Source organism: Haliotis cracherodii, unplaced genomic scaffold (genome assembly GCF_022045235.1).
Source record: "Haliotis cracherodii isolate W230 unplaced genomic scaffold, xgHalCrac1.p SCAF_3, whole genome shotgun sequence".
Classification (NCBI taxonomy): Eukaryota; Metazoa; Mollusca; class Gastropoda; order Lepetellida; family Haliotidae; genus Haliotis; species Haliotis cracherodii.
Genome location: NW_027266286.1, coordinates 17,757,034 through 17,829,122, shown reverse-complemented (window position 1 = coordinate 17,829,122; position 72,089 = coordinate 17,757,034). Strand labels below are relative to the sequence as shown.

The window sequence follows — 72,089 nt, the reverse complement described above, 5'->3', positions numbered from 1 at the left end:
CCCAATGCAGGTGAGTCCCGTGCAAATTGAAATGCATTTGCGTTCCCCCATGTCTTGTCCTATATAAATCCACCCAGATCGGATAACATTCATTCGTTATTGAATTGCTACCACATGCCAAGATTGACAAGAAATCAGCGACACCAAGCCGCTGGACGATTTCAAGCTGGACAAACAGACCACCATAACTACAGACGACCGACCACGTAGTGGAAGACCAAGAGTCACCACCCGACGTCAGGATCGTCAGAGTGTGCGACAGCATCTTCAAGGTCGCTTTGTTACTACTGTGGAAACTGCTTGACAGACCATGGGGACACACCAGCGACACATTAGTGCGGACACCGTGCGTCGACGATTGACGATAAGACACCTCCACTGTCACAGGCCACAGTACATTGATCAAGTCTTGAGACCACACGCCATACCTCATTTCGCACATCGCCGCAACCACGAGTTTCAGCATGATAACGCCCGTGCCCACACTGCGAGAGCAACAAGAGACTTCTCTAGCAGAATGGCATCAGAACCATGTAGTGGCCTGCCCTCAGTCCCGATTTAAATCCCATTGAGCACCTGTGGGACGAAATTCAAAGACGGCTGGATGACGTCCGACAAAGGCCGACAACTGCAGCTGAACTGCGTCGGGGGTTCCTCAGAACCTATGGTGCCTATCGATTTCATCAACCGCCTCATCCATTCCATGTGTCGAGGTTGCACGGCAGTCATCAATGCACATGGCGGACACACGAGATACTTACTTGTGATGCCATTTTCTCAGAGACTATTGTTTTGTTTCACTTTAAGAACATTTGACACTTTAATTTCAACCTTGATTGTCAGTTTGGCCAAGTTTCATCTTTTAATATGCCTCAAAGTATGTTTACAGTGTTTGGACAAATAAGGTTTCTCATATATCTCTCCATGGTGACGTTTCTTTTGCGGTTCAGTGTATGTTAGATGAGGCCAACTATTACTTTCCTTTTTATGAAGTTCGATTTCATCATTTCTTATGATTCGTGTCATACCTAAACGCATACAGTTTCAATATTGATATGTGTGTTGCAATAGTTTGGGTCCTGGTGAAGAAAACATCACGAGAATATATTGTCCTTATCCACAACAAATTATCACCAATGTAACCTGTGTCTAACTTCAATTAACCTAACCTAAAATCAATTTTCGTCATTTAGGGTAAGCTATATTTTGTATGAAATGTTTAAGGGTATACATAAGCATGCAAATCCATTTGATATATATCTGTGTCGTTCAGGACTTTTGTTCGCTCACAGTTTCCGTAAAGATGTTTAATTTAAAAAATCGTCGCACAGTTCTTTTATCGCTGTACAATAAAAAGTGCTGGTTTTTAATGCAAAACGATACATAGTTTCGTTTTCAAACTGGTTTTTAATATTTGCAGTCATGACATTGGAAATTCAATATTCAACATCTCTGTAATATTATAGTCGGTGGTAGATCCAGAGACGCGCGGGCGCAATTATCGCACGACCGTCCACTTTTCAGATTAAATGTGCGTCAGAAGTATTACGCCTTCTTCATTAATGAGGTTCAAGGCAAAAGGCTTTATGCTTGTACGTGTTTTCAAAAACCGGAAGTGACGTCAACAGCCAGAAAATTAAAGGCTTTATCTTTATACGTGTTCACCATCGGATCCATTTGGCCGTCTTTTACAACCAGCATAGGTTGATGGGAACTATTCTAACACGGAATCCCCGCGGGCAAGAAGTAATGAAAGCTTATTATCTTACGAAGTCTTCTCCTTAGTGTGACTTATATTTCATTTGACATTTTGTAGCTTAGTTTAATATTCTAAGTGAACAGCTTTTATTTTATTTTGAGGAAGTTGATTGAGGCTTCATCGTTTGTTGCAGAACAAACAAATCAGAGCTGTTTCCTATGCGCCACACATTTCCATATCCAGTTTCAGGTGTTTGGGGTGAGGTACACACTGTGACGTCGCCATTTTTATTATTCTAAAATGGAAAATCTTACTGGTTAAATTTTGAGCAATCCACATAATCCCAAATATATTATTTAATTGTAATGACACATGAAATCTGATTTCTTTGGCGAGGTACATATACTTAGATTAACTTTTGGAGAATGCAAGATCGCGAGAACGCAAGATTGGGCATTCGACTTTTGACAAAAAGTGCTATGTAACAAAAACACGAGAACGAGAGATTTCGACCTAATTTTGCGTTCTCGCGATCTCGCATTCTAGCGGGTTTTTTTGGCACTGATTCTCTCGTTTCCAAAAGTCGAGAATGCGAGATCGCGAGAATGTCCCTTACTGTATTCCATACATAATCGAACTCGACGGTAAATATTTGTTCAAGTGTAGCAAGCTATTTGTTCACATGGTCATAAAAATGACATTTCGTTATTAGAAATAGAGTAATACACTCTATTACATGATCGCTAAAGGAAAGCTGCAAAGGAAGAGATCCTGATACAAGTGGAGATTGAGAATAGCCAACCATCCTGCCAAACATCTTCTGTTCGGGGCGTAATTGGAAGGTCCACAGTTGTAGCGAAAAGGTGGACTTTCGAGAATGATCTGAGACGAACTAATCACCACAACGTGACTCTGACTTGTACACATATCCGAGGAAGAATCTATTTAGAACATAACTTGCCTGATACAAGTAAGTACAGATTTTCTGTCCAGGGTGAATATCTTCAGTCTTCACAAGGGATATCCGTATTTCCGACCAAAATTATTTTTTTCACAAACATCAGAATATTGCTGGAACGACGTCACAATACAACAATACATTGATATGACACCACATTGCTATATATTGATTACAAGAAACAGACCCAATAGCCGTCTCTTCATACTTAAGCGTGACCCTGAGGTCAAACTCCAAAACGAGGCTATCCCCGCAAGCTGTCAAAATGGCATCGGCATTGCTGTGTCCTCGAATGCGTTTCCGATTTCGAACTGCGATAAATCTAAAATGCAGGTAAAACCTCGTTTTGGAGTTTGACCTTGGGGTCATGCATAAATATTAAGAGGGGTCTATTGGACACAATAGGCAAAACAGCTGTTAAAGGTGTATGAATGGATCACTGAAAAATCACCAGGACCCAATTACACAAAGCGATCTTAGCGATAAGACCATTTTAAGCCTATGTTAAAGTATGGGAGTTATGATCATCTTAGCGCTAAGATCGCTTTGTGTAAGTGGGTCCAGGTGTTCGCGAAGAGGGTAAGCAAGTCCTGAGCCATCCGGAACACCAGTTACCCATACAACCTGCGTAAACACTACGTGCTTGTTGGCTGAAGCCACAGGCTATAAACGTAGATTACAAATGCTAAATTGTGGTTCATAGAGTATCCTAAATAAATATGGCTATACCAAACACGACACACTTACAGAACATATTCCGACCCATATTAAAACAATAAACTTCAACGGTCATCACAAATAATGAGAATTAATCGTAGATTACGTCATTGCTGTTTTTGTCACTAATTGGTGAATAACTATCAAAACATAGCGACACAACTAAATGGTGAACTGTATTCGCTGTACAGAGTGAAAACACGATAGATGACTTTGTCACGAAGCACAATCATATCCATAATCATTAGGCTGATGAATCACGAATCGCTGTTGATAAGTTCCTGGCAGACCACGAAAAAAGAAATCGTCTCGAGAGGTGACATTCAAAACTGAAAAGACTTGGACGTAGGTATTTAATTAAATTCATTGCAGTTTGAGTAAGACAATACTTAGACCACAATCGTCCAGCTTCGATCAGTGAGTTTGATGTCGCCCATGAAGAAGTATCGGAACCTATACCATGCCCTTGAGAAGGAGAAGAGACAACTTCTTGCCAACCTGAAACTAGTAAACGATTATCACAGTGCTGTTTTACATCTCGTTGGGCTCTGAGTATATAATTGGAAATGTTGAATGTGAAATTGGACAAATAAGAAAATACTTTGTGCAGGGCTCAATCTTTCTATCAAATGTTTACTTCATATGTTTAATGTAAGCAAGTGCTGGATTGCGGATGCATATCGCTCAAACATACATGATGAGGATAATGGGGATCCCTTGACCAGTTCCTGGACAATTTGAGAGTCACCGTTAATGGTAAAACCATAAAAACAGGATGTTAACCATAGAAAACTAGTCCGATACATCACTGCATTACATGCCCACCACGTGACATCGTCAGATACATCAATGTATTACATGTCAACCACGTGACATCGTCAGATACATCAGTGTATTACATGCCCACCACGTGACATCGTCCGATACATCAATGCATTACATGCCTACCACGTGACATCGTCAGTTACATCAATGAATTACATGCCCACCACGTTGCATCGTCAGATACATCAATGCTTTACATGCCCACCACGTGACATCGTCAGTTACATCAATGAATTGCATGCCCACCACGTGACATCGTCAGATACATCAATGCATTACATGTCCACCACGTGACATCGTCAGAAACATTAATGTATTATATGTCAACAACGTGACACCGTCAGATACATCAATGTATTACTTGTCAAACTCGTGACATCGTCAGATACATCAATGTATTACATGTCAACCACGTGACATCGTCAGATACATCAATGTATTACATGCCCACCACGTGACATCGTCCGATACATCAATGCATTACATGTCTACCACGTGACATCGTCAATTACATCAATGCATTACATGCCCACCACGTGACATCGTCAGATACATCAATGCATTACATGCCCACCACGTGACATCGTCAGAAACATTAATGTATTATATGTCAACAACGTGACATCGTCAGATACATCAATGTTTTACTTGTCAAACTCGTGACATCGTCAGATACATCAATGTATTATATGTCAACAACGTGACATCGTCAGATACATCAATCTACTACATGCCAACCAAGTGACATCGTCAGATACATCAATGTATTACATGTACATCATGTGACATCGTCAGATACGTTAATGTATTACATGTCAACAACGTGACATCGTCAGATACATCAATGTATTACATGCCCATCACGTGTCATCGTCAGATACATCAATGTATTACATGCCCATCAAGAGTCAGATTTAGACAAATGCCACTGAAAACGCTTACGCAGTATTTATCACATGAAGGGACCAGAAGTAGCAAAAAAGTAGTTATTCATAAAAAAAAGTGTACATTGCGTAAATGTATAAATAATTTTGATGAGAATAATTCTATTCTAAACTGTACAAAATACAGCAACTGTGTTAAAAAAGCATGTTCAAATCAATTGATTTGTATATAGATACTTAGTTCAAACATATTTTTTCCTACTTAACTTGAAAGGGGTTGGAAAAGAGGCCTAAATGGAGGCTTATGTAAATACCGTTCCCTCTTACATAATTACATTTATGTTATCAAGACTTTAAGGTCAAGAAACAATACAAATTGCATAGCAAGAAGATCACACATGTTACCAATCCTACAGTCATTAGCGTAAAAAGTAACATATATTTATACTCAATGTTCAAACCTACAACTGATTTCTATAAAATCATGGACAGACATGAGTATGTTGTGATTGACATCTCTTGTTAAATTCCTGTTAACACATAATGCTGTTTTTATTGTTGTAGTACATGGTGCTTCTTACGTTACGATAAGTAGGACAAGTAAAGAGGAAGTAAAGTGAAGACTCCAAATAAAAAACGCACTGACATGCAGCAATATTTGAAATAAGGCTATCAACTCTATGGCTATTGAGAAAACGAGCATGGCCAATTTGACAATATCGAGTACCGTAATTTAAGTCAAAGTATATGCAAATTTCAGAAGTAACCAATGCCATTATAAAGGATGCTAACATTATCTGATAACAGATTCAAAAGGTGGATAGTAGCTGGAAGAAATGACCTGAAAAAAAATTTCTTTTTTTTTCTTTTTTTTTTAATATGTAATGGTTGGCTATATCTATCTGACGCGGAACGAGATTACACAGATATTCTGGAGCAATACTGTTTATCATTTTGTAATATAAACATGGTTCGTTGCCTTCTCTTACTTTCTTGAGGGGTTGTAGACCAGCTTCTTTATATAACGTACTGTGGCTCATACCACGTGTTGAACCACCGTTTGTTCTCAAGCCATCAGGATGAAGCGTCTCTCAAAGTTATTCCTGTTGAGATGTACAATTATCCTATATATTGGAGTTGTAGTCGAGTACAGGCAAAATAAATTACAGCGTTTCTTGCGTTTTCCGGATCAAGCAGGATAAATAACTCCTCAAGCAATGAATCATAGGACTTCAAAGGAAATCAACCAGGACATAGGTAACTTCGTGGTTGTTATGGCGAGTCTCTTATGTAGCGTGTGTTTCTAATTCGGATTTTCTGATGTTATGAAATGCACATAGCAACCCGTTTTGTAATAAAGTTGCAAAGTGTAATAAACTTGGTGAATGATGCTGAAAGTGTTCAATTGGCACCCATAACTTGCTTATAAGTTCAATTAGGAACATAAACGGTCTTTACGTTCAGATTGGTCGTCATCATATGTACTTTGGATGCAAAGTTGACCTAACATTGGAATCGTTTCAAAGTGTAATAATTATTATAAAACGGGTTGAGAGTTTTATTACAAAGTGAAATGCACATAACAACCCGTTTTGTAATAAAGTTGCAATAAGACTCTCAACCCGTTTTGTAATAATTATTACACTTTGGAACGATTCCAATGTCAGGTCAACTTTGCATCCAAAGTACATATGATGACGACCAATCTTAACGTAAGTACCGTTTGTGTTCCTAATTGAACTTATAAGCAAGTTATGGGTGCCAATTGAACACTTTCAGCATCATTCACCAAGTTTATTACACTTTGCAACACTTTGCAACTTTATTACAAAACGGGTTGTTATGTGCATTTCATTTTGTAATAAGACTCTCAACCCGTTTTGTAATAATTATTACACTTTGAAACGATTCCAATGTTAGGTCAACTTTGCATCCAAAGTACATATGATGACGACCAATCTTAACGTAAGTACCGTTTGTGTTCCTAATTGAACTTATAAGCAAGTTATGGGTGCCAATTGAACACTTTCAGCATCATTCACCAAGTTTATTACACTTTGCAACTTTATTACAAAACGGGTTGCTATGTGCATTTCGATTTGTAATAAGACTCTCAACCCGTTTTGTAACAATTATTACACTTTGCAACTTTATTACAAAACGGGTTGTAACACAGCAGCCTTTGCAAGTCGAGAGGTGTGAGGAGAGGCATTGTCTCGAAGGAGTAGAACTTCAGCAGTCAGCATTCTTCGCCGCTTTTCTTTGATAAAATCGCTCAGGCGATGTATATTTCTTCACAGATCTTGAAGACTTGAATTTGTTTGTTGCCGGAGAAGTGGAATGGTGCCATTCCATGGATTAACGTTTTGACTCGGGATTTTAGTGGAAGACCCAATTTTCATCACCCGTTACCAATCTCTTTTTGAATTTGACGAAATCCTGGGTCTAAATTTTCTCTGGCAATGGCCGTTCTCTTTTCCTTAAGATCAGAATTTATGATGTATCTGACGATGTCACGTGATCGGCATGTATTACATTGATGTATCTTACGTTGTCACGTGATGGGCATGTAATACATTGATGTATCTGACGATGTCACGTGATAGGCATGTAATACATTGATGTATCTGACGATGTCACGTAAAGGGCATGTAATACATTGATGTATCTGACGATGACACTTCATGGACATGTAATGCATTGATGTATCTGACGATGTCACGTGATGAGCATGTAATACATTGATAAATCTCACGATGACACATGATGTGCATGTAATAGATTTATGTATCCCGCGATGCCACATGGTGGACATGTAATACATTGATGTATCTGACGATGACACATGATGGGCATGTAATACATTGATGTATCTGACGATGACACATGATGGGCATGTAATACATTGATGTATCCCGAGATGCAATTTGGTGGACATGTAATACATTGATGCATCCCGCGATGCCATATGGTGGACATGTAATACATTGATGCATCCCGCGATGCCACATGGTGGACATGTAATACATTGATGTATCTGACGATGACACATGATGGGCATGTAATACATTGATGTATCCCGAGATGCCATATGGTGGACATGTAATACATTGATGTATGTGACGATGACACATGATGGGCATGTAATACATTGATGTATCCCGAGATGCCATATGGTGGACATGTAATACATTGATGCATCCCGAGATGCCACATGGTGGACATGTAATACATTGATGTATCTGACGATGACACATGATGGGCATGTAATACATTGATGTATCCCGAGATGCCATATGGTGGACATGTAATACATTGATGCATCCCGCGATGCCACATTGTGGACATGTAATACATTGATGTATGTGACGATGACACATGATGGGCATGTAATACATTGATGTATCCCGAGATGCCATATGGTGGACATGTAATACATTGATGCATCCCGAGATGCCACATGGTGGACATGTAATACATTGATGTATCTGACGATGACACATGATGGGCATGTAATACATTGATGTATCCTGCGATGCCATATGGTGGACATGTAATACATTGATGCATCCCGCGATGCCACATGGTGGACATGTAATACATTGATGTATGTGACGATGACACATGATGGGCATGTAATACATTGATGTATCCCGAGATGCCATATGGTGGACATGTAATACATTGATGCATCCCGAGATGCCACATGGTGGACATGTAATACATTGATGTATCTGACGATGACACATGATGGGCATGTAATACATTGATGTATCCCGAGATGCCATATGGTGGACATGTAATACATTGATGTATCCCGCGATGCCATATGGTGGACATGTAATACATTGATGTATCCCGAGATGCCATATGGTGGACATGTGATACATTGATGTATCCCGCGATGCCATATGGTGGACATGTAATACATTGATGTATCCCGCGATGCCATATGGTGGACATGTAATACATTGATGTATCCCGAGATGCCATATGGTGGACATGTAATACATTGATGTATCCCGAGATGCCACATGGTGGACATGTAATACATTGATGTATCCCGAGATGCCACATGGTGGACATGTAATACATTGATGTATCCCGCGATGCCATAAGGTGGACATGTAATACATTGATGTATCCCGAGATGCCATATGGTTTGACATGTAATACATTGATGTATCCCGAGATGCCATATGGTGGACATGTAATACATTGATGTATCCCGAGATGCCATATGGTGGACATGTAATACATTCATGTATCCCGAGATGCCATATGGTGGACATATAATACATTGATGTATCCCGAGATGCCATATGGTGGACATGTAATACATTGATGCATCCCGCGATGCCATATGGTGGACATCTAATACATTGCTGTATCCCGAGATGCCATATGGTGGACATGTAATACATTGATGTATCTGACGATGTCACGGGTTTCAAGTAATACATAGCTGGTTGTGGTTTAAAATCGAGGTTCGTCAATAAACTGTCCTTGGTTCATCTACATCCGTGCGTGATCATGTCGTCAATACATGATCCTAGCGTCATCTGACTCTGTGATCATGTCGTCAATACATGATCCTAGCGTCATCTGACTTCGTGATCATGTCGTCAATACATGATCCTAGCATCATCTGACTCCGTAATCATGTCGTCAATACATGATCCTAGCATCATCTGCCTCCGTGATCATGACGTCAATACATGATCCTAGCATCATCTGACTCCGTGATCATGTCGTCAATACATGATCCTAGCATCATCTGACTCCGTGATCATGTCGTCAATACATGATTCTAGCATCATCTGCCTCCGTGATCATGTCGTCAATACATGATCCTAGCATCATCTGACTCCGTGATCATGTCGTCAATACATGATCCTAGCATCATCTGACTCCGTGATCATGTCGTCAATACATGATCCTAGCATCATCTGACTCCGTGATCATGTCGTCAATACATGATCCTAGCGTAATATGACTCCGTGATCATGTCGTCAATACATGATCCTAGCATCATCTGACTCCGTGATCATGTCGTCAATACATGATCCTAGCATCATCTGACTCCGTGATCATGTCGTCAATACATGATCCTAGCATCATCTGCCTCCGTGATCATGTCGTCAATACATGATCCTAGCATCATCTGCCTCCGTGATCATGTCGTCAATACATGATCCTAGCATCATCTGCCTCCGTGATCATGTCGTCAATACATGATCCTAGCGTCATCTGACTCCGTGATCGTGGCGGTAAACGTCTGCGACAAGCGTCAGCTTTCGTCCCACATTACATTTACTAATGAAGGAACGTTCAACCCAAAACCCTTAACTGCCTCTATGTAATGGGGAAAACGCTGACTCACGCATAAGGCCCGGGTTCGATTCCCCATATGGGTAAAGTGTGCAAAGTCCATGTCTGGTGTCACCCGCCGTGGTATGACTGAAATATTGTTAAAAGCGGCGTAAAACCATACTCACTTTTCCTTATTTTGAAACTACAAGCAAGGCGAGTCGACGCCAACCCTGACTAGTGCTGGGCAATTAAGTTATTATTACCCAAAGCCAGCACAGCCGACCTGCCGTGAGTTAAAGTCTTGGTGGCTGCGAATAATTAGATAGAATAACGACTAGGAAGACGTAGTAATATCCTAAAACTGGACAAGCGTTTCCCGAATTCCGACCACGCTGGCCATGTTTACCAACTATTATTAGTCACAGTAGAAATTAGTATGAGACCTTGGGTCTGTTGAAATCTCGGTCGCTCTTTTGTATGTCGTAGAAATCGGTTTCTATCTGGATCTAACCTCTGTGTTTACGGAACTAGTAATACAACTGGTAACATGGCGACGTTGTGGGTGGGTTCTCGTTTTAGCGGACACCGTCGAGAGCCGGAAATACAGAGCAGTGTGCCCTTCATGCGCTCTTCAGAGAGACAGAGGGTCCTTGCACGAGCATGACGTGAGTCGTAGCCATACACATGACAAACCTAAATAGATTTACGGCAAAAAAGGGGGAAACGTCTTAAACAAAAAGGAAATGACAGCCCTTTTAATATATATGAATGCTAAACCTGCAAAGGCCATCCTGGGTGAAAAACAACACAAGCCAAACGCGCCGTCCTCCTCTTATGCACATACTTGACATGCGCAGTGTGTGCGTGGGCGTATGGAGTACCCGCACATCCTAGATTTTATCCTCTTAACTAGTTCTTAATCTACAGGGACTTTATGATGGACATCGAGTTTGACGTCGATTTTCAAAGGGTTATTGTTTAAATGTTGTCATCTAAACAAAGTACATGCACTCTGTTTAGGCGCCTACAATGTTTCTTATTCGTATTTAAAGATCAAGTCTTGAATTTGCTACTGTTCGTCCAACTTTGTGTTTTAGAATAATGACTATACGAAAATATGATACGTCAACACAAGAGAACTCACAACTCCAGGGGCGCTGATAGGCTAATTTTAAGTGTAAGCAAAACCAATGTTACGGGGGCACGAAACGGGCGGATTTGGGAAGGGGGTGGGGTGTGTGTGAGTGTGTGTGGGGGGGGTGGGGGGGTGTGTGTGTGTGTGGGGGGGGGGGGGGGGGGGGGGAATTGCCCCTGATAAATGAAAAAAATAGATGCTCTTAAACGCTATTTCCAGCATTTTGAAACTTGATCTTTATAACGAATTGGTAACATTACTTTCATGTGTTTTTACATGTTCATTTGTAGTATGTGATGGTTATTTATCAATGCTGACAAATGCAATTTGAACATTCCGATTTTCAAGTGAGATAATTAAAATCATTTTCAACCTTGTAGAGTTTGAATTAATAATATACTGCATAGATGGTTAATTGAGGGTTTTTGCTTTTTTAAGGTGTTAAAATGTGTGCTTTATTCTTAGGTGTAAGCAATTGCAATCGCCCCTGGTCTCGGCTGTCTGCCGAGATAGATTCCATAGGGGCATAAAAGGAAAAATAGTGGTGAAAATTTTATGAAGAGATACATGAAAATCATTGATGACTCAGAGTGTTCGCGAAAAGGGTAAGCATGACTGTCCTGCTCTGTCGGTAGAACCCTCCACTCACACAATTTGCATAAAACGTAAGTGTTTGTTTATTGCCTGACGTCATACTGCAGTACTTTTGCCATACGACGGTGGCACGTAAACGATCGAGATTTGATCGTATAAGTATTGTGTGGGGGGTGATTTAACATACATTTTTAAACAGGGTTTCAGTGTGTGTTTTTCAAAGTGAACAAACTTAACACCTGTCCCGAGGTGATGACCTCACACCGTCCCGTGCATTCTCACAGATGCAAATGTCACCGAGTTGGGGGTGGTCTCAAAATATTGCTGTTTTTTTACTTAACTGACATGTGCGTTGGTAGGGTAGCAATTTAGGATATGTACTGCATTATATTTGCTTTGGAACACGATGGACTAGTTAAGAGCTATGAAACGGGATGAGTATTGGAAGGTTGCGGCTTTGGAATCCAGAAGTATTTGTTGTTCTACAGATGATTTCTTGAGGTAGCATTTATCTCCGCTGATGATGTATATGAATCTGTACTTTTGAATGTTGTGTTATGTCTTGCCACGAACCCTTTAAACCACGATAGGCACAACAGGGTTGAGCTCACAATGTCTGACTGCCGTACGTAAGACAACGTGACCGTGTTGTGCCGCCAGAACAGGGTTTCAGTGTGTGTTTTTCAAAGTGAACAAATTTCATAAATCAAACGTGTCCAATAAAACCGTTTTGGGTGACAGGGGTCAGTGTGTTTTGTTGGTATTGATATGCTATATATATATGATTTTTCATGGTGTCGTCTTTGCAAATTGTTGCTTTAACAGATCAAAAAAGTGTTGTACCAATACAGAATTATATCTTGAACAATGCCTTTGAGATGATGGGCCCATTTACACAGCACAGTTTCAATGGCGGATTCATATAACATACGAGAACGTCGTTGTAAAATAAGTATTAAAACCAATATTTCAATGGTGTGGTAACTCATAAATATTATCTGAAATATGACAGCGGCATTTCATTATCAATATTCCTGCAGCTCCAGCCTTTGGCGTTTACATTTTAAACCTGATCACACTATCGAGCATGCTCTTTCTACCAAGATTTCAAAGAGCGCTATTAGACACTTGCTCAGAAGTTGTTTGATCGAGATTAAAACATTCAAGACCTCATAAAGCTTTCATAAAGTTCTATGGTAGACATGTGGAGGACATTTCCAAATTTTGACGCATCAGTGACAAAAATGATGTCCGATTCAGTTCATTATCTTGACTTGCAATGTTTCCATGTTCTTTTTCATGTGAACAATTCCTTGCCTTTGCATGTGTTTGTGCCACCGATGGGGCAGGATACGCTGATCTTTCCGCGAACACCTGGTATCATAACTATTTGATAACACATGGTCATGATCTAGTCGAAATCTTAAATCGTCTCAGATTTGGGCATATTTTGTCACTTTTATGTATTTGTCAAAGAGATCTTAAGCGCGGACGGAAAGTATATAAATGTCATTCTGAGTTTTCGATTTGTGAACCAAGCAAAAAATGTACATGTAGGACCTAACAAGATTTATAGTGCTAGCTCACTGAGATACCATGTCGCAGTTTAACATGAATACCCCTACTCAGACACAGTATACTGACTCCGAGCCGACCGGTCCTTGTTTTAGCCCCTTAATGCCGAGAGCCAGACAGGGTAACAACAAGTACCATCTTTTAACGTCTTTTAGTATGACGCGGCCGGGGATCAAACCCTAGACCTTCCGCTCTCCGGGCGGACGCCCTACCCCTAGACCAAGGTTTCTGTAAGTGTTCTGATGGTGTTGTTTTCCAGGTTGGAGTGAATGTGTATTGTTTTACGCCGCTTTTAGCAATATTCCTGCAATATTACGACTTTAGGTTGGAGTGAGTATGGTTTTAAGCAATATTCCAGCAATATTACGACTTTAGGTTGGAGTGAGTATGGTTTTAAGCAATATTCCAGCAATATTACGACTTTAGGTTGGAGTGAGTATGGTTTTAAGCAATATTCCAGCAATATTACGACTTTAGGTTGGAGTGAGTATGGTTTTAAGCAATATTCCAGCAATATTACGACTTTAGGTTGGAGTGAGTATGGTTTTAAGCAATATTCCAGCAATATTACGACTTTAGGTTGGAGTGAGTATGGTTTTAGGCAATATTCCAGCAATACCATGACGGGATTCACCACACTGATTCAGGTTGGAGACGATTTCTCCTCATGAATCACAACAGGGATACAGAGAAGCTATACGTGGATGGCATGCTTCTCATGGCGGATAGGCACACCTTTGAAACACAGTTTACAGGTGTAACTAGAATGGGTTTGAAATAACATGACATTTAAAAAGTGGTAGGATATTTACGGTAGTTAGTGGGTAGCAAATTGGAACATTCCCATAAAAATGTAGCTTAGATTGTAATACCATTAGCTCCAAAGATATATCCAACTGTGTTAAAAACTGATAAATCACGACTGATATAACTGTTTCAGCCGTGACGAGAAGGAAAACGTTCGAGGTTATCGAATGTAACTTAAACCCGTATTTTGCAATACAGCGTCGATTTCATTGAATTATAGTCTTGATTTACACTGGATAAATGTAACATCAGTGTGCCAGCAATACCTGAGAGAGTTTTATCAGATGCCAGTGTAATGTACTCCAGTATGTAGTCCTCTGGTTCCGCTGGGGGCTGGGGACGTGCTGGGTGTAGCCTCAAATAAAGTCTTTTGGTTGGTTAATCTTTGGTGTTCAGTGATGCGGATGTTGAGGGGTCTTGATGTATACCGTATTTCCTCTATTAGACGCAGGGTTTCTAATAGACGCCGAGACTCTAATAGACGCAGGGTCGATCAATTGATATAATTAATGATCCCTTTTGGGGACCTGAATTACATAATGCGGACTTCCTTTCTTTGACGATTAGGGACATTCGTGGTCATAGTGAAATGGGGTTATTAATAGACGCCGGGCCTCTAATTGACGCCGGGTGAAACGCTTGTCCGAAATAAATAGAAGCCCGGGCGTCTAATAGAGGAAATACGGTATTACTACACAGCTGCATTTTATCTTATGACCCTCCCGTGATGTCATCACATTGTTCTGCTAAAGTACAGGCGGAAATGCAAGAAAACTTCTTTTTTTGCTACCTTTAATAAATACGAATAATAGGACTATAAAAAGAGCATATATCAAAATAACGCAAATTGCCCTAATCTAGCCTGTCCTAATTGACACTGTGATTAAACTTAAAATGTACTTTAACAGGTAAAATGATGATAAACGTAGAAAATATTGGTGTGTTGTCATTCATGTAAGAAATGGCCTATAACCTGAGGTGATAACCTCACACCGCCCCGTGCATTCTCACAGGTGCAAATGTCACCGAGTTGGGGGTTGGTCTCAAAATATTGCTGTTTTTGTACTTAACTGACATGTGCGTTGATGGGGTAGCAATTTAGGATATGTACTGCATTATATTTGCTCTGGAACACGATGGACTAGTTAAGAGCTATGAAACGGGATGAGTATTGGAAGGTTGCGGCTTTGGAATCCAGAAGTATTTGTTGTTCTACAGATGATTTCTTGAGGTAGCATTTATCTCCGTTGATGACGTATATGAATCTGTACTTTTGAATGTTGTGTTATGTCTTGCCACGAACCCTTTAAACTCAGCCACGATAAGCACAACAGGGTTGAGCTCACAATGTCTGACTGCCGTACGTAAGACAACGTGACCGTGTTGTGCCGCCAGCACATGTGTCCTGTTCTCCATGAGTTGAACTTTCGTTTCATATGGTCTGAAGTCGACAATGTCATATATTCCTGAATGGTCGCCTTCACAGTACTCATGGTTTGGGCGACAGCATCTGATTCCCGGACGTTATATTAACTGGCGTTATCTATGACAATGACACTGACTTTGTTTAAAATGGGCAATAGCTGAAGTTCCAACCGGTCTATGAACAGATAACCTCCAATAATTTCCTTATGAAAATCACCAGTTTTCTTTTTCGCCTCACAAGCTAGCACACATCCATCAGTAAGCCCCATATCATGGGTTGCAAAACAATGACACGATTACCTTTACCTGGTGGTCTACGGTGCTTTTTGTCTATCTGCCGATAGCCACATGTAGTCAGTGGAATGATTCATCAAGGTAAATTATCTGGACTCCCTGACTGATATTTATGAATGGTTCGGAGATAATGTGACCTCATAGACTGAATGGAATATTTTCCCTTGAAAAGCGCTCGGTCATCACCACGCGCAGTGTATCGAAATCCCATCTCTTGGAAGGCAATAGTTAGTGCAGTTAACATTAATTGTATCTTTATTTCCTCCCAAATTCTACTACAAGTCAGGGTTACCTTCTGCTCATAAAGCTCGTACATTATACGCCTAATCACCCTAAGCTAATATCCTTCTGCGTCCCAGTTTTGTTTTGAGACCACCCCCTACACGGTCTTGTTTTATTTATCATACCGTAGACTTGGTGGTATGAACTGAAAACCCCATTTATCATATAATGGGTAGGTTTCTCGGCAGGATAAAGCCAACGGATAAAAACGATATCCGTTGGGGTCATATGCGGATAGAGATGCAAATATCAAAGGTCAAGTAGGGACTACTTTCAGTGTTTATAAACAAACATGGCGTCGCACTTGTCATTCGGCGATCGAGTCAGAATTAACCATCGTGAATCTGGATAAACTACAGGGATAATTGATACAATTATTTAAAAAAACAGTCTTATATACTGAAAGTCAGTGTCGAACTGCGACGTAACTAAGGCATTTTATAAGTTTGGGCAACTTTGGAGATATAAATTTCGAAACAATTTTGCGAGGGCACTAGGCCTAGCCAAGCGGGATCAGAAGCCACATCTGTGCTTGTAGACCTCCGCGGCTTGAAACCTTTTCCACAAATAAAAATAGTTGGGTTTAGGCGAAATATGTATGAATTGTTACCTTGTTTCGTTTTGGCGCTGTGTATACATCTGACTACACTTCTTAACGTTATGACAGAACAGGCCGACTGTTAACAATCACTGGCCTTGATGTCTCATAGGCTAGGGTTAGAGTAGCTTCCCTTTGACAAAGGGCGGTTACTCTAGCGGACAGACCGATGGATTGTCGCGAAAGGCAAGTAAAAACAATTGTTGTTTTGCGTATATGTTGCTTCGCCACTGTATAAGAAACAGATTTCAGTTTGAACTATATTGGCTACAGTCACTGTCCGACTGACTCATCACCTAACCTGTGACGTAATAAATATTAATGCGCGCATTCCAGGAAAACTCGCCAAGGCTCGCTAAATACAATGTTTATTCCTAATGCAGGATATTTACCATCCCCAAACACACTCGCGTGATAACCTCTATAGCTTGGGCAGTTCGGTAATTCGCCCTATCTGAATGAATAAATGGTATCCCTTTGTCTCTGTAAAGTGTTAAGAACTTGAATACATTTCCAAGTATAGACTCCATGTCGTGTACCAAATATATGGCTATGCAAGTGTAATGTAACATCATGGGAGCAATGTTTTAAAAAAATAAAAAACGCAGCGTCATTTTGTCATTTTAGAAGGTGCACGTGTAGAATTTTCTCGAAATGATTTTTTGTGTGTGGATAAGATGTTTTATCTAGACTGCGTTATTATCATTAGAACGAGGTCACGTGCGCATAATTCTAAAGTTCGTTTCAGACTGCCATCATTGGACTTAAAATGAATGTAAACTTCCTGTTTCAGTTTGAATTTGTCTCCTGTAAACTTGTCGATAGGACTCCTTGTGACTGAAATACTTCAAACCACAGGTAGATCGATCGGCAGTTACTCGATATTTCAATGACAACAGTCTGTGAAAAATTATATCCTTTTTATAACAGGCAAAAAGCAGTTTTCTAGCATTTCCCACAATACTTTAGGAGTTACCTCCAATCAAGTTGAGTGAGTGAGTGAGTTGGGTTTAACGCCGATTTTAACAGTATTCCAATTATATCACAGCGTGTCAGCTTAATGTGGGAGGAAAGCCCCAAGTGATGCATGTCTCAGACATTTACCACTTCAGTGAAACCCGCCAGCAGGGTTACGGTGCTGACAAACCTAGAAACATAATCAGAGCGAACCAGGATTCGAACCAACAATCATGGGTTTCTGGCGTGCCCAAGGGACGCAACTCTGCACAGGGCCACCCGTCACCCCTTCAGTTAGGTGAAAAGGGGTTCAATGTTTTGCACTTGTATTGTGACCTGCATGCACTGTGTGCGTGCGTGTTTGTCCACTGCGATACCAAACACACTTAAACATGGCTACCCTACTCAGACATAGTATTCCATCTGCAAGCCGACCAGTTTTATCTTCTGAAGGTATAAGAGGGTAACAACAAGTACCACCTTTTAACGTTTTTTTTAGGGATGATGAGTATGATGAGGGATTCCGCTCTGTGGCAGACACCCTATTCACTAAACCACAATACGGTCACTAAGTCAATTAAATTAGCTCATACAAACATGTTGTGAGAATATGGACAGACTGACCCTCAATGGGACAGAAGATGGTTTAACCTTCATGGCTTAGGGATTGGACAGACAGCCAGAGACCATTACTGGTGCTTAAAATAAAATTCAATGCCAGCCAGTCCTATGTTAGAAATGGCCCAGGAATTCCTTAACCTTCCAGTGAGCTTATGGCCGAGGAAAGAAAATGTGACTGCAGTAGACAAATTAAGCAGCCAGGGTTTACACAGGGGTTGCTTGATAAACACAGACATTTGAGACAAGTTGTCGGATACAAATGAAATGATTTACACATCTACTTCCAACAATGGTGATGGCAATCTTATACCAGGAGTCTCTTGACTTGGTCATCTTAAGTAAAACAAAAGACAGTTAGAATTTACATCATTTAATCACCTAAAGAGTTGAAATAAAACATCTGCCTCATAAAAATACTTTCAAGAACGAGAGTGAACTTGGCAACTCTCTCCTGAGCCAAAAGCTTGCATTATTAGTGGATGAAGTTAATATATTATTTCATAAATCAACATGATCTTTTTTCCTGTATTGTGACAAAATTCTGAACCAAGCAAACTGTAAACCTCCCCTTGATCTGAAATGTTGTAGCTGGGATATATAAGTGTTTTAAAGCTACCAACTACATATCATGTGCCACTCATATTGCCTACATGACAATCATAAAAAGATGCTAAAAGTAACACCCAACCATTATATACAAACAGGTATAGACATCAGGGAATAACCTGTACAGTCTTCTCCAGTCAATACAGGAATTAATAGCTATATCATACACACATACACCCCCATGAAGACAATGGAACATCCCGGACACACATACTCCATACCAGGGATATACCATCATTATCATCATGGGGTCATACAATTTTATTAATACAATCTGGTGGTACTGAATATCATCTGATTCTCATAAGCACTTTTGCTGTAATAAATAAGACGTCAGGTTTTTAACATTTTTTTTCATTATATTTTTTTTTCTTCTTTATTTTTATCAATTACTGTTTTGGTACCCATTATTTTGTTTCCTATTAACATGACAAGAATCACTTTTAAATATTATATGAGCATGTTTAAACTTACAAAACTTTTGTGAAAAAAAACAGACTGTAAAGTGAAACTGAGAGAAGTGCCTCAGGTGTTATCTTCTATACTTAGATTTAATCACGATTTTACAAACAAATCGCACACATAAACTTCAAAAGAAAGAAAACAAATATTCCAAACTAAATCAAAAGGTACACAAGACTTACAAATATTAATATGAAAGAATTTCAAAATAAAAATGAATTCAGAAAATACAGACACACAAACAATTTTTTTTTCAAAAGATTAAGATGTTCTATATTGACATTAAAAATAGTATATTCATAATCCTAAACCATCCGGTAATCCAGACAGACTATGATTCAAATCTGTCAGGGATGGATTGACGTTGTAAAGTCCCTCTTCAAAGATATCAGAAGGCTTCATGAAGATTGTTTGAATCTGAGTTGTACAGTTGCCATGACAATAACAAGAGAACAAATCTGTGATGTCCTTGTGGCAGCGACAGCCATCATTACAGGTTTCAGGCTGCTATTGTCATGTTACTTCAGTATTCCAAACACATCACCGATTCTTCTCAACACTCAACTTTTGACAGCTGCAGTGAGGTTTTCCTAAATCTGAAAAAGAAAATTAAATATAATTAAAAAATCGGCAGTCCATAAACAACAAATCAAACCCATAATCACAGTGTTCCCACTGACATTCGATACTGGCAGTCCCAGTGTAGAGGCAACTCTAAAAACTACCAGTCCCCTTCAATTTTTGTCAGTCCCAAATTTGAAGATATGAAAAAAAAAACTTTTGAAATTTACTTGGTTTCAATTCTTTGAACATTATTTTCAAGATTTCATTTTGGTTTGAAAATAAGATATTAAACCTCATAGAAACATGAGCAAAGCGAAAAGTTATTTTCTTGCACTAAAAATTGACAATGGGAAAACCCTGATGATCAAAGACAAGCTGACCACGTTCGAAATATATATTTTATTGATTATGGCAGATTTTTTTGTGCAACAGCAAAGATTTATAAGGTACTTTATTCGCAGTCCAAAGGGACTGACACTGACTGACGAATTACCAGTCCAGGCCTAATTTTACCAGTTAAAAACAGGTAATTACCGGAATATGGGAACACTGTAATTAACCACTGACCAAGCTGATGACAGACTGAGTGAGTATGGTTTTACGCCGCTTTTAGCAATATTCCAGCAATATCACAGCGGGGGACACCAGAAATGGGCTTCACACATTGTACCCATCTTGGGAATCGAACCCGGGTTTTCGGCGTGACGAGGGGACACTTTAACAACTTGGCTTCCTGACCACCCCTCAAGCTGATGAACTTTAATTATCAGCAACAATGTGCAACAGTTCTGTCTATCTGAACAACTTCCCTACAAGATTACATTGTGCAAGCATGGACTTCTTCCATGCACTACATAATCCACTAGTGTGGAAGAAGGATGACAAAGACAATTTGTAAAACAAATCTTGTAATATGATATGTATAACACAGGGTTCCACTGCTTTTCAATGCTACATCAGCAACAGGAAGTTCTGTCACTAAATCATCAAGAGAGCATTGTTAGCTCACAGAGCAGGAAAGTGTATCACAACAATTTCATCAATATTTAAATCAAATGGCTTAACCACCACAAACAAAGTAAAAATCCCACCATTCCAGATCGTATCAGAAACACCCAATGACACTTGACTACATATGACACTGTTTATCTGATTTATTGCCAGCATGGAGGAAATCTGCCGCCATCAAGGTTCGTTTACTTAAAAGCAATGCCCCAGTTCTGGAGAACTCCTCCACTGATCAATGCACTGCAGGGAGCTTACAAGGATGACCAAGCTACTGTCAGTGCTGGGAATACAAATGCTGTATTTTCACTATTAAGCCTGGGCATCTATTACTTTCGCTCAAAGCCATTGACTCTCCATCTATTAGAGTCCAGAAGTGAAAGCAAATAATCCTTACATACCTCATGTTAATGTGATAGGGATAATGAATTTCATCAAATGATGGATGAGGCCCATCTTCCTGAGGCAAGAGAGTTAACTGACTATAAAAGTCCAGTTTCCACCCTTGCCGAACTAGGCTAGAATTCTGGAGTAATATTTTGGCTGGACTAACGTGTTTGTGCATAGTACAATCAAAATCACATAACGAAATCGACATCCGGTTTATAAACTGCCCTGTAGATTGCAGGATTTGCAAAGCATGTGTACCGCCAACTAGGCATCAACTGAAATTTTCCAAATATTTTCATGTTTTTAATCAAGGCGCCCACGTCATTTGATGCACTTTGCAATCACAATATAGCCTTTGATTATCGATCAAATCATTGTGACTGGGCGCCGCCATTTTGCAGAATCTGATTGGGCAATAGGAGGGATGTAGAAGGGACATAACTCGCCACAGGTGGTGCTACGATCAAGCCCAGAAATTCCGGCCTAGGTTGGCAAGGGTGGAAACTGGACGTAAATGGTTATGGAAATTGAGTGAGTGAGTTGGTTTTACATCCGTTTTTCACAGTATTCCAGCAATATCACAACAGGGAACACCAGAAATGGACTTCCCACATTTTACCCACATAGTAATTGACAAAGCAGACCCTTGGCTGATGGCAGGATGTAAGTAACTGAGACAGGCAGTCCATTGGCTGATGGCAGGATATAAGCATTTGTCTATCTGTTTTGTTGTTTAACACCGCACTCAGCAAGATTCCAGCTAAATTGACGTCAGTCTGTAAATAATCGAGTCTGGACCAGACAATCCAGTGATTGACACCATGAGCATCAATTCACGCAATTGGTTTACGATGGCATGCATCAACCAAGTCAGCGAACCCGACCACCCGATCCCATTAGTCACAGGATGTAAGAAACACAGGCAGACCATTTGCTCACAGCAGGAGCAACAATATAAGCTAATCAGGACATGATGGACAACAAATCTGGCGACACTGTACATAATGTAGCCACAGCACCCTAAAAGTCACAACCAGAAATCTATTCTGACCGGGATACCTTACGTTTGTTTTTTTTGGTTAGGTAACCATAAATGTAGGGGTGTGGATAAAAATATGTGTACAAGGTTGAATATGTAGAGCACTGCTGAAGGCTTTTTGTTTAAATATGAAAATAACATTTGTTTCTGGCTGTTTCCAATGTTGTGCCATGTAGACAAACACTGGGACATGCTGCTCTTGAATGTGTCCATTTTGAGAACAGTTGGTGTTACATTGTTTTTGCGGTGTCTAAACCACATGTTCACAGGAGATCCATCTTGATCCTCATTTTGAACTAATCAACCAAATGCTTGTTTGTTGGTTGGTTGATCAACGTCGCACTCAGCAATATTCCAGCCATATGACGGCGGTCTGTAAATGATAGAGTCTGGACCAGACAATCAAATAATTGACATCTTGAGCATCGATCCACGTAATTAGGATACGATCACATGCATCAACCAAGTTGGCAAGTCTGACCACCTGATCCTGATAGCCGCCTCTTAAATGGGTTGCCAAAGACATATTCTCCCCCCCATCTTCACGGGTACCTATCAAATGTAATCCTTGTATTTATGATGCATGTATCCATATAGAAATACACTACATAACACAATTTGCTGAAAATTAATGTTTTGTGTGGTGAAACTAAATATCAGAAGTTGGTCTTTCCGAAGACCCACTCATTGGCCTCTCTTTGAAGTCACATGACCAAAATGTAATCCCAGCGTAATACATATTGTTCCACTTATGATGAAAAGCATGTAATTTTAGAATTGAAGTAGAAATTTGGTTTCATATTACAAACTCTCAATTACATGTACAGGAGACAGTGTCCAAGTGTTGATAAACATTAAAATATCTGATGTCACTCCAGGATTGTTTCCTAGAATCCCCTCAAGAGAAATCATACAGTGTCCTATGACCAACTTTGTATCCCATATCAGCATAACCAGGCTGTTTTGTTGACGAGCAAAAGTAAATAGTGCATGAACCAGATTGTTGGAAGGTGACTATGGTGATGCTAGGTGTGTTCGGGTGGACTGTTTTTTCAGAAGCTGGAAACCTTTGTTTTGACACGCTTCCGTTTATAAGAATGAGAAATGCATAGTGTGAGATAGGATAAGTTTAAACATTTTAATTATTTCTTTCATTATACTTCTTAATTAAAGCTAACATTAAATATTCTAGTTAATCTACCCCTCATTTCATTACGAAAATCCCAGTAAGTAAATTAGATTCTTGTTTTCACTTCAACATGTTCAATATACAGCTTCAGCCAATGGGGTTCAAAGTAGCTCAACAGGATCAGCAGCCCTCCAGTCCCATCCCAAACAAATCTGGTCAACTTGTCTACATTGATGGTTATACCATCATTTTCTGTTATTTTCGTGTTATTATTAGACTATTACCAGCTGAATTCACAACAGAATTTTTGTAGACAGACATGGGGCTTTGGACTAGTGGTTCATGTTGCAGACTTCCATAACACCGAGTGAGGAACAAATTGATCGGTACTGCTAAGGTTTTGCACATGGCTCATGTTTTTCAACACATTTTTGTTGTATGATGCTTTAATGAGCTGAACATACCAGACCAAACAGAATGCTACTAGACTCTACCTTCAGTCTCGTGGACATAGTCCCAAGATGCACAATCATTTATCATCCCAAACTGGCTTTCACAGGAGATATAATTTGGATGAGATCATGCATTATCTACAAGGAGATATCGCAATCATGAAATTGTATCACAATTCTTTGTTGACCATCAGTTACTGTGATTTCACAATCAAATGACATCACAGCGGTAGAAACTAACATTTTGGGTTCACTAGTCCTTATAATGATAATATATAGCTAAACCCTTAAAAATGGTACATTTCTACTAGCCCTTATGATACCTTAACTATTGGGCAGTTTGGCAAGGACTACAGGACTATAGGACTAGTGCCAATTTCTATCGCTGCTGATATGGATGATAACTCCTGCACACTGCAGCCTTTCTGTGTTGAGTGTCACATCTTTATCACTGGTTCTAACTTACATGCGGTCCTCAACAACTCCTTTGATATTACCATATTGATATTTGATTACAATATCATGCTAAATTAACCCACTTGTGTCCTCCACTATTGACCACCTAACCCTGCATCACACCTCACATCTCTGTCACTGAAGGCGGTAACCCTTGTTATTACTATTTACAAAATGGGAATGATGATTTTGGATGATGACTAGAATCTCACCCGTGTGTCTTTTGATGTCAAACATATTAACACTTGTTGATAAAAGATTAAAAAACTCTTCAGGAAATGCAGAGTTTAAACGTTTATCAACTCCTGTATATATATTTGTCATTAAACGCCACCTGGGTGAGTACTCTATTTATCACATTGGTGTAACCCATGAGCATGGGGCTGGTAGTGGTAAGCGAGTGAGTGAATGAATGTCTTAGAAGCCACATCAGTATTCCACTTGACAGTATTACCAAGTCATAACGTCTACTTACATCATCAATTTCATCCACCCCTTCTTCCACGTCGTCGAAGGTGATGTTGTCATCCACATCCTCCTCCCATGTGTTCTCATTGATTTTAGCTGCAACACAAACATACCATAATCAAGATACACACCAACGTAACAGACATAAACTGGGTACTCCACTACTTGCCCAAAGGTGGACATTTCTTGCTTCAAATATTTTTCAAATATGTCATTAAGCTCTTTACTTGGCAGATACTGACTAAAACAGCTGTACAATAGACCAATATTTAACTCCCACAAACAAGTTGGTTTGGTTTGTTGTTTAACGCCACACTCAGCAATATTCCAGCTATATGACAGCGATCTGTAAATAATTGAGTCTGGACCAGACAATCCAGTGATTAATATCATGAGCATCGATCCGCGCAATTGGGATCAATGACATGCATCAACCAAGTCAGCAAGCCTGACTACCCAATCCCGTAAGTCGCCTTTTACGACAAGCATAGTCACCTTTTACGGCAAGCATGGGTTGCTGAAGACCTATTCTACCCACAAACAAGTAAAAGGCATGGTTACAACACCAGCCAGAAAGCCTGGGGCTAGTACAGATTCTGCGGGCCAGTCCCAATTTCCCCATTGTTTTAACATTACCAGGACATTTTATCTTTACCCGGGCTGCTACAGTTTAGTTCTAACCCTGAAAGCCATTTTACATTGTCGTTTGCCTGGCAAAAACAGGCTCAGAAAACCCATTTTTGTCGGGAATATAGTGAGCGAGTTAGTATTGCTTTAACACCACACCATCAATGTTGCAGCTATTCGCAGAGGTTTGGAACATAGAAATACAATTTTTGACATTTTCAGACCAAGCTGGGTAATAACTAATAAGTCAAAATATGCCAGTGTTATGAGTGAGTGAGTTGGGTATAACGCCGCTTTTAACAGTATTCCAGTTATATCACGGTGTGTCAGCTTAAAGTGGGAGGAAAGCCCGAAGTGATGAAGGTCTCAGATGTTTACCACTTCGGTGAAACCCACGAGCACGGGGATTGTGCTGACAAACCTAGAAACATTATCGGGGCCAACCAGGATTCGAACCCACAATCATTGGTTTCTAGCGTGGCCAAGGGACGCAACTCTGCACAGCGAATCGTGGCGCCTTAGACGACTGGGCCACCCATGCCCCCACCAGTGTTATGAGTAGAGGTGGGCCAATTCACATACAATGCAATTCAATTCGATTATCGATTTTACATGTCCGATTCAATTTGATTCGATCAATTCATGATTTGACTACTTCAGTTGGTATCACTTGTTTTATAAAAAGTTTTTTCAAACATTTGAGTATTTATAAATTTAATTTAAAAGAATGGTGCATCTTTTGTCTCACAGAATCATGTTGAATGTAGATAAAAACGAAAAATAAAACCCTTTATTTTCTGTTTTATTTGGTGTTCAGTTTCTGCATTATGTGAATATTAACAACAACTAAATGCCCAAAACACTTATTTAAAACTAACAATTCGTGAGACCAACCAGCCAGCTATAAGTCCTCTTTAACACTCATAACAATTCAGGTATTACAAGGTGGAATAGCACTTACGACATGACTTCAGATACTACTTAAATGCATAAAATTGACATTGATTACGAAAGACAACAAAATGCCTTAAGTTCCCTCAGCACTCATTCAATTGCAATTTTTCAGAAAGTTTGTATTGAAATATATTTTTTTTCTAAAATATATTGACAAGCATAAAAAAATATCTAAATATTGAATATTTTGCAAGCAAATCAATACCACTGAATACCAGAGCTCCAGATAAGCTTTTGGTGTTGAGGGTATTTTACCCATGCATTTTAAAATCATTGGGTATCAGTAATTCTATCTGCGTATTCAAATTTCTGTTACCCACTAGTTTTTACACATGTGGGTATTTAAGTTAAATATTTAAAAACACTATTCATCTAGTCCCTGCAAACTGGTGTTGTGTGGGTTCGAGAGCTTTATAGGACTCAAAAATACCACGATACTTCCACACAAAAGTGTGATGGCAAATGATCATGATGTGACTGTCATCGTGGAGTTTGGCAAGGTTGACGGAATGCCCGTTGATAATTTCAAAATAAGTTGCTGATTTGTTAATCGAATATGCAGGGTTACTTCACAATATTTTGATGATACGCACAAATTTTATTTTTGTAGCCCATCTGTAATGTTCGTTGCGTATTTGATACGCTTGGATTATATTTTGGTGCGTATTTCTGCATTTCTGATGCGTATTTCACGCAGATACGCAGCTTATCTGGAGCTCTGAATACTTTATAATTATGCACATAAAAGAATATCTTATGTCTGGAAAATTGCAATGTTTATTCATACTTATTTGGTCAGTCAGTCATATAAAATTTTACTCTTATTAAAAGTGTCATTTTGTGACTTGATTACAAAAATTACTATTTTGTGTCTTCATTTCATATTTGATTGATTAAGTTTGTAGTGTTACCGTGATACGGTGACTTCACTTCGCATAAGGTGCATTTCACTTCTTTTTTGTCTACTGATCTGGTGAAATAAGCCCAAACAGGACTTTTCAGGTTGCCAGGTGGCCGCACGAATGTTTGCTCAGCAGCCATGAGGCCATGGGAAAGGGCGAGATTGTGTGTGCGAGACTCACGTGAGATCTCACTAATAAAGATGGCGGTGCACAGTATTTGGGGACGTTTTGCGACAAAACAGTAAAACACTAATATCATTAACATAGAAATATTTTAGGCATTTTAAACTTGATAAGCATGAATTGTTTTACCGAATTGCTATGTCAGGATTATGAATCGATTCAAGAATCAGAAATTAAAAAAGACTGATGTATGCAGGGATCGATTAATTGTCCCACCTCTAGTTATGAGCATAAGAATGCAAAAGAAACCATATCTAGATGTACATTTAAGAAAAACTGATCCAAAGTGTTCAAGACACGAACAATGATCAATACATCAACATTAATAAACCTTTGTGCGATCACCAACAATGATAACAAAAACAGTCATTAAAACAATTCTCCAGAACTGTCTTCACTGACAACCATGACAGAAATGAACACAGAGAGATGCAGGAGTTCTCTCCCTTGATACAACTCCTACATATAGCTCACCTGTGGGTGGCAGTTCCCCGTATGCCTTAAGATTCCTGGCCTCATCTGGGGTGTACTTCAATATGACATCAGCCTTGTTGTCCTGGTAATCTCTCAACCCGAGCAGGATGATGTCACCACCATTGATCCATACCTACACAGATGAGATGAACACATATGATATAGAGCGGGCAAGTAGGAAGCAAAAGGTGAGGTGAGGTGAGGTGAAATGGGGTTTAACGTCGTTGCCAAGATTATTGCACTTATATAGCCATGTGCATGCACGTGTGTGTGTTTGTGTGGCTCCTTGTACTAGTCCGAACTGATGCTGATTTATAGTGCTAGCTCACCGAGATACCATGCCAGAGTTTAACATGAATACCCCACTCAGACACAGTATACTGACTCCCAGCCGACCAGTCCTTGTTTTAGCCCCTTAATGCCGAGCGCCAGACAGGGTAACAACAAGTACCATCTTTTAACGTCTTTTGGTATGACGCGGCTGGGGATCGAACCCTGGACCTTCCCCTCTCCGGGGGGCAGGGGGGGGCGCTCTACCACTAGACCACGGAGGCGGTCTAGGAAGCAACAGGTACAATCAAGAAGGGAGAGAATTTATTGACATCAACTTCTTTATTATGAGGAACACAACGTTTCGGAGTAAATGCTTACTCCTTCATCAGTTGAATGAATGATATGAGGCAGAAGGCATAAATGAAGGACTAAGCATATACTCCGAAATGCTGTGTTCCTCATAATAAAGAAGTTGACATCCATAAATTCTCTTCCTTATGTGTACATTTCTAAAAGCCTTTCTAAAAGCCTTTCAAAGACTTGTAATCAAAAAGGCGTCAAATAACGTTTTTTGACTTAATACATGATCATGATGATTAAATTGAAAACTTTGCAAACAAATTATCAACACAATACTGCTTTTCAAACCAATGATGTGTGATGCATCCTTGACTCCAAATTACAACCAATCAAATCCATCATAACAATGGGGAGTGGAAACAATGCCTTCCAACCATCAAAGAAGCAAGGTGTAAATTAAAAATGACTCTTCTTCCTTCAATACAGGATTTAAAGATCTAAGTTGGTCTGGGAAAGCCTCAGAAACATTATTGAGGACTAGAAAACTAACTAAGACATGTCAGACAGTTGTCAGACATCCTGAAAACAACTGAGGCTTTGGTCATGATGTTGCTGGGTACACATGTACTAACCTTCTTTCTGAGTTTGCCTCGGATGTGACACAACCTCTTTACACCATCAAAGCACAATGCTTCTAGTCTGCCGTTTCCCAACATCTTCGTAACCTGGGCGTACTCTGAAATACAAGCACACAGACTTATAGTTTAATTAGATCCAACTACATGTACAAGAAAATGTATTTGCATGACTCTTACATAAGTTAGTGATAAATGAACAGACAGTCTCACCTCGTTCACTAGAGTCGACATGCTAGACATGTCTTTATTTGTAATACCTGTACATGCTGGCAACCATGGCAACTGGAATTTGATCATTAATCAGACATTTGCATTCACCATGTTCAGTAACCAAGCTAACAGCAACAAAAACTTGACAAACCTAACAACCAAAGACTTACCATGTCTAACAGACAGATATATTTTGACTGTTTCAACTTGTTTTAAAAACTTTGCCTTTGTTCCTCACAAAAATAGAAATCATTTTTGGTAAACCAAGGAAAATTTTGTTGGAAAACATTGTTCCTTTCCTGGCCTAATTTCATACCTCATCCTTCAACCATGTCAACTGGACAGCCTAGTATGCCTACTGCTGTTACCATGGTTACATGTGTTTTACAGCAAATGTGCAAGCTTGTGCAGGGTAGAAATTAACCCAGAACATCAACTCGCCCACAGTGATAACATATATGTAGCATTTCTTCTTTGATAGGCATTTAGAAGTTGGAGTACTAAGTAAGGATAAGAATTTATGGATGAGCTCTTAATTGTAATAAAGAAGTTGCTCTTAATTGTAATAAAGAAGTTGGCTCTTAATTGTAATAAAGAAGTTGTTCATCCATAAATTCTTATCCTTACATATATGTAGCAATACCCCCCAAATGTTTGAAATTCTACTAGCCCCTAAAACATTAAAAAAATGGTCCGGACCAGCAGACTAATGCTAATTTCCATCTCTGCAATGTGTAATAATACACAAATAATATAAATATAAATTCATACTTGCATCAACCCTTAGCCATAACTTTGTCGTTGAGTTCATGCAAGTAGCCCTACCTTTTGAACTTTAAAAACTATTCAACTTACGACAACACCATGACTGTAGAATTACAAGATGCAGTATTGGACAGCAGTTCAAATGAATAACATTGTTTTCCATCTACACAAACATATTTCACAATATGGAGGAACAATTGGCTAGAAATCTTTATGTAACTAAATTCCAATCAACATGCTGTGCCATACATGACTAATAGCTGCCAGCAAGACAAGTAAACAATGTTACCATTGTTACTTCAAGTATACTGCTTTACAATATCAGACTATACAGTTAGACATTTACCTTGTCCATCTTCCTTGAACACCAACTCTCTCTTTTCATTCTCATTTTCATTCTTACCCCTCCTCCTGTTTTTACCTCCCTTTCCTGCAAAACAAAGGATGATTCTATTAGTACTAAACATTCATAACATAGTTATTAGCACGTTAATATTCTATCCGATACTACTAAAAAGAAGTTAAAGAAGACCTGATTCTTTCATATTACTATAATTAATTTGTCATGCCACCATGGCCACCTTCCTATATACATTTAGTCTATTTCCAAAATAGAAAAATTCATAATACAAGTAAAAAAGTATGTAAATTTTAAGTGGAAGTGCTGTAATCACCCAGTCCAAAATCGGCTTCCAAAACAAACCTACATGGGGGCGTTGCCTAAAGCTAAGGACACAGCGGCGACAAATGATTTCATTGGCTGATATGTTTGCCACATTTATCTATCTTGTATTCTGTTATACATATAGGGTTTCTGCTATTTCTGTTAATCCCACAAAAATAACACTGCATAAATTATGAATGTGTGAGACAACCTTTGATATTAACATCGTGAATAATTAAAATGGCAATTAACAACCTGAAACCAGCATTCTATTACTAACGCCAGCTGCCCTCGGTCCTATTCCACACATTAAATGTCAGGGATTACTCCCTTGAGTAAACAACTGAAGGCATTTAAATGAAAGAGCACTGAGAAAAAAGACGGGAAGGGGAACCTCTTGCTGATCAAATGCCCCTTTACGATGCTTAGGGTTTCTTGTGAGGCTGGGTATGTGTTAGCTATACCTTTTAACAAATTAATCCAATGTCATCTGAGGAAACAATTTTTATCAAGTTTTGAGTGTCGCGGAGTGGGCATTAGCTACTCAGATAAACTCATAAGCCTAGCTTTGTTTGTTGTTTAACGCTGCCGCCCTAAGCATTATTCTTGCCTTATGACCGCAGTCTGTAAATTATTAATCTGGACCAAACAATCGAGGGATTGACATCATGAGCATTGATTCACACAATTGGGATACGATCACATGCATCAACCAAGTCATCGAGCCTGACCAACCAATCCTGTTGGTTGCCTCTTATGACAAGCATGGGTTTTAACCCGGACCTTCACGGCATATAGCCTAGCTTAGTCAGCTTGTCGCCTAGCTTAGCTTCAAACTGGCAACATGAGTTTGATACTCCACACAGCGCTAATTGAAATTCGAAGTGCACATGGTAGGTGTACTACTCCCGGTAATGAAATTATGATAAGACTCATAAAAATTGGGAGAGATTTTACAGGTGATCCGAGTGTTAAAAAAAGCCACTGGTCATCGACTCACATATTGACAGAATACATAACAGATTCATCAACACGATCTAAGAATCATTCACTCCGCCCATGGTATTAATTCAAACAGACATTGCATGAAACGGTCATCAACACTCAACTTTGTGTATATTGTATTCAATGAACCGTGTGCCTACTTACACACACTAACACACGTCAAAAAAGGGTGTCGGAACACGTCGAAAGGGTCATTCACCATGTTCCCATCAACACCATAGTTACCTCTAGGTCTAACTCAACTAAATCATGAAATACTTCATCGTGGAATGTTCCACTCTACAACTGTACACATATAACAGACTTTCTCAACGAAAAAATGTGACGGAACAAATGTTTGACTGTAAACAAAATGGACGATTCGTGGATTCGCGGTTACACTTTCCTTCATGTGTTTTATTCCTTCGGCGATTCTAACATAAATATCCTTTACGATTCAAACAATCTTACCCTTATTCTTGGGCATGACTACTTTCTGTGTGAGATGTACAGTAATTCAGACAAATGTAACCAGACAGCTGTCGAAGATTTCAAGAACTAAACCAACTTCAACATGTGTCGAGAACAGACAATCAGTAACGGAAGTCCGCAGTTTCAAGAATGCTAGCTACCTTCAACACCTTACATATGTAATTCGAAATAATACACTAATCATTAACTGACAGTACGTGACAATATTTCGTTTATTATTTTTGTTCGTTTCACAATATTATATATTATCACTTTGGTACTAGGTACTTACACAATCCTTTCTTGGGGAAGTGAAGTCGGCTTGTATTTGTTCAAGTAACAATAGTTTTGAGGAAGCAGTTAGATTGTTTCGCAATGGTATCTTGAAATAGGCCTTGGGTCATACACGGGAATGACGTTCCTCTGTGAAATATCTTCCTAACTGTAATGGGGGTGGGTGGGGGTGGTATATGTTAGAGGACGGTTAACAATCAGACGGTATTTTGATTACTAACTATGATATCAAACTCTTAGCATTATGGGCCTAGGATTAGATCTACCGTGTGTGTTTTTAGTGTAGTTGAAAAATTAATTATTTAATAAATAAACTAGATATCTAGATCTATTAACAAGCTACAATTATCATCTCAATGTTTACACACACGTCGCTTGTCTATTTTCATTCAAAGTGTCAAATTAAGAAAATCAGCATTCTTGATCACTCCAATATTTCCAAATAACGATGTAGAATCTAAAACATTTTGTTTTAGGAAGTAATAGAAACAGAAAGTTTGCCAAAGAAAACTATATCATCTTATAATATATACCAAAAATATACAAGATTGTTTATGTGTTATCCTCTCTGAATCAATATAATAATTTTGCGATTAAATTACGAACACTTTCTGTTACTCACAAGTGATTTACCTGTTCATTTCCAGAAACCGACAATAATTTGTTTCCCAATTATAGGTAAGACATGATCAGATTAAGATATATTATTTTTGGGAAGTTCATGCTTAGTTTTACATCATATTGTTTTTGAAGTATACAATATCTATTAATTTTAGTATTATAAGATTGACATTCGAACACTAAATCCAATTGTGAACGCTTTATTCCCAAATTGTCCATCTTCCCGAGGAAAGGGAGTTAACTGACTTTAAAAGTGGAAACTGGACTTTTGTGGTCAGTTAACTCGATCCTTTGCCCCGGAATGATGCGAATGGTCCAACAAGATAATCCCCGTTCCTCATATAACAGCTACCAATTATATGCTCTGTGTATGTGTATTCTATATAAATGCTGATAACGGGGTAGAATACAGCATGTTGATCAGATGGTGTACTACATGTTAATATTGGTTATTTCCAGTAATCGAAAACATATTTAACAATAATCAAAAGCGGCTTAAAATAACATATTCACTCTAAAACTCATGAGAATGTTTTAGTCTCAATTTAGCGAAAATCAACAACTATCCAAAAACACGTTCATGGAAAATAAGTCATTCACTATATACCGTATTCGACGTAATACGCGCCTAGGGCGCTCTCAAAATTAGAAATGGGGGCTCTTATTACAATATTATTTTGGTGGGAAAAAAAAGAGTTGAAAGATTAATTTCGTGGTTTATGCTGTCTCCCTGTAATGTTTATGTACGACAGTTATATTTTTCAAGAATTTAATTGCCCATAATTAAAGGGGCATATAATACACGAGTGCGTATTATACGCAAATAAATAAGTCTTGTGTACATTGATCAATCTGAAGGGTTGCTAATTGGGATTGTTCACTAGCCAATATATTAGCAAATATCGCAGTGGGCGCTTATTAGAGCAGGGCGCTTATTACGTCGAATACGGTAAGCATGTCGTTATCTCCATTCAGTATCACTATTTGAAGCATGTGTTATCATACTTATGTGTAAATGCACGTTGACATTACTTATGTGTTCGTGTTCATTAAGTGTTTGGTTTCTGTTAATGGGCAAAACTCAACTAAGATCGCAAAGAGGACCCAACAGTATGGGATGTTTGTGACGATTCCCTGAGATTCTCAACTTCATGCAAATTGGATTGCACATTATACAAAATGCTGGTGTCGTGTTATTTCAACGGCTTTCAGTATTAACACATGTCATATTTTATCGATCATTGCCACGCAGACGTTTGGTTTAGCCTCACAGGCAACTTGGGTTGTATACTCCCCAGGGAGCTGAGAATGAAAATCGCGCCCTCACTGATCCATTGACCGGGGTAATAATAGCTAGCGTAGCGCTATGAGCATCCACTTGGTGAATGGAATCTGGCGGATTATAGATGCACTTATTATCATTATCATTATGAGTTAAGAGACGTAATGCGTTCTACCAGAGCCCTCTGCCTATTGGATAATACATACAAATATAATACAAAATAACGAACAGCAAATATTTTTGGGTACAGGGTATTCATTGCCGTGTACCGATAGACATTTAATAGACTATTCCCTATTTTGAGTTATTCTGCATTTCATCGTTCTCATTTGGAGCCAAACGGACAATTCCTTTACGCTATGTCGTTCATTTCTGCGTAAATGCCTCACAGAGGGGTATTTTATGAACGCTTTAAATGCATTGCCTCCCTTTCATCGTTCTCGTGAGAAAGGTGAAAATAAACATCACATGACTGGCCATGTGACTTCGTATAATCTGAAGTTGTTGATACAGTTCCTGTTCCCCAAATCAAAAATGACGGTATCCAGTTCATTCACGTAAGTTTGACAACGAACTCGTCTGAATGATGCTTGTGATTGTAAACGCACAACAAAATATATTTGGTAATTTAGGAACGAAAACTGATTTGCACTGTGAATTTAGAGAAGCATCCACAAACACCCCCAAGATCACCAACCTTTAGCTACACGTCAGATGTTTTACATCAATAAGGGTGAATGGCAAGTCGTTATTCTTCTTTGACTGGCATCGACAGATAACTTGCATCTGAGACATATTGTGTTTGTGTTGACAAGGAAACACTAGCAGCCAAATGAAATTAAAGTATAGTTTATTACCAACACACCAGTACAGAATAAATAATATCATCATCTTTGAAGAATAATGTATGAATGTCAGTAATGTTACTTGTTCTGTCAGTTGTCATCATTCCTACAAATATGTCCCAGATCATTCTTAGATTAAGACAACAGAATGCTCCTAAATCTTAACATACCTTATTCGATGTAATAAGCGCCCAGGGCGCTCTCAAAATTAGAAATAGGGGGCTCTTATTAGAATATAATTTTGGTGAGAAAAAATAAGATTTGAAAGATTGTAAATTTCATGGTTTATGCTGACAGCCTGAAATGATACAAAGGAAGAATCTGTGCGTATTATACACGGTAGATATATTTTCCAGAATTTAATTGCCCATAATAAAGGGTGCATATAACACACATGTGTGTATTATACACGAATAAATAAGTCTGTGTACATTGATCATTCGGAAGGGGTGCAAATTGGGATTGTTCACTAGCCAATATATTAGCAAATATTTCCATGGGCGCTTATAAGAGGGGGGCGCTTATTACATTGAAGGATTTTCATTTTATAAGTTTACAGAAAGTTTGAATGTGTTTCTATATTTCAATTACAGTTTGAGCTGAGGGAGTTGTCAGCAGAAGTATGGCCTCTGGTGGTTGGTCACATGTCCTCACAGAGTTGTCCCCCCTTGGTGCCCTTGAAGCTCCTCTGCAACGTTCAGCAAGACTGCGGGTTTGCCCTTATCTGTTTTTGGAAGTGTGATTAACCAGATCTTACATTCTGGTGAAATAGGTCCTACTGTATTGTAATTCTGATCAGGTTCAAGGAAATGCGTCGTGATTAGGGCTGTGTATTGGTAAAAAACTTGTATTGCAATATTTAAGAAATAAACGACTTGTTTATCTTATAGAAAAATACTATGTGGCGAATAAACCATGAGAGGCGAGTCATGTATTTCTTATATATGAGATATCAACATTTTGTACGGCCTCTTTAAAGGAAGTTAATAATATGTACAAGCTTTCACAAAATATTTACCCATATTTAAATGATGAAGACTCCTTGTATACAATCCGACCTCGGCAATGTCAGACAAGTCTATTTTATGAACATGGGGGTTACGTTTGGTATTTCCCGGATATTCTCACATTTTTTAAGTTGATTTTTTGTGCGTTTTCTACCACTACAGATTGTCATATCTCTCCCACATTTGAATGAGATCGTTCAGGCATTGCGTTAATCTACATTACCCACCTACATCTATGGGTAACAACTCACTAGACACTTCCCTCTCAAAAATAATGTCATCCAATTTACGACATCATCAAATTTACGAGTTTGAATCTCCAGAAATGACATCATGATAGAACAATGTTTTATTGTGAAATAAACCACACTTCTTTCTTCATTGTTCTTTGCAATTTATTGCGTAGCTATTGCATGTATTGTGATACTGGCATATGTATTCCAGTATGTATTGCGATATATTGGGAGCTAAAGTGTTTGACAGGATTGACACTAATTGTACATGCAGATCATAGTGCAACAATGTCGTAGTAGGCATGGTCTGTCACCACCATTTTGTAGTCATGGATACAGGGGAGATAACAACGTGAGAGAAATAATACTTTCGTGTTTCCGCCATTTTTTCAATTATTATTTTTTAAGGGAAATATCATTTGTGAATGAATTTCTGTGTAGATTTTAGGATCAATGGTACAAATATTAACGAAAATTGTTTTCTTTTCATAACCCAATACACCTGAACACTGAAGAAAATATTGAAATAGGTATCATTTGAAAAACGTATCTCAGTATGCTGGAAAACTGATAATACTGTGCAGTCCCAATCATGATTTGTGTGCCTATACAAGGATTCAAACATTAATGCATGACAAGATACATGCCCGATATGCGTGTCAAATTACATTGTGAAAATACCCTTTCTTTTGGATTACTGACCATATTGCACAAATTTCAGGAATGATGACCTTTCAAGACTTCTAAATTTATTTACGTGTGAACCTTCAGTATTTTTTGGAGAATATCTATATTGAACTTTTTGCAGGGAAAGGAAAAAAATAAATAATCCTAATACTTAGAAACAATGCGATCCAATATTGCACGTAGTTACTTCCCTTTACATGCCCACTGCTTTACTACACATCTCGTGTTATGGTCATGGTGGCAATAGGAGTTTGTATGCTTGTTTATGTAGGGAGGCCCTTTCCCAGGTTGATGGTACACAACTGTTTATTTGGTTACATACTAGTTTGAACAAAAAAACAAAAAAACTGCCCACCCGCTCTATTTTTTCAAAAGTCATTTCCTGAGAACCAATTTTTGTTTTCGTATTTTTTAAGCCGAAGATATATCAGTATTACTCATGTGTTCCCTGTTCCTTCATTCTTCAGTATACATGTGTATCAGTGTCCAAGAAGTACATTGCTCTGGGCAGCAACACTGGCGGTGTTTACATCTTCGCACGAGACACACTCAAACATCTACAGGTGGTCTATGGAGATGTGGTAAGAACCAATGTCTACTAAGTCTAACCTTACTATCGCTGTGAATTATGAAAAAATAATGAAATTCTAGGATAGAATAGATTCCTGGCGACCTGTTCTGGTCGTAAGAGGAGACTTGTTGGATCATGTGGTCAGGATCTCTGACTTTGTAGATTGTGTGTCATCGAATCCTGACGGCTTGAATCGTTCCTAATATCAATCACTGGGATGGTCGTCTTGTCCAGATTCAATTATTTACAGGCCACCATCTTATAGCTGGAATATTGCTTAGTGTTAAACAACACACTCAATTGCAGTGTACTGTGAATCTGAAGGAGCACTGTGTGGAGGTGGTTTCACTGCAGTTATGGTACTGCTGTTCAGGAACAAATACTTCCAACTGCCAGAGAAGAAGAAGAAGAATGGTTAGTCCGGGAACGGGAAGTGTGTGTATCACTATTGTATTGTCTTCTGCAGGAGTCCAGCCCCCTGTCACTCACAGCCCTCAGCCCCAATGACAACTTTGTGGCCTATGCAACCGGGTGAGTGTCATGCCTTGTGTGGATGGGGTGGTGGGGTAGCCTAGTGGTCATATCGGTCACAGTCTTTGCCATCAACGTTTGAGTCTACTTGACCGAGATTAGATCAGTTTCAGTAATATTTAGTGTTACTGTATGGACTATCATTAACTCAGCTTTCTAGACCGCAAATATTTTTACTAGACTTTTTCGGACTTGTGGCTAAAGTCGTAGCATTTGCTTCCAATACCAAAAGTTCCCCACAAGGGTACAATATATTTAAGGCCCATAGTGTCCCCATTGACGTTATTACTGGAATGTTGCTGAAAGTGGTGTAAGTCCCTCTTGTATATATGTGCTAACTACAGAGAGAGATAGATGGGTTAGTTAGGGATAAACATACTGTATGTTCAAAGTAGAGGTCTGTTATCTAGAGATTTGTTTAAATCCCAGCATGAAGTTTAAAATGTGAAATTTAACACCTTAATATTAGGGCTGGGACGGGTAACTCGGGTGCTGAGAAGGACCCGGGTACCCACAGGACTACCTGGACCTGTGGTTAGTCATGTCACATATTGTTAAAGGGCAAAAAGTATCCTGAACTCTATGGTAACATTACAAGTCACTAATGTTTGCATTTCTTTCTGACTATGCACCCATTCCTTCTGACTTTTATGTTTGAATATACATAAAACTTCAGTCAACTTCAGTGTATGAATGACTGGATTGTTTTATACGTGTATCTAAATACATTTTGTCCAGGGCTTCGGTCAAATTATTCCCAATCAGACGTTTTGTACCTATCTCTTGAGACCTACAGTGGGTACCCGGGTAGGGTCAGGTAATAGGAAGGTCGGTGCCTAGAATAACATATTTGGACTCGTCCCAGCCCTACTTGATATATAGTGGTTTGACCAATCTGAGTCAAGTGTCTTGCAAGTCAATGGAAGAATGCATAGTTCAGTCATGTTATGGCTTTGCAGTTTAATGTGGGGAAATAATCATGGTAAATTTTGGATATCAACCTATGACTAGCAGATCTTCCACATGACTAGCAGATCCTCCACATGACTAGCAGATCCTTCACATGACTAGCAGATCCTTCACATGACTAGCAGATCCTTCACATGACTAGCAGATCCTTCACATGACTAGCAGATACTCCACATGACTAGCAGATCCTCCACATGACTAGCAGATCCTCCACATGACTAGCAGATCCTTCAATGACTAGCAGATCCTCCACATGACTAGCAGATCCTTCACATGACTAGCAGATCCTTCACATGACTGGCAGATCCTTCACATGACTAGCAGATACTCCACATGACTAGCAGATCCTCCACATGACTAGCAGATCCTCCACATGACTAGCAGATCCTTCAATGACTAGCAGATCCTCCACATGACTAGCAGATCCTTCACATGACTAGCAGATCCTTCACATGACTAGCAGATCCTTCACATGACTAGCAGATACTCCACATGACTAGCAGATCCTCCACATGACTAGCAGATCCTCCACATGACTAGCAGATCCTCCACATGACTAGCAGATCCTTCAATGACTAGCAGATCCTCCACATGACTAGCAGATCCTTCACATGACTAGCAGATCCTTCACATGACTAGCAGATACTCCACATGACTAGCAGATCCTCCACATGACTAGCAGATCCTTCAATGACTAGCAGATCCTCCACATGACTAACAGATCCTCCACATGACTAGCAGATCCTCCACATGACTAGCAGATCCTCCACATGACTAGCAGATCCTTCAAATGACTAGCAGATCCTCCACATGACAGGCAGATTCTTCAAATGACTAGCAGATCCTCCACATGACTAGCAGATCCTCCACATGACTAGCAGATCCTCCACATGTCTAGCAGATCCTCCACATGACTAGCAGATCCTTCACATGACTAGCAGATCCTTTACAGCACAACTGTAGTGCTACAGATCACTTGCAATGGGCCCCAACTCAGAGCACAAAGAATTGCTGTAACTGTAATTATACTTTAAGTTGTAACATAGCCTTGTCTTTTCATCAATATTGACTGTAATTAACATATGTGTAGTTCCTAATCTCCCAGTTCATACAAAAGTATCTTTGGAAAAAGATTTTATATACTGGTATGATGAGAATAAATACTTTCCCTGAGTATTACAAGACAGAAGTGACCCATGGTGCACTGTCATGCAGGTCGGGGCAGGTGGTTGTCATGGAGATGAACATTGAGAAGCGGCAGAAGCCGGAACGAGTTCGGGTGACGTCAGACCATGTTGGGTGTACCGTCACCTGCCTTCAATGGGGAGGACACAACTCCAAGTTGTTTGTGGGCGACAATGTCGGCAAGATCACTGTGTGCTACATACCTTCGTCAAAGGTAAGTGGTTTCATCATACAAAACAACATAATACCCTCCACTACCTGGGATGACATTTGGTAATACACAACACTTCAGATTTAAAGTATACTTAATTATTATTACATATCCAGCATATTTTTTTTGGTATGAAGCAAAACAAGGTATTTTTAGGGTAAAAAAATTCTTTTAAACTTATCCCGAAGTATATTAATTGCTTATCTCTTCTAATTCCGAAAAGGTAGGGGAAACTCCCGTGCATCTCACCTGAATCCGTCGTATGGGTGACTCAGATCATGATCTGTTCAATTAACACCATGGGAACGCCTTCTTAATTCTTCTAAGACAGCAATTTGTAGTAGGTCACCACCTCCATACTTTTGAGAGCAGGAGAAAATCAAGAGATTTCGTGGATTTTGTAAGCGCGCATAGAATTATATTCCAGCTTTCTTAGAATGATTCTCGTTGTAAGTAAAGGTCATAATCTTGACACAATCGTCATTACTCATACTCTGAATTACATGGTAAAACTGGGGAGCATGGACTCTCAAATCCGTGGGTATGCATCAGGAACCTGACTTCTGCGAGCCTGCATGATTTTTGGGAGAGTTTGATTTTGGTTATTTTCTATTAGGTACTGTCAATTCCCGCAGCCTCAGACCTTCTATCAAGCCCTGCCGTTCACGCAACCCACAGCAGGTTGAGGAGGGAATTTGTGGCTTAATGGATTGGGTTGTCACTTGGTTCATTGCATGTCATCATGACCCGACAGCTTTGATTGTTACTCATAATATCATCTCTGGCTTATCTGGTCCAGATTCAATTAACCATAGCTGATGTGATGTTTGCCATCAGGCCAAGACCCTGTTCCTCCAGCCATCTGAAATCATCCTGCGTCTGGACACTACGGTGGTGCAACTGGACTGGTGGGGGGACAAGCTGTTGGCGTCCACCCTGACCAGGAGCTACCTCCTCAACACCAACAGGTAGGTCATCGCCATCAGTTGTAGGCTCTGTAGCTTCCCTTCTCACCAGGAGCTACCCCCTCAACACCAACAGGTAGGACATCGCCATCAGTTGTAGGCTCTGTAGCTTCCTCCTCAACACCAACAGGTAGGACATTGCCATCAGTTGAAGGCTCTGTAGCTACCTCCTCAACACCAACAGGTAGGACATCGCCATCAGTTGTAGGCTCTGTAGTTACCTCCTCAACACCAACAGGTAGGACATCGCCATCAGTTGTAGGCTCTGTAGCTACCTCCTCAACACCAACAGGTAGGACATCGCCATCAGTTGTAGGCTCTATAGCTTCCTCCTCAACACCAACAGGTAGGACATCGCCATCAGTTGTAGGCTCTCTAGCTACCCCCTCAACACCAACAGGTAGGACATCGCCATCAGTTGTAGGCTCTATAGCTTCCCTTCTCACCAGGAGCTACCTCCTCAACACCAACAGGTAGGACATCGCCATCAGTTGTAGGCTCTGTAGCTACCTCCTCAACACCAACAGGTAGGACATCGCCATCAGTTGTAGGCTCTGTAGCTACCTCCTCAACACCAACAGGTAGGACATCGCCATCAGTTGTAGGCTCTGTAGCTACCTCCTCAACACCAACAGGTAGGACATCGCCATCAGTTGTAGTCTCTGTAGCTTACCTTCACACCAGAACTACCTCTTCACACCTTCACCCGATTAGAGCTCTTCTTTGTTTGGTCACCCATTCTGCTAGAACTTCCAAGTTCGACCATCATTGTCAGACAGAATTCGTAGCAGCAGAAGTAAGGTTTGGTTTATGAAGTGGTTACTGAATAGCTCCTGACAAAAGTGTTTGAGTAAGAAAACATACAACTTCATGGATAACAACTTCTGGTTTATTGCATATAGTGACAGCTTGATCACAGTGTAAGAAGCTACATCAAAAAATTGCTATATGTCATAAACCAGAAGTTGTTATCCATAAAGTTATAAGTTTTCTTACTTGCTAACCAACTTCTAGAATGCAAAACAGTTAAAAGTGAATTGAAAATCCCCTTGTATGTTTTCCTGTTGTTAATATCCTTCTATTTTCTTTTTCCAGACAACAGTATACTCAGATAGGAAAAAAGCTGAGGTATGTTAATTGAAATGTTGTTAGGCGTTTCAGTGTCATTTAAAACATAACCTTATAACAAATCAACTTTTTTAACTTAGATCTTCAGGCTTGGTAGACAAACCAAGTTGTGAGATTTCTCTTTATTACTGCACTGTCAGCTCAAGTTTAATCAAGCTATGCATGTTTCAGAGATGGAGAGTATGGGTCATGTTTCTTCCTGGAGCCTAGTTCACAGTACCCTGTCATCTACTGCTCCCGTCCTGGTTCTCGCGTCTGGGAGGTATGAAGATATGTCAGTCACTGGACAGTGCGCCATAATAGCAGTAGTTCCTTCCAAGCCACCAGGCGTCACAGTTCACTGTGCCGAGTTGCAATCCTCCTGCATGCCAGAATCCTATTGTAGTTGGTATTTTCTCCAAAATTAAGCTGTGATATGAGTGATAAACCGCCACTTTGAACAGTATTGCTGTTATGTCATGGCGTGTCAGCTTAATGTGGGAGAAAAGTCCAAATTGATGCATGTTCAGACATTTACCACTTTGGTGAAACCCACGAGCACAGGTATGGTGCTGACAAACCTAGAAACAAGAATATGAACCCATGATCTCAGGTTTCTGGCATGTCTAAAGGACGCAACTCTGCACAGCAAATTGCGGCGCCATAGTCGACTGGGCCACCCATCTCAACCCCTCCCCCTCCTCCTCCTCCCAATCCCCTTTCTCCCTCCCCCTCCTCTCCCTTCCCGTTCCCCGTTCCCTGAGAGCTGTAGTAGAAAGTATTGGTGTCTCCTCAAACGATATTTCTGTTTCAGGTGGACTTTGACGCCAACGTCCTCAACACCCATCAGTTCAAACAGCTGCTGGCAATACCTCCGCTACCTGTCATCAAGTTCCAGTGAGTCCCGGCAATCTGTAAATTCAGAGTACAGTATCTCCGTTATTCCATATGTATTTCCATGGTAGTTGGTGATGGATATTGGGCCGACTTTCATATTGCAATTTATTGCAATCATGATTCATGTATTGTGGTTTGTACCACAATATGTTGTATGCCGTTTTTCATCTTTTATATTTCATCTGATTAAATATAGCCCCATAATTTGGGCTTTCCCTGTACTTTGGCTATGGTCATACAGGAAGCTGGTTGCGAATATTTTAGCTTTTTCGATCACAGAAATTAGTTTCTAATTTCTGAATTTAATAATTCATCTCGACTTATATTAGTTTTGCCAACAAGATAAAAATATGCATTATATGAAATATACAGGTATTTTCCTTACATGTTGTGATACGTATTTATAAGTATTACCAATCATTGTGTACTGCTATACTGGTGATACTGTACACCTCTGATGGTAGTGAAGATTACCCTGCCCAGCAACACTTAGGATTTGTGTGCTACAAATGTGAACTAACTCTACAGGAGATTAACTTAAAGAAGGAACAGCTCTTTTTCAAAGTAAATATGTTAATAACAAATTAACATGACCTGGAGTCCCTACATTTTAATGCACGTTATGGTGAAGAAATTTGTGACGTCATTGGTTAAATATTAAGTCACAAAGACAGACAGATTTATCATCTGATTCCTACCATAATGAATGAAAAACATCCATAACCGATTCAAAATTGATGAAATCATTGATTGATGGCAACTGTAACATGACAGCTATGTGTGTTGTAGCGACCCTGTGGTGGAGTTTGCCGACCCCGCCAAAGTCTACACCGCTCAGTCCGTCGGCTTCAACAAACTCTGCAGGCTTGGGTGTGTTCTGCTGATATGTGTTTTCTGCATCGGCAAATCTTACTGTGTACTTGCAGCATCTCACGCCACTGTCACAATCTAATTTACATAATACGCGACAACTTTTGTCTGGATCATCAATGAACACTTTTATTCTGAAATCATAGCAGTCTAGTAGAAGTGCGATTTACAGATTGTTTTGCATGATTATGAAGATCTGCTACTACACCTAGAACATTGGAGAGCATGACAATATAGCTTTACACATCAAGGTGACTATCGCTAGTTCTCTGAAGGGCTTTGGTGTCTGCACATGGAACTGCACAGCCATTGTAAAATAAATGGAAATAGTTTTAGGTTATTTGCTTAATGGAAATTAATAATATCATGACATATGCTAACCTATTCCTTAGACTCTTCAAATATGAAATAGTTGAAAAACAAATGTAGTTTGTTGAATGGACTGAGTAAAATGTGACGAATCGTCACAGCTCCATGGCCTGTGGCAGAGGTACTAGTTTGACCATAAGAAACTCTCCTTGGAGAGTGGGCAAATTTCTCCCATCCAGTCTGTAGAAGTAGGTATCACAGCAGCTCTGGGAAATATTGTCACTTGTGGACTGGGCTGTACCCACTCTGTTGTCCACAATGTCTTGGCTGTGAGTGTCTCTTGTCGGTCCTGTTTCTTGCTTCAGATAAAGATACAGTTCAAATGTTATTTTGTTTTCCAGTCCATATCTAATAACATGGTCCAGTCGCCGGGTGTATGTGTTTGACCCAGTACGTGTCAGAATCATACTGTGGAATGAACAGCCTGCCGGTAAGTCCAACATTTATCAGGCAAGATAGTTTGCAGCAATTTTATAGGAATTCACTCATTTTAGGGCAGACTAGACACGAAGCCCACAGTCCTCAATGGCTGTTATAAGAGCTTGCGGTAATGATTGTAAAGTGGTTGTAAAGTGGGATGTTGTTGGCATGAACTGCCAGGTTGAATTGTTGCTCATGCTATCATTCACTGGTTTGTCTGACACGTGAAGATTCGGGTTCAGCAACCCATGCTTGCCGTAAAATGTGACTATTCTTGTCGTGAGAGGCCACTAATGGGATCCAGTGGTCAGGTCACTGACTTGGTTGATGCATGTCATCTGGCCCAATTGTGTAGATCAATGCACATGATACCAATCACTGGATTGTCTGGTCCAGACTTGCTTATTTGCAGACTGCAGTCATATAGCTGGACTACTGCTGAATGCGGCATTAAACAACAAACAAACAAACAAACACTGGTTTGTCTGGTCCAGACTTGATCGCTTACAGGCTGCAATATTATAGCTGTAATAACCTCAGGATGGTGGAGTAGCCTTGTGGTTGGCTTGTCATGCAGAAGTTCCTGGTTCGAATCTCCAGTGTACCATGTGTTATACTGTTCTACGTAAAATCACTAAAATTGGTGTAAAATCATATTCACTTTGCAAATACACTCAAGGCTCACTCACTTACTCATTGACTCTCTCACTCCACAATTTCACTCACTCACTCGTTGACTCTCAGTCCACAATTTCACTTGCTCACTCAAACACCTCCATGGCCTGGTGGATAGAGCTCTGACCATAGAGCGGAAGGTCGGGGGTTCAATCACTAGATGCGTCATACCTAAAGACATTAAAAGAATGTACTTGTTGTTACCCTGCCTAGTGCTCGGCATTAAGGGGCTAAACAAGGACTGGTCGGCTCAGAGTATACTGTGTCTGAGTGGGGTTTTCAGGTGAAACTCCGGCATGGTATCTCAGTGGGCTAGCACTGTTAAAATCAACAATAATCCCCACTATGTGAGTGCAATAATTTTGAATACTATGTTAAACCCCATTTCACCTCACCTCTGATTCCACTGTTTCACTCACTCACTCTTTGATTCTCCCATGCCACTATTTCACTGATTGACTCACTCCACTATTTCACTCACTTATTGACTCTCACTCCATTATTTGACTGACAGGTGTGCGGGACATGGTGACGAGCGGGACAGAGATCTACATCTTCCTGGAGGACCAGTCTCTGTGCCGCCTGCACCTCCTCCCAGTGGAGCGATGTCTGCAGCTGCTGCTGGCCAAACAGGTGTGGTCGGTTGCTGGGGAACTGCTGTGTTACCTTGACAACTTTGTTGCTGTTCCCTTCATCCAGAGACATATCAAACTGGGCTCCCTGTCCGAGCTGGTCAGCAAGCTGCTGAATGACGGCCACAACCACACTGCTGACAGAGTTCAAGGCAAGTCAGACACAACTCGATGAGTTAAAGTACTATGGCGTGATAAGCTTGTGGGAGGGACTGGTCATTTGTTATGTTGATGAATGTGAGGGACCGATCATTTATTATATTTGAGTGATGAGTGTTTGATTATGTTAAGTGATCAGTTTTAAAAGCAGTCATTTGTTATACATGAAGTTAGTTTTAGACACTGGTCATTTGTAATATTGAGCGATCATTGGCCAATCATTTGTTATGGGGAGAGTAAGAGAGAATTTGGAACATTTAGAAGAAAAACATTGAAGACTGAGGTGTTATAACAAAAGATACACACTTTGCAGTGGATGGAGGTTCCTCTGAAAAATGTCAATTTCTTGTGAAAGATTTTTTCAAAATTGTGTCAAAAGCTAAAGAAGCAACATGTTTGTATTTTTGATTATGTGAGAGAGGTCCACTAGGAGAATTGATCAAGATAGCATTGTATGTAGTAAAGTAGTTTTAAAATGGCATCAGTCTTACAGGCGAGCTGGTCACAAATGTGACCCTTCATCTTGATAATTGACAAGTTACCAATCAGTAAGAAGGAAATACATGCACAAATTTTGACTGGGTTTCATGATACTCTATGAGTATTTTACTGAATTCTGAAAAATAGCACAGCCAACATTCATAGAAATAGTGCTTTCTGGGAACTTGCTCATCAGTAACCTGTTTTCTGTCAACAGCTATTGTAGATGAGATGTCAAACTTGAGTGACTCCACAGAATCGGACAGCACGAATGGGGACGTCGTTGATGGTCAGTCAACCTTTCTAGACTCTGCTGTCAAACTTCCTTCTGGGATATTCCTCGTCAACAATGCCCGCAAACCATCCCTTGAAGAGGAGCTTTACAACCCAGCAGACAGTGTGCAGGCAAGGTTCACTGTCAGTGGAGGAGAAAACAAGATGGCCGCCCCCCAGGATCAAATGCTCCTGCGGTACATGAGCATGGACAATCTGGACTCCGGCTCCAAGTGTGGCTCCCAGTATCTAGATGCAGAGGGAGAAAGTGGAATGAAGAGGTCCTTTTCAACCACAGACTTGGACACAATGAGAGATGAGAGACACAGTGTTGTGGGTATGGAGAAGGAAGGAACTAAATCAAGTAATGTTAGCCTTCATAGGGACGAACCTGGAGGTCAGAATGGTGACTCACAACGTGATAACTTTGTTGATGTGGATTTAGACACTGAGGAAATCAGTGAACAGAAATCTGGAAAGGTGTTAAAGGGGAATAACTCTCTTGACAGATTAAAGGGCAATAATTCTTCCAAGGAGGAAATGACAGATGATGAGAATCGGAATCAAGTGCCTTCTAAGCCTCATCAGAGCTTATCACCAGGTAAGACAAAACTGTATATTTAACATCATCAGGGAATATCACCAGGCTAGACAAAATGGCATGGAGTTTATAGTGCTGAGGATGGTATATCTGAACTCGCAAGTTCTACATGTAGGATATATATTCAGTGTTCATTCTAGAGCACATTTCAATAATGACACAAAAATGATCACCCACGTGCAGCAGTTGGCACATGGTTTCTAATATGAAGGAATCTCATACACCTCAACGTGACATTAACTTTCGTCAACATGCTTTGTTTGCCGATGTTTATACTAAGTGAGCAGTATGCAACATTACGAAGCAAGTTTCACCACAAAGGTTGACACTTCATTACACTCTCATAGGATAGCACAGGAATGAAAGTATCTCTCTTAAGAGCTTCGTTGCAGTGTCTGACGCTTAGACATGCTCTTTGATTATCTCTTGTCGTTTATAAACAATCTTATGATTGGTGTACACTTTAATCTTGGGAATGTTTCCACCCTCATGTCTGAAAATCAAAACCACAGTGGTAGTTTCAAACATCTAAAGACCCAGTTGAGTTCTTTACTGAAACAAAGTGTCAAGGTGAAGGTGAAATGGGGTTTAACGTTGTGTTCAAGATTATTACACTTATATTGCGAAGTGAATGCATGCAATAGGTGTGTGGCTGCTTGTACTAGTGTGGATTAATGTTGATTTTACAGTGCTATCCCACTGAGATGCCATGCCGTAGTTTACTCAGACACAGTATACTGACTCCGAACCGACCAGTCCTTGTTTTAGCCCCTTAATGTCAATCGCCAGGCAGGGTAACAACTAGCACCATACCACAACCATAAACTCTCCTGGCAAATCACCAATTTTGAATTTGGTGATCAGCCAATTACAACCATTGCTGTCACTATTGACGAAAAAAGAGAAGCTTTATAATTTGGGTTGCTGTTTGACAGAAATGGTAAATTAATGAAATTAATGCACTTCAGAACCAAAAATTCAATTCAATCACGGGATAGGATGTAATTGTTTCCGAAACAAGCACCCTGACACACCATGCTGAAAGTAAGCATCACCACGTGGAATCTGGCTCCTCTTTTGAAATTGACCCCTTTTTTTTAAAATGACCCCCACCTTTTTGTCACCCATGGACCCAAAGGCCCTTTCATCTTGACAACTTGTATGAACACTGTCATTTTGCACTTGATTTGTTTGTGATTGGGATACAATGACATGCATCAACCGAGTCAGCGAACCTGACCACCCGATCCTGTGAGTCGACACTTACGACAAGCATAGTCGCATTTTACGACAAGCATGGGTTGCCCCCGGATCTCCATGGGTGTTGTAATGTTAATCTTCTGTAATAAACTGCCAGACCTACAATCCGATGCTACAACCACAACATCCACTTGAATTGGGACTGTCATGTCTAAACCTCTGCAGTACATGCGGTCTCATATATTCCATACACCAAACACATAATACAGAAAATGTCAGATCAAGATCCAGTCAGTCCAAGAGTAGCTAAACTTTCCAACAGCGTTGATCCATAGACAGCAACTTGTACCCTTGCCTTGTTCTCCTCAGCATTGGAGGATGTTGCGCCGGTGATAGCGGAGGCGGTGTCGCGGAGATCGGGGAAGACGGGAAGGAAGAAGCGAGTCACACAGGTGGATATTCCATCACCTGGGATCTCGACTTCTGACGTGAAGAAAAACAAAAGTGAGCCACTAAAATAAACTGCCTGATTCAAAACTTTCAGGCCATTCAGTCCCAGATGCAGGACTGCTACTCCAAGTCTGTTCTTGTCAGCAAACCACAAAATGATAACTGTTTGATTGGCATTCCAAAAAAGTTGGCAAAATAAGTAAGAAAAATGTTCAACTTTATGGATAACAACTTCTTGTTTATTGCATATAGTGACGTTTCGATGTAGATTCTTACACCGTTATCAAGCTGGAGTGACACCAACCATGTGATGAGAGGTATATCTGCATGAAATGTTGTGATATCTACTACTGTTGTTGTCTATGTTAATCTGCTGCTGATCACAACATGTTATGCAGACTGGTATATGCCTCTCATCACTTGGTTGGTGTCACTCCAGCTTGATAATGGTGTAAGAATCTACATCGAAACGTCGGTTTTTCCAATAAATCAGAAGTTGTTATTCATAAAGTTGTATGTTTTTCTTACACGAAATTATACAGTAAAATGTTTCCCACATTGTATATATAAAAACAATCATTGCTAATATTTTTTTGATGAAATATTAGGTATAGCAAAGCATTATTCATAATTTTTTATCCTGATTATCTATCCTGCTTATTAGACTTGTATATCTGTATCTGTCTCCACATAAGCCCAACTCCAGAGATCAGCCAGCACAGGATCCATCAAGAAACTGAACAAGAAAAAGGGTATGTTCTGATTACCCGCGATTCTTATTACTGGAAACCTGTGAAGATCCAGGGTAGAATTGGTCTTCAGCAACCCATGCTTGCCGTAAAAAGCGACTAACGGGATCGGGTGGTCAGGCTCACTGACTTGATTGATGTATGTCATCGATCCCATATGTGTGAATCCATGCTCATGATGTAAATGACAGGATTGTCTGGTCCAGAATTGATTATATACAGTCATATACCGTCATATAGCTGGAATATTGCTGAGTTTGGCGTTAAACAAACAACAAACAACAAACAAACAAACAAAATATTACTAGGATGTTGTGGCACTGTAGTTTGTAGTTTAGTATGGTTGTTTGTCATCCAAAAATGCTTCCACAAGATATAACATTAGGGAGAGATCAAGCGATATCTCCTAGGAGATATTGCCACAGTGAATTGCACCACAATGCTTTGCAGACTATTGTGATGTCATTGGTTACCATGATGTCACAATCAAATGACATCACTAACCTCTTTGCCATTGAAGTTGGTCAGCTGTACTTTTTGCACTCAAGACACTGCTTATTGCGGTTTGCAAGCCTCAAAGTTTTCACCTTATATTGGCTTGTGTTGATGTATTTAATATCAAAAGACACCAGACCCGTGAAGATCCTGGGTAGAATGGGATCGGGTGGTCAGGCTCGCTGACTTGGTTTATGCATGTCATAGATCCCAATTGTGTGGATCGATGCTCATGATGTCAATCACTGGATTGTCTTGTCCAGACTCGATTATTTACACACCGCCATCATATAGCTGGAATATTGCTGATTGCGGCGTTAAACAACAAACAAAGTAAAAGACACCAGGCTGAGATTCTCTCTATGTTGGCTAAGACATGTCTATTGATCTTTTCTTTCCTCCATGTCTTCAGAATTGAAATCTGTTTCATCTATCACCATTCCCATCATTGAGGAAGACCCTGACAGAAGCCTGTATATGAAAGTTGATCAAGAATATGACACTGTCTCCATTGACACTGTCAGCAGCATTGATGAGGACTCACACAGTCGTGCAGGGGACATAACTCCAGATACACTTTCTATTGGTGAAGGTGACAACCTATCATTGTATTCAACTCACAGTCGATCAAGGACACCAATATTTCATATAGATGAAGAACCGATTCCATCTCTCCTGCAGCGACTGTCTGCAAGTGGTGTGTCAGCAGAAGATTCCGCCACCAACAGCAAAGATGGCTCCCCTGTATCCCAGAGTTCCATGGGGCAGTCAGTCGACAGCAATGGAAGCGGGTCACCGAGTTCACAGTCACCAAAGATGGCCCTACTAGCAGTCAAGGAAAGGTATATATCTGTTTTTATGGATGGAATATTTTTTGCATTCGATTTGCACTCACATGATGGAAGTATGAAAACTATTTGTTTTAGAGATTTATACATAACATATTAATCCTGGTTGTGTTTCATGGATGGTTTAAGCGCACGTTGCCCTATCGTCTGAGGTGCCTCTGTTCGCTGTGTAGAGTTGCGTCCCTTGGACACACATTAAACCTATGATCATGGGTTCGAATTCCGGTTCGCCCAATTATGTTTGTCAGCACAATACCCGTGCTTTTTGGTTTCACCAAAGTGTTTAATATCTAAGCCCTTTATCACTTTGGGCGCTTCTCCTACATTAAGCTGACACACTGTGATATGACTGGAATTTATTACCTGTGACGGCAAACATATCGGGGTTCATAAAAATCGTATGTGTCAAAGGGTCATATCACGTCACAAGACAACAGTGTATTATTTCCGTCATCTGGACGGCATTGTATACGTCATTTGAATCTTATTGTGACGTGAGGTCGGAATGATGTCCACACTAGAAATGATGTCATAGCTGAAGATGGTTGAAGTCATTTGACAAATTGTGATTCCGCTGCTGTTGCAACTTGCTTTCCTTATAGGTAAACTCTAAAATTTGTCTTTGTATGAAGACATCTTCTTCGACAGTAAATAGAGCATTATATTCGTGTTCCATGTCATACTCACTCTCGCTCGGGAAATACCGGAATTGAGACATTTGTGTCGTAAACGTAGTATGACATGAACACTCATATTATATCTTGTATATAACTAGCTCACTTCATGGATGATTGGCATGCTACCAGATACATGGTCCAGACTCAGATGTGTGGAGGTTGTGTGACAGCTGTAATGCTGCTGACTGTTAGACAACGGTCACTTACACTCACTGTATTTGCTATGTTTTGTAGTCTCTCCCTAAAGTTCTCCAGCAAGACCAAGTCCATCATGCAGACAATCCGGAAGAAGAGCCCGCTGAGCAAGTCCAACAACCTGCAAGATCAGGCTGACCCAGAACAACAGGTGAGAGGTTTAGTGTACCTTATCGCTGCCATGAACTGTATTTCTGATAGGGAGCAGTTCAAATGTGCAGTGTCGTGTATGAAACTGAAGTTTTGAGATCTGCCCCAACCCACTAAATGAGATTATTGGCCTACATAAAACTGTTGATGCGACAGAGCTTTGAAGTGTACAAGCTGACAGCTCTTTCACTCAAGTCCTTTCTATACCTATGATAGAAATATTTAGGGACAGATATGGCCACAAGTGAACTATTACATGAACTATTGAACTACTTCCTTATATCACAGCATGTCAATCTCATTAAAATCAGATGTTAGTTCTCGCTACTGCTAAACAAGATCTAAGAACGTCTCATTATAGGTCAAGTCAGAAGAACCTATTGCGAACTTTGACCGACCAATGAAATGACTACCAAGTCAACATTAGCCAATCAGAAAGTAGCTTTCTTGAACTATAGGACACTAGTTTCAAATTGGCGACTTCCATTCCAGACTTCACATTAACAAACATTTTGACAATGTTTTCGATTCAAAATATGCAAACTGAACAAAAGGACGTCCTGACGTGACCAATAATGGGATGTCAGCAAATGGGAGGAAGGCCTGAGGTTAACCATGCGACATTTACCTTTTTGTGGACACCCAAGAGCATGGGCATTGAACTGACTGTCCTTGGGTCATTAAATCATGGTATATCTAGGTTCCAAACCCACGGCAAGTTACTCCAGGCATGACAAAGGAATTGCAAGTGTAGTCTGGCCTGGCACAGGGACTGAGCACAGAGAACAATGGTGCCTAAGAACACTTGCTCCCTACTGCTCCACTCAAGAGTGAGTGAGTGAGTATGGTTTTACGCCGCTTTTAGCAATATTCCAGCAATATCACAGCGGGGGACACCAGAAATGGGCTTTACACAAGGTACCCATGTCGGGAATCGAACCCAGTTCTTCGGCGTGACGAGCGAACTCTTAAACCACTAGGCTACCTGACTTCCCCTCTCCACTCAAGAGGTGACCCAGACAGTCTTTAGCCCCGTACAGCCTGTAGCCCACTGTATTCCAGCTTATGAGTTGTGGGCAGACATATTTAGAAGCATCTTGTTCACTGTAGACTCCGGACAGCCTGTAGCCCACTGTATTCCAGCTTATGAGTAGTGGGCAGACATATTTAGAAGCATCTTTTCTCTGTTGACCCCAGACAGTCTGTAGCCCACTGTATTCCAGCTTATGAGTAGTGGGCAGACATATTTAGAAGCATCTTGTTCTCTGTAGACCCCAGACAGTCTGTAGCCCACTGTATTCCAGCTTATGAGTAGTGGGCAGACATATTTAGAAGCATCTTGTTCTCTGTAGACCCCAGACAGTCTGTAGCCCACTGTATTCCAGCTTATGAGTAGTGGGCAGACATATTTAGAAGCATCTTGTTCTCTGTTGACCCCAGACAGTCTGTAGCCCACTGTATTCCAGCTTATGAGTAGTGGGCAGACATATTTAGAAGCATCTTGTTCACTGTAGACTTCGGACAGCCTGTAGCCCACTGTATTCCAGCTTATGAGTAGTGGGCAGACAAAATTAGAAGCATCTTGTTCTCTGTAGACCCTTGTCTTCATTTGCACAGTGTACAGTGTATATCCTGAGGCCCTCTACTCAAATGAATGTTAGCTTTGTCTGCTTGTTAACATGGTAAGCCTTTTTGGCCATCTGACACCAGACCTTTGATCAAATGTTCTGAGTTTGAACCAGTCACATGATGCAAAATTTATATATTCTTAAGGTAAAATAAGTTGTTTATAACGGTTTGTTTCTTTCAGGAGACAACTGGCCAAAGAGAGAAACAAGATCTTGAGTCTGATGTCACAAACAGAACAGAATCAGAAAGTTTGTCTTCCATGAATCCTCTGAGCAGGTTCTCAGCATCAGTTGATCTCACCGAGCTGGAGTCTGCCACAGCATCAACCAAAAGGAAGCTCCAGGACATCACTGTACTGATGAATCCCGACTCTGTCAGGTTGCTCCTGCGGGACTGGATGACAGGACTTCACAGGGTGCTGCAGAAGCTTCACAAGGAGGTCGAACAGCAGAGGAAGGTCAAGGTCATGGCCAGGAAATCAAGGAGGAGGCAACTCTGCAGTGAAAAGAAAGCCATCCTGATGAAAGACAGAAGTAAGGATGAACCAGAATACACAGAAGATGAAGTCTTCAGTCAAGAACAACATGGCAGTGGTGCTAAACCTGTAGAGACCCAATCATCACATGAAGGTTCTGTAGGGCAGAGAGGTTCATCCACTGAGCTGGATGTGATGGGTAATGGAGACAGCTCTTTTAACCATGATGACAGAGATGGTTGTCCAACATCGCCAATAGACAAATCCAGTCGTAGAAATTCCAGTATAGAGGAGGCACAGTCTGCACCCCTTGAACATGGTAATAATTTAGGCTACTCTGATATGAGTGGCAGTGAAGAAGAGGATCCCGACCGGTTAGAACCCATCTACTGGGCAGACATCAATCATATCAACGATCCCTTTAAAATGTCAACAAAACTACATACAGATGTTTCAGAGTTGTGTGCCCTTTGTTTTGAATCTGGTTGTCATGGCAATATATCAGAATACATGTTGACAAATTTGGCAAATAGGCATCCGAGTGCCAACTCCAGTTCTGGAGTTACTCTTACTGAGGGCAGTGAGTCAGGTAATCAGTCCATCAATCCATCCATCGGTCCATCCATCAGTCCATCCATGCCAACACAATCAGCAGCAGATACTCAGGGACACTCTGGCAGCCCCGGCCACAATGATGGCTTTATGTGTGAAGTGTACTGTGATGCATGTGACCGTGAGGTTGCCACTGTTGTGAGATGTTACTACCACTGTTTAAGTATGGATCAGCTCAGGAAGACTGTAAGTAGCTGGAGGAACAACTGGCAGCAGACATGGACTTCCATTGTGAAGGCGAGCCAAGGTGAGACACAGTCGACTGTCCTAACGGCATTCATTTAGTACCGCTAGTATAGCTGGAATATAGTCATATAGTATGGCGTTAAACAACAAATAAACAAACAAACAAAGCATTCATTTAGTATTTTGAAAACATAAAACAGAGATAAGACAAGATAATGTAGTAAGGCCAATTTCCAGGTCCGTGACAAATGTTGATATGTAAGTTGTGATGAATCTATCATGGAAAAATTTAATGGTTCTTTGTGAATTATCATGCTCTGCAGCAAAGATAGCTTTCTTCTGTATAAAAGTATTGTAGCTGATCATCAATAAGAAAGATTGTACGAAGTCTCAGTTCCATTGGTCATGACAACATGCTTTATTTTCCAAGAACTTGGAGAAGGTGACCCTGTTTGTGATAAGATCCTGGCAAAAGACTACAACGGTGCTACCGACCTCCTCCGATCTCTCATCCTGCCAAACAAACAAGCCTTCCTCGGCCATGTTGCCAGGTGCTGAATACCAGGCATTTTTGTTTGCTTTTCTACCAACATGACCCGCACATACCCGCATCCAGAGAGGGGTGCAGTAAAACATTCTATAAAATCAAACAAGTCATAGCCAAAAAATCAAAGCAGATTATTTCATGCTGCATTAGGTTTAAAGACCAAAATGCAAGATGGTAGATTTGTATTTGATGGTAGAGATTGAAGTATTTGAAACGATTGTATTCATCGGATGGGCTTGATGTAGCCACTGGGCAACCTGTGGCCGGGGTGTCTAAATTTCAGATTTGCATCCCTTTGAGGTGCCAGGATCTGCTGATTTGGGTTCAAGTACCAGCTTCACCTTGATTTGGATGCTTGTTTTGTCAGTACCAGACAATGTAGAATGTATGCCGTATGAAATATACAAGTTTATGCCAAATTTCCACAAATAAAGTATCATGATATATATCATATTAGTACATAGTCGTATCGTGACACCCCTAGAAATCGTCATGCATTATACTTCATAAGAGTTCAGGTTTACCATATATGATGGTAAAATGTTCTTTTTCTATAAAGATGGTGAATATAAACAGACATGAATTGAAACTGTTGTGTTTTCAGATTATTCGGTGCTAGCTCGTCTCGTGCAATAGAGTTCGCAGCAGAGGTCCCAAAGCAGGTCTCAGTGCAAGACATCTTGAACCTCTGTCATCTCTATGGCAACCAAACTACCATCAGTATTACCAAATATGTCCACCTGAGACTTGGAGAGATGCCATCATATCTCAGGTAAGTCACATCATTTCTCAGGTAGGTCACATCCTATCTCAGGTAGGTCACATCATTTCTCAGGTAGGTCACATCCTATCTCAGGTAGTTCGCATCATTTCTCAGGTAGGTCAAATCCTATCTCAAGTAGGTCACATTATATCTCAGTTAAGTCATATCATATCTCAGGTAGCTAACGTATATCTTGTAACACATCATTCCTTAGGTAGGTCGTCACATCATTACTCAGGTACATCACATCGTATCTCTTGTGACACGTCACTTCTTTTGTAACATCATAGACTGCCTCAGTGGTCAAGTGCTAGAGCGTCCACCCGGAGAGCGGAAGGTCCGGGGTTCGATCCCAGCCGCGTCATACCAAAAGACCTTAAAAGATGGTACTTGTTACCCTGTCTGGCGCTCGGCATAAAGGGGCTAAAACAAGGACTGGTCGGCTCGGAATTAGTATACTGTGTCTGAGTGGAGTATTCATGTTAGCCTCCGGCATGGTATCTCAGTGAGCTAGCACTATAAATCGGCATCAGTCCGGACTAGTACAAGCAGCCACACAAACACTCACACATACATGCACGTCGCTATATAAGTCCAGTAATCTTGGACGGGACATTAAACCCCATTTCACCTTACCTTGTAACATCATGTCTCAGATAGCTCATATCACATCTCTGGAATTTGAGTTCGTGTCTCAGGTGGGTCACATATGTCCTTATAACACTATAAGGAAGCCATTACTGCACTAATGTGACATTGTATGTTGTGCTCCCTGATTGCAGGTTGCAGGTTGTGAAACAGTTGTGTGCCCGGCAGTATCTGAGGCTGGCACTACTGGACAGTTTGCTGACCGGACAGCCCGCCGCTAACGTGGACAGTCTTCAGCCAAGGTAGTTACAAAATGGCCACTTACAAAAATCTGAAAAGTGAAAGAAGAAATATTAGTTCACCCCATCTGATCAATAGGTGACTAACAAATGTACTTGTAGGTATTGGAATATTGTGATTAGGTGACTCTATTGAACAGGTAATATACTGAGAACTGTAGTTTGTAGTATGACATTTTTAAATGTAGACATTTTTAAAACAAAGTAATGATTGCAGCCGGAGATCATCACTGCAGCTAAATCATGAACACACATAACAGTTGATGCATTTCTCACAGACCAGGAAGTCACATGATCAAGAAAGCCGATGGAGACCTCATTGACTGTGTCCTTGACCTTTGTGCAGAACAAGACTTTGATGCGACTCTCAGTGTGTGCGAAAAACAGAGGTAACATCGTCACCAATCAATTTTTAATGTCAAACAACTTGTAAAGCGAGGCTTTGCACATGGACTGATGCCGATGTTGAGATGTTTTAATTACTGCTAGGAACACTAGGTTAGATTATGGTTCTCATCACGCTAAGGACACAGATACAGTTTGCTAAATGGTTTTAACGTGTGTAACCAGTTTCTGGTGCTCCCTGCTTGAAGAATGGCAGCATAAATTTAGTCACTCCCTCACACACCAAATACTGTCCCGTGCAGAATTGTAGAGACATTGTTACTATGTAATGATGGTAATACTTTGATTTAGACTAAACTATCAAGTAACAAGTGGAATGTTGTCTACAGTTTCTACCAGAAACCTCCACACATACAACATTAGAGAATTTTTGGGACACAACCGAGAATGAAGTCTTCTGCATAGGAGACTCAAGGGACAAAATCCAGAATCACATCTAACAGATAACTCAGGTTACAAAGCACAGAATGGCGTCAGCTCAAAAGATAACTCAAGGGATAAAATGAGGCATTACATCTGCCATATAGATAACTCTGGTTACAAAGCACAGAATGACATCTGCTGAAAATAACTCCAGGGACAAAATCCAGAATCACGTCTGCCACACAGATTACTTAGGTTACAAAGCACAGAATGACGTCTGCTCAAAATAACTCCAGGGACAAAATCCAGAATCACGTCTGCCACACAGATAACGTAGGTTACAAATCACAGAATGATGTCTGCTGAAAAGAAAACTCAAGAGACACTACCCAGATTTATGTCTGATATGCTTTATACATTTCAGCTACTGGGCAGGTTGTCTGCAGTTGTGGAAGAAGAAAAGTATGTCGTCATGGCAACAGATGTTACAACTGATTGTGAAACTGGGTGACATCACTCTCCTTGATGATTCACACTCCTATGGTGAGGTTATGAAGCAACCTGATGTCTTTTTTGATGAAATGTACTGGAAGAATCTGTATTTAGTATCTGTATTTACTAATCATGAAGACAGATCGATGTCTTCACAATTTAGAGAGTCATGCATGCATGATTTTACCTATCAGTCTACAATATATTGATTGCCCAAAATATGTCAAAGAAAAATAGTTTTTAGTTTAGTTTGGAACAGTTTTGAAACATTTCTGTTCCAGTCCCATGGATGTTAACTGACTGATAAAAAATATGTTGCATCAAACAGGACTCTTTAGAATATGATTGGATGGATGCATATCCCCCTCTCTGTATCCAGCTCTAATTTCTTTCCACGAGTCTCATTGCTCAACCAGGAATCCTGAATACTACATAACACAAATGACAAAACCATTGAAAAAGAAGTTACATTCTCAAAAAACATACACCATTAACTTTTTTTAAAGTGTTGAATCTGCATACCAAATATGATTTTATTTGTGTCCCCATGTCTAAAGGGGATTGACAGCCTCATTCCTGCGACTGGTGTTCTTCCTCTCAGGTTATCTCCCGAAGACAGCAGAAGAGTGGCACTACTTCCTGCACCAGTACACAGACTCGCTGTCCTCTAGGCCAGCTTCTGATTGGTCCAACAGTCTGACATGGGAGGGAATCGGTGAGCTGATGGTGAAGACCATTGGTCCCAGTGCTGCTGTCATGGTGTTGCAGGAATGTCATCTCCCAGAGCGGGCATTGTCACCTCAGTTCTACCAGATGTGTATACTGGAGTCTCTCGTGCACCGCCAACAGAGGTGAGATACCTTCATTTTTACCATGATGTCAATCAAATGACATCACTAATGGCTCTGCTGCTTAAGCTGTAACCAGTACTTATTACACTTAAGACACTGCTTTTTACTGTCTACAAACTGAAAAAATTGGAAGAATGATGTTGGATGATAATAAAATCTTACCCTTGTGTCTTTTGATATCAAATATATCAACACTCATTGATATATTTAATATCAAAAGACACGAGGGTGAGATTCTCTCAATACATAATTACACATGATGCTCAGTGCTGATTGGTTAGATGAATGGCAACATTGTTCTTCAGTCACATATTGATAACATTACATCATACATGTATTTACAATAGGTTGAGTTCATTGAGGATTGATATTGCATGTTTCTCTTAGATTTGGAGCATGGGTGGCCCAGTCCTCTAAGGCACCACGATTCGCTGTACAGAGTTGCGCTACTTGGGCATCCCAGAAACCTATGATTGTGGTTTCAAATCCCGGTTCGCCCCGATTTTGTTTCTAGGTTTGTCAGCACCATACCCGTGGCTCGTGGGTTTCACCGAAGTGGTAAACGTCTGAGACCTGCATCACTTCGGACTTTTCTCCCACATTAAGTTGACACGCCATGATATAACTGGAATTATGTTAAAAGCGGTGTTAAACCCAACTCACTCACTCACTTCTCTTAGATTTCTTTCTTTAAATGACAATGAGTGACATATAGAAAGACATACTTACAGATTATCTGTCCCTCATTTAGTCAATGCTGCCATTCTCTCATTCCTTTCACTCACATGACCGGTAGTCCATAATTATCTCACGACGTGATATAACTGGAATACTGTTAAAAGCGGCATTAATCCCAACTCACTCACTCACAGTAATTATCTCATTGGTTTTTCTCTAAATATTAGCAGCCAGCTTGAACCAGGCTGTGGGAAACTCAACATATTTTTTATGGTCCCAAAGTCTTGTTGTCCACAATTTACTTAAATTTGATTTATACTAGAAATACATTTTTCAGCTATCAATAATGTTCTTATCAAAAGATGAATATGGTATCATAATGAGGGTGACAATTGGGGCTGTTTTCACTGTTGGGATTGTGTTGCAATAGTGACCCACACTATTGCAATAGTATTGCCACAGCCAATTGTTGTGATAGTATTAAACCTACTTAAAGTGTGTAAGAAAAAAATGAAGTATTGCCGACGATGTCAAGTCAGCGATTTTCCTCCCCAAGGTTTAAATTTTTACTGTAAAAACTCATTATGTATTGGTGGTTTGTAAACCTTAAGAAAACTAACAAGAGATTTTATTAACTGTGAATATATTCTTTGTCTTATTTCTTCAGGCTGGTTGTACACAATATGTTGGAAAAGGTGGACACATACCTTTGGGCAAAAAAACAACCACATCTCGCTCCACAGGTAGGTCACTCGCTCCTTCTCCTAGTCCATATATGTTGGTGTTATCGGTGGCCAAGAGTCAACCACCTCTCACTCCACTGGTAGGTCACTCGCTCCTTCTCCTAGCCCATATATGTTGGTGTTACCAGTGGCCAAGAGTCAACCACCTCTTACTTCACAGGTAGGTCACTCGCTCCTTCTCCTAGTCCATATATGTTGGTGTTACCTGTGACCAAGAGTCAACCACCTCTCACTCCACTGGTAGGTCACTCGCTCCTTCTCCTAGTCCATATATGTTGGTGTTACCTGTGGCCAAGAGTCAACCACCTCTCACTCCACTGGTAGGTCACTCGCTCCTTCTCCTAGTCCATATATGTTGGTGTTACCTGTGACCAAGAGTCAACCACCTCTCACTCCACTGGTAGGTCACTCGCTCCTTCTCCTAGTCCATATATGTTGGTGTTACCTGTGGCCAAGAGTCAACCACCTCTCACTCCACTGGTAGGTCACTCGCTCCTTCTCCTAGTCCATATATGTTGGTGTTACCTGTGGCCAAGAGTCAACCACCTCTCACTCCACTGGTAGGTCACTCGCTCCTTCTCCTAGTCCATATATGTTGGTGTTACCTGTGGCCAAGAGTCAACCACCTCTCACTCCACTGGTAGGTCACTCGCCCCTTCTCCTAGTCCATATATGTTGGTGTTACCTGTGGCCAAGAGTCAACCAACTCTCACTCCACTGGTAGGTCACTCGCTCCTCCTAGTCCATATATGTTGGTGTTACCTGTGGCCAAGAGTCAACCACCTCTCACTCCACAGGTAGGTCACTCGCTCCTTCTCCTAGTCCATATATGTTGGTGTTACCTGTGGCCAAGAGTCAACCACCTCTCACTCCACAGATAGGTCACTAGTCCCTACCTTTTGTCGATATATGTCTTTTACTCTTTGACCTTTTCAAAGGCCTGTCTCTGACTCTTGTTACCATGGTTACAGCTATTGTATGCAGTGCGAGCAGAGAAGCGAAGTCGCTCGGGGCCGGAGGACCGACAGGAGTACCAGCAGCTGGTGAGTTGCACATTTGGTTGAAATCACTTGATTGTCTGGTCTAGACAATCATATAGCTGGAATGTTGCTTAATGTGACAATAAGCAACAAAGCAACAAACAGTACCGCAATCATGCAATCATGCTGTGACTGTGTCTTGACCATTGACTTTGTTAGTCTATATCATGGGACCATCAATCTCTGAGACTTATTAGGGGGCATGGGTGGCCCAATCGTTTTAGGCTCCGCGATTCGCTGTGCAGAGTTGCTTCCCTTGGGCTAGAAACCTATGATTGTGGGTTCGAATCCTGGTTCTCCCCGATTATGTTTCTAGGTTTGTCAGCACCATACCCGTGCTCGTGGGTTTCACCGAAGTGGTAACACTCTGAGACCTGCATCACTTCGAGCTTTCCTCCCACATTAAGCTGACATGCTGTGATATAAATGGAATACTGTTAAAAGCGACGTTAAACCCAACTCACTCACTCATTCTGAGATTTATAAGGTTCAAGATTTTACAATCTGGTAGTAAAGGAGTAGGCATGCCTGCACATTGTAATTGACAAGATATCACTCTATGGAGACATGAGTTACACTGTTGTATCATATGGCTCTGAATTGTAGGTGATTTTACTTTTTTAGAATGCCATTTGTGCAGTAACAACAAAACATAAGGATTCATGAAAATATTTATTCATAACATTGGCAATATATTAGGGGCTACTTGGCTGCTACATAAAAAGACATACCCTGCGGGTATGAATGAAAAACCCTGCGGGTATGAATGAAGAGGTAAGGGTCGTGCCGACCTGATTGAATGAATGCTAGTTACCCTGCAGGTAATGAACAAGTCCTGAGACCGTGCCGGCCCTGTACTGTAAATTTGGAAGAAAGGTATTTTGGGGGCCACAAGCCATTCCTATACAAGGGCATGGAATGACTTGTGAAGCCCAAATGAGGTTGTGTGCAACCGAGAGAATCTAGTAGAAAAGGAGTAGGCATGCCTGCACATTGTAATTGACAAGATATTACTCCATGGAGACATGAGTTACACTGTTGTATCTACTGCTCAGAATTGTAGGCGATTTTACTATTTTAGAATGCCATAAATATATTGGATAACCAGCTAGGAGTTCTGTTTTACCTGTTCCCATGTTGCCTGCCCAAGGCCTGAAGTTTCAAATACATGTACATGTTCCACTCACTAGTCTGTGTTGTGTCCAGTTTTCCCGGTTGTCGGTGAAGCAGCGCAGCGAGGGACGCACCGTGGAGGATGCCGAAGCTCACTGGGGCATAGCCGCAGACATCACCGGGTGAGAACACTGTGTCCCTGATCTTGACTTGTGTTGAACCATTAATCAATTTCATCAGTGGTTGAACAAGAATTCAATCATAGAATATGTGATTGATTATTTTCCAATTATTAGTTTACTTAACTGAATTTTAGATATAGTAAAAAAATAATAATAATTATGCCCTATATCACAGCAACCTGTAAATTATCAAGTTAGGACTATGCAAACCATCAGTTGATAGGTTGAGCTATGACGCAAGCCGTCAGGCCATGATGGCACACAGTCGGTCATAACATTGAGCCCTACCACCTCCCATTTCTCTTTCTTCTATCCATGATCACGGTATTCTGCTCACCCATTCTTCCCCTGAATCCTGACATGGTGTTATATGCAGATGTATATATATTTTGGTCTAAATTTATTGTGGGTTCTGAAGGCCGATGTGTCCGGACAGCAATTCCACGAGTGGAGTTGTGTCCCTTACTAATGCCGGGATCATCTGGTCAATGTGGTACACATCTGTGTCATGCATCACTTGAGATGTCCTGACAATAAGCTGATATGTCGTGATACAACTGATGTACTGTTCAAAGTGACAGATGTGGCAAGTCACTCAATCACTAAATATATTTTGTTCATAAATAGTTATTTGAAGGAACAGTTGACATGATTACACTTTGAGAACCATGAACAGCGTGTCTCATATTAGTGTCATGAATGTATATATATGATAGATATAAGATCCATAGTGCATCATTGGTTGTCTCCCCTGACTGTATCATTGTGTTGTTACAGAGGATGCCGAAACTGTTGCGTTAGTCTCACTGAGACTGTGTCGCACACTGTACCTGGAGTCATCATCTTTACCTGTGGTATGTCACCTTCATCCTCAAATCGTCACCTTTATACTCACATCATCACCTTGATACACACATCATCACCTTGATACACACATCTTCACCTTGATGCACACATCATCACCTTCATACACACAGCATCACCTTCATACACACAGCATCACCTTCATACACACAGCATCACCTTGATGCACACATCATCACCTTGATAAACACGTCCTCACCTTCATACACACATCATCACCTTGATACACACATCATCACCTTCATACACACAGCATCACCTTCATACGCACAGCATCACCTTGATAAACACGTCCTCACCTTGATACACACATCATCACCTTGATACACACATCCTCACCTTCATACACACAGCATAACCTTCATACACACAGCATCATCTTGATACACACAGCAGCATCTTGATACACACATCATCACCTTGATTCACACATCATCACCTTGATGCACACATCATCACCTTCATACACACAGCAGCATCTTGATACACACATCATCACCCTTATACACACATCATCACCTTGATACACACATCATCACCTTGATACACACAGCATCACCTTCATACACACAGCATCACCTTCATACACACAGCATCACCTTCATACACAAATCATCACCTTGATACACACATCATCACCTTGATACACACATCATCACCTTCATACACACATCATCACCTTCATACACACCTCATCACCTTTATACACACATCATCACCTTCATTAACACATCCTCACCTTGATACACACATCCTCACCTTCATACACACATCATCACCTTCATACACACAGCATCATCTTGATACACACATCATCACCTTGATACACACAGCAGCATCTTGATACACACATCATCACCTTGATACACACAGCAGCATCTTGATACACACAGCAGCATCTTGATACACACAGCAGCATCTTGATACACACATCATCACCTTGATGCACACATCATCACCTTGATGCGCACATCATCACCTTGATGCACACATCATCACCTTGATGCACACATCATCACCTTGATACACACATCATCACCCTCATACACACATCACCTTCATACACACATCATCACCTTCATACACACAGCATCACTTTCATACACACAGCATCGCCTTCATACACACAGCAGCATCTTGATACACACAGCATCACCTTGATACACACGGCATCACCTTCATACACACAGCATCACCTTCATACACACAGCATCATCTTGATGCACACATCATCACCTTGATACACACAGCATCACCTTGATACACACATCATCACCCTCATACACACGTCCTCACCTTGATACACACAGCATCACCTTGATACACACAGCATCACCTTGATACACACAGCATCACCTTGATACACACATCATCACCTTGATACACACATCCTCACCTTCATACACACAGCATAACCTTCATACACACAGCATCATCTTGATACACACAGCAGCATCTTGATACACACATCATCACCTTGATTCACACATCATCACCTTGATGCACACATCATCACCTTGATACACACAGCAGCATCTTGATACACACATCATCACCTTCATACACACATCATCACCTTGATACACACATCATCACCTTGATGAATACATCATCACCTTGATACACACATCATCACCTTCATACACACAGCATCACCTTCATACACACAGCATCACTCTCATACACACGTCCTCACCTTGATACACAAAACATCACCTTCATACACACAGCAGCATCTCCATACACACAGCAGCATCTCCATACACACATCCTCACCTTCATACACACAGCATCACCTTCATACACACATCATCACCTTGATACACACAGCATCACCTTCATACACACAGCATCACCTTGATACACACATCATCACCTTGATACACACATCGTCACCTTGATACACACGTCCTCACCTTCATACACACATCATCACCTTGATACACACAGCATCACCTTGATACACACATCATCACCTTGATACACACAGCATCACCTTGATACACACAGCATCACCTTGATACACACATCATCACCTTGATACACACATCCTCACCTTGATACACACAGCATCACCTTGATACACACATCATCACCTTGATACACACATCATCACCTTGATACACACAGCATCACCTTCATACACACATCATCACCTTCATACACACATCATCACCTTCATACACACATCTTCACCTTGATACACACATCCTCACCTTCATACACACATCCTCACCTTGATACACACAGCGGCATCTTGATACACACAGCAGCATCTTGATACACACAGCAGCATCTTGATGCACACATCATCATCTTGATGCACTCGTCCTCACCTTCATACACACAGCATCACCTTCATACACACATCCTCACCTTGATACACACATCCTCACCTTCATACACAAATCATCACCTTCATACACACAGCATCATCTTGATACACACATCATCACCTTGATACACACAGCATCATCTTGATACACACATCATCACTTTGATACACACAGCAGCATCTTGATACACACAGCAGCATCTTGATACACACAGCAGCATCTTGATACACACAGCTTCATCTTGATACACACATCATCACCTTGATGCACACGTCCTCACCTTGATACACACAGCATCACCTTCATACACACATCATCACCTTCATACACACAGCATCACCTTGATACACACATCCTCACCTTGATACACACATCATCACCTTCATACACACATCATCACCTTCATACACACATCATCACCTTCATACACACATCATCACCTTCATACACACAGCTTCATCTTGATACACACATCATCACCTTGATGCACACGTCCTCACCTTGATACACACAGCATCACCTTCATACACACATCATCACCTTCATACACACAGCATCACCTTGATACACACATCCTCACCTTGATACACACATCCTCACCTTGATACACACAGCATCACCTTGATGCACACATCATCACCTTGATGCACACATCATCACCTTGATACACACAGCAGCATCTTGATACACACATCATCACCTTCATACACACATCATCAGCTTGATACACACATCATCACCTTGATGAATACATCATCACCTTCATACACACATCATCACCTTCATACACACAGCATCACCTTCATACACACGTCCTCACCTTGATACACAAAGCATCACCTTCATACACACAGCAGCATCTCCATACACACAGCAGCATCTCCATACACACATCCTCACCTTCATACACACAGCATCACCTTCATACACACATCATCACCTTGATACACACAGCATCACCTTGATACACACAGCATCACCTTGATACACACATCATCACCTTGATACACACAGCATCACCTTCATACACACATCCTCATCTTGATACACACATCCTCACCTTCATACACACATCCTCATCTTGATACACACATCATCACCTTGATACACACAGCAGCATCTTGATACACACATCCTCACCTTCATACACACATCCTCACCTTCATACACACATCCTCATCTTGATACACACATCCTCACCTTCATACACACATCCTCATCTTGATACACACATCCTCACCTTCATACACACATCCTCATCTTGATACACACAGCAGCATCTTGATACACACAGCATCATCTTGATACACACACCAGCATCTTGCTACACACATCATCACCTTGATACACACATCATCACCTTGATACACACAGCATCACCTTGATACACACATCGTCACCTTCATGCACAAATCATCACCTTCATACACACATCATCACCTTGATACACACATCGTCACCTTGATACACACAGCATCACCTTCATACACACAGCATCACCTTCATACACACATCATCACCTTCATACACAAATCATCACCTTCATACACACATCATCACCTTGATACACACATCATCACCTTCATACACACAGCATCATCTTGATACACACAGTATCGCCTTGATACACACATCATCACCTTGATACACACATCGTCACCTTCATACACACAGCATCACCTTGATACACACAGCATCACCTTGATACACACAGCATCACCTTGATACACACATCATCACCTTCATACACAAATCATCACCTTCATACACACAGCATCATCTTGATACACACATCATCACCTTGATACACACAGCAGCATCTTGATACACACATCATCACCTTGATACTCACAGCAGCATCTTGATACACACAGCAGCATCTTGATACACACAGCAGCATCTTGATACACACATCATCACCTTGATGCACACATCATCACCTTGATGCGCACATCATCACCTTGATACAAACATCATCACCTTGATGCACACATCATCACCTTGATACACACATCATCACCCTCATACACACATCACCTTCATACACACATCATCACCTTCATACACACAGCATCACTTTCATACACACAGCATCGCCTTCATACACACAGCATCATCTTGATACACACAGCATCACCTTGATACACACGGCATCACCTTGATACACACAGCATCACCTTCATACACACAGCATCACCTTGATACACACATCATCACCTTGATACACACATCATCACCTTCATACACAAATCATCACCTTCATACACACAGCATCATCTTGATACACACATCATCACCTTGATACACACAGCATCATCTTGATACACACATCATCACCTTGATACACACAGCATCACCTTGATACACACAGCAGCATCTTGATACACACATCATCACCTTGATGCACACATCATCACCTTGATGCACACATCATCACCTTGATGCACACATCATCACCTTCATACACACATCACCTTCATACACACATCATCACCTTCATACACACAGCATCACTTTCATACACACAGCATCACCTTCATACACACAGCATCATCTTGATACACACAGCATCACCTTGATACACACATCCTCACCTTCATACACACAGCATCACCTTGATACACACAGCATCACCTTGATACACACATCCTCACCTTGATACACAAATCATCACCTTCATACACACAGCATCATCTTGATACACACATGATTACCTTCATACACACATCATCATCTTGATACACACATCATCACCTTGATACACACATCCTCACCTTAATCCACAGAGCATCACCTTGATACACACATCCTCACCTCCATACACACATCACCCCTTTCATACACACATCATCACCTTCATACACAGATCATCACCTAGATATTTACACTGTCAGCTCAATACTCATCATCGCCTTAATCATGTTAATGTTGCATTGACACCTTGGTAGTCACAATGTCACCTGGGGTCACATCTCGGATACTCATATCTCTTCTCTTGTTCTTATGGATACTGTTACAGACTATGCAGACTTGGTACTGCTGTTTACATTGGCATTAGGAGGATGAGAACATTTGGGAACATAATATCTTTAGTAGAAAGAAGAAGGTACCAGACAGGAAGTAAACTTATCGCTCTCTTGTTTTGCAGGTCACAGCTTCCATAAGTTCTGTGTTCCTCTGAAACTCTGCTCCCTGTGTCATGATGACCTCAAGCTAGATGAGCACCTCCACAGGCCCAGTGACACCACAGCCGACTGACCCCAAACATGACCAGCACCTCCATCGGCCCAGTGACACCACAGCCAACTGTACTCACACAAGACCAGCACCTCCATGGGCCCCACAACACCACAACCGACTGAACTCACACAAGACCAGCACCTCCACAGGCCCAGTGACACCTCAGCCGACTGAACTCAAACAAAACCACAGCCGACAACTGACCCCAAACAAGACCAGCACCTCCATGGGCCCCACAACACCACAACCGACTCAACTCACACAAGACCAGCACCTCCATGGGCCCAACAACACCACAACCGACTCATCTCACACAAGACCAGCACCTCCATGGGCCCCACAACACCACAACCGACTCAACTCACACAAGACCAGCACCTCCATGGGCCCAGCTACACCACAGCCAACTGAACTCACACAAGACCAGCACCTCCATGGGCCCAACAACACCACAGCCGACTGACCCCAAACAAGACCAGCACCTCCAAAATCTACATCACCTGCACATAGCTTCAAGGTTTGGAGTTAGCTTCAAGGTGGGGAGCTAGAGGTCATAAATTTCATAGAACATGGAGAATGCATTTGGCATCTGCAGCCGATGTTGAAACAACCTACCAGTACCCAGCCATTCAATGCAATCTCACTTCCAGGTTAACTGCTTGTCTGTTTAACGAGGAAATGACCAACAGCATGAGATTGTTGACTTGTTTGTTATCAGATGGTCATCTTTTGTACAAGAATTGAGGTTAGTCATGAAATATTCAGATTGCCTTTTGGTATGATTCATATGCATGACAAATATGTTACAAGTTGATCCAGGGTTGGAATCGAAATATAACCTAATGAGTGAAATGTGACAGAACACAACAGTATCATAATGTCAAATATCTGTATTCAAACTGTAATCGATGGCAATTACAATAGCGCTATCTATATTAATATGGACAATTTGCCAGCACACAAAATAAGAAAAGGTGCAATGCTGATACAGTCTAACTGAATGATAATATTGTATTGTCCAGTCTATGAAAGTCTTTCCTGAAAACAGTACAATCCGACAAAGTGCACCGTCAAGCATGTCTTCAATGTAAAATGAAAAGTCCTCTTGATTAACAAAAGCCCCTCCGTTTTATATACACCTGGCCATCCTCCACTCTCCCAAGTAACGTTTATCACTACTTAAAAGAACATCCATGTGATCAAACTGGAAGAAAAATTATGTTTAATAGCATAATTGAAATGTGTAAAAACAAACTAGCCCCTAGTATGTCAATATTGTTAAATTGGAGCTCCCATCTCAGCTACAATGAAGCTGTACAGTTGTTTCACTTATTT

At 40.6% G+C, this 72,089-nt stretch overlaps 2 protein-coding genes across 2 annotated transcripts; one reads left to right on the top strand and one right to left on the bottom strand.

The window, feature by feature from the left end:
- Window positions 1-19,038: 19,038 nt before the first annotated feature.
- Window positions 19,039-32,830, bottom strand: LOC139474466 (eukaryotic translation initiation factor 1A, Y-chromosomal-like). Its single transcript, XM_071257501.1, has 6 exons — window positions 32,701-32,830; window positions 30,928-31,011; window positions 29,601-29,704; window positions 28,396-28,528; window positions 25,263-25,351; window positions 19,039-20,348 (listed from the first exon to the last, which is right to left on the bottom strand). The coding sequence occupies exons 1-6, from the start codon at window positions 32,714-32,716 to the stop codon at window positions 20,343-20,345; spliced, it is 432 nt and encodes a 143-aa protein (XP_071113602.1). The 5' UTR covers window positions 32,717-32,830; the 3' UTR covers window positions 19,039-20,342.
- Window positions 32,831-35,385: 2,555 nt separating this feature from the next.
- LOC139474003 (uncharacterized) lies at window positions 35,386-71,661 on the top strand. The gene is made up of 29 exons (XM_071256863.1): window positions 35,386-35,454; window positions 36,336-36,454; window positions 38,137-38,250; window positions 38,707-38,771; window positions 40,956-41,139; window positions 41,974-42,104; window positions 43,197-43,229; window positions 43,401-43,491; window positions 44,023-44,105; window positions 44,895-44,975; window positions 45,686-45,774; window positions 46,954-47,223; window positions 47,928-48,584; window positions 50,154-50,288; window positions 50,930-50,986; window positions 51,891-52,320; window positions 53,238-53,349; window positions 55,159-56,311; window positions 56,681-56,801; window positions 57,402-57,569; window positions 58,343-58,450; window positions 58,726-58,836; window positions 59,640-59,758; window positions 60,309-60,558; window positions 61,904-61,979; window positions 62,951-63,022; window positions 64,226-64,314; window positions 65,092-65,168; window positions 70,663-71,661. The coding sequence occupies exons 2-29, from the start codon at window positions 36,365-36,367 to the stop codon at window positions 70,770-70,772; spliced, it is 5,076 nt and encodes a 1,691-aa protein (XP_071112964.1). The 5' UTR covers window positions 35,386-35,454; window positions 36,336-36,364; the 3' UTR covers window positions 70,773-71,661.
- Window positions 71,662-72,089: the final 428 nt, after the last annotated feature.

Excerpts from the sequence above, each read along its gene's own strand:
- LOC139474466 (XM_071257501.1), bottom strand. Across the intron at positions 29,705-30,927 it reads GTTCAAGGAAGATGGACAAG|AGTACGCCCAGGTTACGAAG; the intron begins GTAAATGTCTAA and ends CTTGTATTTCAG. Across the intron at positions 25,352-28,395 it reads CGGGGAACTGCCACCCACAG|CTAAAATCAATGAGAACACA; the intron begins GTGAGCTATATG and ends TTTGTGTTGCAG.
- LOC139474003 (XM_071256863.1), top strand. The coding sequence starts at position 36,365 with ATGGCCTCTGGTGGTTGGTCACATGTCCTCACAGAGTTGTCCCCCCTT. Across the intron at positions 41,140-41,973 it reads GCTACATACCTTCGTCAAAG|GCCAAGACCCTGTTCCTCCA; the intron begins GTAAGTGGTTTC and ends GTTTGCCATCAG. Across the intron at positions 44,976-45,685 it reads AACAAACTCTGCAGGCTTGG|TCCATATCTAATAACATGGT; the intron begins GTGTGTTCTGCT and ends TTTGTTTTCCAG.